Below are 67,921 nucleotides of genomic sequence, written 5' to 3' on the forward strand. Positions count from 1 at the left end.
TGCAGTGTTTGCTGTCTCCAGTGGGACTCAGCCATGCTTTCGGGGGCATTTGTAGTCTCATTTAACCCATCTTGTCCCCAAGAATGCAATGGAGGTGCAGCCAGTGGAGACTGTGTTTCACAGCTGCTTGCCCCGTTATGGGAACATCTCTGGTGCCCTTCTGACCATAGGCTCATCATCGAGGTCTGAGACATCCCAGGGAAACTACGTGCCTTGACAAGAACAGAAAATGCAGCTGTAGTGCCATTAGCAATAGGGCTGCTGCCATCTGTTGGTTGAAATCTCATGGGGAGCTGGAAGAATCCTTGAATGGATGATGCCATGTAAGGTGTAGATCTACTGAGAAAGGATAGTTTGTTTTTAATGCCAAGTGTGATGTGATCATGTTTTAGAAAACAGAAGGGGGAAGGAAATTATTTGTCTGCGTTATTATATTACATACTTGCTGCTCTGTATATCAGTTTAAGTCCTTTGCTGAAGTACTGGCCAAAGTTTTAACTTTTCAGGCTGTGGGTCTACAGATATTTCTCTTTGCAGCAGTGCCACCTTCAGCAGTTTGTGCTGCTAGTTGCTCATGGCCATGCCACAGCTGTACCTTTATTAACTAATGTTTCTGGGACAACACCATAGACCGAACAAGCAAACTGATATTGGAGTAGGAATAACCTCTCCACTCTTTTTTTTTCAAGTTTATTTGAAAGTTTCTGCCTAAGGTTCCAGGACACATCTGTATATCCTCCCACAAACACAGCACAGCTGAGGGAGGAGGGCACCCATAGGAGCTGCTGAAAGCTGCCCTGCTGCTGTGAGAAATGTCTGCCTGTGTCATCAGGGCTTTTGGTGGAAGAGAAATCTGTAGCCACTATCCAAATTTGTACAAGCTTGGGACCCACCTATAAAATGGCTGTTCCACAGGTCTCTCCTATGGCTGTAACTATCCAGATTCCTGTCCCTCTTCCTCCCAAGCCCATAGCTGCTCAGGGTTCATGTTCACTGCCCAAAGCTCTGCCCTACTCTCTGTTTGAGAGTCACAGCTACAAGCTGTTAAAATTAAATCCTATAGACTGAACAGCCCTGAGAGATGATAAATGTTCATCCTTCAGCTTTCTTCACAGGTCTGTTGTTAAACAAATCTACATGTACCAAATGTTCCCAGAGTGAAAGGTTTCCACAGTAAGTAAAATTGAACCTGCAGCCTCCTATGTCCCAAATGATCTGTGTATGAGGTGTTAACACCCACACTAAATATCCCCAGCTGTACAACAATACCTTGTTGTGTCCACAGGGCTCACCTTCCTTCTCTTCTCCATGCTCTGCCAGGCTCCAGTTTTGGAGAGCAGCTATATGCAACCTGCCCAGTAGCTCACCCCCAACAAAAATTCTGAACAAGGTTCAGAAATAGCTACTGAGCATATTGAAAAGGCATGATACATACTTTTGGATGTTTCTGGGCCCTTTCATTGGAAATGTGCTTGGGCAGAAGCACCAAAATTTCTAATAAAAATCATCTCTCCTATAGGGTTGTTAAAGTTTGGGTTTGACCTAGAGATTTGGGGAGGTTGGCAGTTTCCAGATTTCTTTCGATGTATGTTGAATGGAAAGTGAGGTCTCCAAACCCCTCCTTCTTCCTCATATGTGATCTGACAGTTGTTGCTCCTCACACTACTCCAGTCACGCTGCAGCCAAAGGTCAAGTTTGTTCTGCAGCACGACCTTGCTGGTGGGTTATTGCACTATTTTGAAATTTTAGGAAGTTAATTTCAATTTTTGTGTGATCTTTGCAGAACTGGTTGAAACCAGATGGAGAAGAGCCAATATCCTCCAGTAATTTAGAACCCCACGTGAACTCTTGTTCAAATTGTAGGAAATACTGAAGAAAGACTCACACACTGGAAGCCTGCCTGTGGCTTTCAGCAGAGATTTAAAGGAGAATTAGCTGGCTAGGTTAAACATCACCTTGCTCATTCTTGTAAATCACAGCTTTTAATACTTAATTCTTATTTTGGTTTTTGGGTTTTTTTTGCAAGAATTATGGGCTGAGGATGTGTTCTTGTAATAAGCCAAATAGATGAGTACCTACAAGGCTTATCTCAAAATTGTTGATGCCTATAGGCTAGAGACATGTACACAATGGTTATGATGACAGTGATAAAGAAAAGAGAAGATACTGGACCCTGATCATCCTTGACTGAGCCACTGCTCAGTTTCTGGCTCATTCCTTCATTCAGTTTTGCATGTGGTCCAGCTAGCTCTTTCCAGGAAGAAGCCCAGGTAGGGCTCTGAGGGGGGCTCACTACCCATTATGTGAGGAAGCACTTTTATCTATCTTAAACCAATCTGCTACTAGTTTCGTCATGTTCCTCCTACTTCTAATATGTGGGATATGGTGAATGACCATTCTGCATTCACCTCATTCGCTGCCTTCATGGTTTCACAAATGTCCATCATAACCCCCCAGCCTCCTCCTCTCCAAAGCCTTTTTAGCCTCTCCTTACAAGTTATTTCATTGCCTTGATCATTTTAGTTGTGCTTCGTTGCCCTTTCTCTAACTCCATCACATCCTGGAGGGAACATGGCTTAGCATCAGGGGAATGTTTTCCGTGTAGGTTATGCAGTGCGATTCCCTAACTTTGGACACAGTAGCCCTGTGCAAAGCGTGCTCCAGCCTCTCAGTCCACATCAGAGAAGAGCTTGGCTGTTCTCACCACACTGCCTTGACTACATCTTACTGCAGAGGTCTCCATGGGCCAGCATGGACCCTAGACAGAAATTTTCTAATTATGTGAAAATTTATGATAAACATAGTTGAGTATGTTTATGTTCTATGTACAGAGTGAAGTGATGCACGAAGGCACCTAATGACAGAGAATAGCTTGGCTTTCTTACGACACCACTGCCCTTCTAAGAGGACGGATGAGTGCAGGGCAGGGGCTGTGGTGTCTGGGTGCTCTTTGAGGGAGCTGCCCAGGAGGCTTTGCTCAGGACTGTGCAGCAGCGGAGCAGCCGTACTGCGGCTGCAGGGCTGTGGGGATGGCTGCCCAGTTCGTGAGGCAGAGGACAAGTTCAGCTGCTAAAGGTAGAGGTTCTCCGGGGCATTTCACATGGCAAAAGCAAAAACAAACCCCAGCATGCCAATGAAATGAAAAAAACCCCAAACCTTCCTAGGTCTAGGAGAGCACTTTTGGTGGTTACCAAAGACTTTTCTGGTAAGTAGCATGACTAATGTCTTTCCTGAAACTGCTGCCCCCCTTCCAGCAGCTGCCCACCTACCGCCACCACTTGACAGCCGTGCCGTGGCTGTGGGGGAGCAGCTGCTCCCTGCCACCCCTCGGCAAAAGCCAGGGGCAAGTGAACCTCCTGCCAACCAGCAAAACCAAGAATTTTGAAGAGTCCTTGGGACTCAGCTCAGACCAACCCCTACACAGGGTATGAGCAAAACACGTGCAGGAAGCGCCTGGCCTGGACCTCCACAAATGTGCCCATGCGAGTCCATGACAAAGAGGTCTCCTGAGGTCTGGAGATAAAGCACAGAGTGTGGCTGGGGCACTGGGAAGGGGGAGGCGCGTGGCCGAGCCATCTCTGCAGCCCCTCCTCTTTGGGTGGAATCCCAGCAGAATTGTGTCCTGTGGGTTTGTAGAAGTAGTATTTCTATGGCCCCTCATGCAAGGCTTGGACCTGATGGGGAAAAGAAAAATGTAGTTATGAGGAAATAGCAATGAGTTCTTACAGACTGTTTTTGTTTGACTCAACCCATTAGAGTTTGGGTTTTATAACTGTGTGATGCAAAGTTTGTCTGTCCTTAGAATAAACATAAAAAAAGTAATGTTTATCTACTAGCTTTACCATTGGTATTTGCTGGTGTTGTACCAAACATTTTCAGGTGGACAAAAAGTGATTAGTGTCACTAAGAAATACCTCTTGCACATAATCTGTCACCTTTGCCCAGGGTCAGAGCTGAGGCATGAGATGATGGACCCAAAGCCAGCATCTTTACTTGCTCTTGTGTCCCAACACAACCATGAAATCGAGTTGATTGACACAAAAGTGAGCCCAGATTTCAGTAACGAGGTCAGGTGGACTCAGGTCCATGTCAGCTATAGCCAGTCTTTGTCGTGGGATTCAGTAATGGTTGTACGTCTTCTCTGCCCCACTTGCTGCAGCTCCATGGGCTTTAGCTCACAACAGCACCCAGCCAGCATAAAATGGAAAGGGAACCAAGGGCAGAGGAAAACACAGGCTTTTGGGTCTTCTGGGTCTTCTGAGTTCCATTTCTGTTTATGTGAGAGTCAGTCTGCTCCTGGACAGCTTTTGCCTTCAGTCCTCTCTACCCAGGGCACTGCCCAAGGAGATGCTAATTCCTGTGGGCTGCAAACTGCATTCCCTAAATTTGAAGAGAGATTTCATCTAAGTCAAGAGAAGAGAGAAGACAGGGAGAGTGGACAAAGCCTCACAAGGGACTGACAGTGAGGGAAATTAAACCGGGGCCAGATACGGCTGCGGTAGCAATGAGGGGCAGCAGAGCCCCACTGACATGATGCACAGCATGTGCCACACCAGGCAGCAGTAACGGGGCCGGGGAGAGAACAGCCCTAGTAGCCTCCCATGTCCTCCCTCCCATAAATCTGCCTCCAGCCGACAAAAGGCAATGTGCTCATCTATTCCCAGTGCCAAGGGTGCCTGTCCTTTTATAAATCTAACCTGATATCTATTTTCTTGTCCTTGACTTTAAGTAATTGTGCAACTTTTGGGCACACAAAGCATGAAATGGGAGCAGTGTAGATTTCCGAGAAGCAAATATATTGCTAATGCTGCTCTTTCTGGTTTTATCCCTCACTTTCTTAGATGCTTAATACATACCTGCTAACATCAGGTCCCGTGAGAGCTCAGCACTGCAATAGTTCTCTCTGTCTTCTTAATCTTCCCCTTCCTGGAAGGACCTTCTGAAGGTATTTCTAGACATTAACCAACAGTTCCTCTGCAGGGTTTGGGTTTGTTGTTGGGAGTCACTGCTCTTCCTTCAGACTGCTCCTTCAGTGGGACAGCGTGGTATGCTATCACTCTGCCATATCTCAGCATTCACTCAGGGCAATCAGGTGCAATTTAGGATGGCTCCATCCTAAAACACGATGGGTTTCTGCTTTGTGCTGACCTGCTTCTCTCAGTTTGTGCATGTGTGAATCATCTTCAGTATACCCCTATGGAGAGTGATATACACTTATGCACATAGAATAGATGTATTTCTGATGAAAGACAGCCTGATAATTACAGAAATAAAAGAGTACAGATAATGGAAATAAAATCAATGTACCCAGGCAGGAAATAAGCGAGTCACCGATATGAAATGCACATTATACTACTGACAGGTGTTTTAATACAGCTTGTGAATAAGGGATTTATTTACAAGGAAAAAGCTAAGACAAAACCTCAGAGTCTAATTATTTATACAGCTATGCAATTATTAGTTATAAATCTCTAAAATGGCTGAGAAAGTATTTGGGGAAGTGCCAAGCCTGGCTCTGTGTGAAATGCTATTGCTAGGAACTGTGTTATTCCTACCGATATATTATGGCCAAAGACACCAGAGAATATCCATTTTCTGGGAGCTCTGCCTTTTTGCAGCAAGAAATGTGCTTTCAGTGACGGCTTTAATATCATGTTACAGGCTCTGGCCGCACAGGGGAGTAAGAATGGAGGTAGTTGGGCCTTTTTGGATTAAATGTCTATTATATAGTTTCCAGGGACAACAGGGGACTGGGTTTAATGACCCACATGGTCCCTTCATATTCTGCACTCATATCCTCTGCTATTCAAATGGTTCCTCGGGGATCTGCCTGATCAAATATGAACTGCACTAAATCCTGCAACCTGTTGGAAAAGCATCGGCCTGAGTGATATAACATGTGCTGAGGCAGAAAAGGAGCGTGTGAGTTAGCCTGTCTCAACTTAGCCTATCCGGACCCAAGGCTACAGTGTTTGAGACGCAGGATGGTGACAGGTCCACAGCTCTGTTTCCTTCCCAGCCACTGTGCAGAGGGGTCCTTTGCTAGAAGCTGGCACTGGCTCTGTTTCAGTGTCCTCTGCACCTTCCATCCAAGGCACACCTAATCCTAGAAGGCTCCTGTACCCAAAATCTCAATGTCACTAGACATGTGCCAATGGTAAAGTAATAAACTCCATAATGTAATCAGTAGGGTCTTCTGGCATAACAAACAGGATATCAGTGCAAGAAATTTGGATATATGCCATAATTTTAGTTTTAACCACATGAATGGTGAACATAAAGAATGAGTTATGTACCCTTGTGTGGTTTCCACAGGGCTATACCACAATTGTACAGACCACACCCCAAAATTGGTAGGAGTATCTTAAGTATACCTCTCACAGATTTCTATTGTGGTTTATAATAACGTCCAAGAAACTGGACCAGTAGTGAACTTTAGATGCCTTGTTAGTGTAAAACATATTACAGTAGTCAAGCATAGGAAAAAGCTAATTAGCATCTGTTATCTGCATTAGAAAACCCCAGACAGCAACAGTAAAGGACACTGCCATGCTGGGAATGAAACTTTTATGAAACTTTGTCCAATTGACACTTGCCAAGGCCCATCGCAAACTGGTATGACCTAGGTTTCAGAAGCTGTCCACATATAGATGCTTCCTGGGATGCATAGCCTTCCTAGGCTTGCTACACCTCCACTATAAAACGAAGAGCTGCAACACAGGCTGTGCTGAAGAAACGGTTGCTGCATCACCCTCTGTGTTTTCTCAGCCCAGAAGGGAGGAAGGGAAGCATTAATGATCTCGCCAAATGTTTCCCTGAGCCATACTTTCACAGCTGCTGGCACTGTACTTGTGCTGGCTCTTCTGGAGGCATGCGTCTGATCTAGGTCTGCCCTGAGCCTGCATTTGGTGGCATTTTTGCTGAAGGAGGCTGAGCACGGGATGCAGTGGGTGCAATGGTGCAGGCTTCAGGTGCTTTGGGTGGCAGTGCAGGGTGCGTGCACCCTGCCTTTCATGCCTTCTGCATGGCTCCCTCCAGGGCTGCTCCTACCATACTTGTATGAAAAAAACCTGGGTGAAGGTAGCACATCAGTCCCAGGATGCCAATTCTTCCATAAGCTCCATCCTGCTGCCCCCACCACCCACTCAGTGTCTTGTTCAAGCGACAGAGAGTCCAGCAGTGTGGGTTGGCATGTGCCACCAGTCCTGCAAGTGGCAGTTCAGACACAGCTTGGCTTCCTACTCCCTCCAGCCCCCATGTAACACAGTCAGCTCAGAGCAGAGCTGCTGCCACTGGCTGCGTTGCTAAATTTCTCATTGATACAAAGATTAGGAGGGGCAGCACCATGTCCCATGGGTTCTAGGTCCAGGCAAAGGGTGCTGAGCACCAGCAATGACATGAAACAACAGTGGAAGGACCTGAGGATGGGAGCGGTGGTGTTTGCCTGTGTGCGATCACCTTTCCATGGCATGGAGGATGGAGTGATGGGAGGATAGTCACTGGGAGATGGCAACCTCTGCCCACAGCCAGCAGGGTGACTCAGGACATGGAAAGCCACATCCTGGAGGTTTTGCCCTCTGCTACTTTGGAGTGATAGCAAGACAGGGGGATCAGAGCAGATTTTGCTTGTATGAGCTTCCCCAGGTGGGTAGGGGTGCTCACTCGGTGGTGTGCTGCTCGGCGTCACCATGGGCCCTGGGACCTGTGTCCTCACCCAAGTCACAAGGAGACTGTTCACACCCACCTAGATGCTGTTACTGCCTTTGGGGCTGCGGCTGTCCTGCAAAAGGACCATGCTGTGCCCTGGGCCAGCAGAGAGGTCCCCTCCCATGCAAAATGTTAGGAGGAGGCTACTTCTCCACTGCAAGCCCTGGAGCAAGTTGGTGCCATCTAGGCCTGAGGTTTGTGCGTGACTAGCGGTCATTGGCTGGTGGAGGGAAAGAACAAGCCCTGCCCAGCTACAGTCTTGAGGGCCTGTGGACTAATCTTTCTTTCATTTACAGTGCTGAATTTTTCATGCTATACTAATAAAACCCGCTTGTACCATCCCATAGTCATTTGCTGAATCATTTGACAATGGAACAGATTTGGCAGGGTGTCTCTTAATTGATTTGCAGCATGTATCACCGCTCTGTTCCCCTTGCCTTGGTGGAGAGCCATGGTACGCTTTGCAAAATTAGCTGGGAGCAGAAATTCATCAAAACATAAGATCAGCTGTACTGAGTCAAACCTGAAATCCTTGTCGACATGAGCAGATACCTGCAAATGGTTGTAAGCACAGGGCAAACACAGTGATAGTCCCCAAGCCTCCTAAGATTTCTGGCTGCATTTAAAAGCAGCATTTGAACCCGCACAGGATGACACCACTGATCTCAAGTCCTACACCATAACTACCCAGGCATCATCCCAGTGCAACCTTAGCTACACCGAGCCAAACACAGCTCACAGCCACAGACAGGCTGCACCCTTTGCTTCCCGCTCTGCAATTAATCTTGCAGCAGCTCTGGCCACTCTGATTCTTTCTGCAGACCTCTGTAACTGACAGAAATGGGTGGTCTTGTGCCATTTGAGGGGATGGAGAGGCTCAGGGAAAGATCTGCTGGGTGCAGTAGCTGAAACAAAGGTGGGATGAGCCACCAGGACCAGGACTGGGAAAGCAAGGGTTGAATCATCTCCTTCCAGTGCCTGCAAGCTGTCAAGTGTGTTCAGTGGTGTGTGACGCTGCAGCCTTGCTATGTGATGTGCAACCTCACGTCTCAACCTTCACTCGCCACTCATTATTTGCATGGTGGCACCACGTGGGAGGGAAGACCCGACCAGATCCCCTCACGCTCGCTCAGCAGTGCAAAAGGTTAACGCGGGGCAGACCTGTCTGTCACGCAGCTGTCAGCAGGTCCGGACTGCCCACGGCCACGTGGATGAACATCTCTGCATCCCACAGTGAGCAAAACACCCGTCACGTTGCACCCCACGCCTGATGAGTGCCGGGAACACGGCCCTGGTGGGGTCCTGCTGTTTCAAATTAGGATGTTGAACATGCTGCTGGCTGGCAGCTCCTCAGACTACACAGCATGAGGGGAAACCAGAACATGTCACAGGGGATCTGGGAGTGCAGAGGGAAGGGAGGCGAGGGGTGATCCAGCCTGCCGAGCAGCGAGAGGCGGTGCAGGACGGTCAGCACCTTGGAGGCTGGGGCAGCCTCTTAGCAAACATGGTTTATAGCGAAATGCTGGAGCTTGGTACCATTGAGGTGCCATGTGGTAAGCCTTGAGCTCCGGCCTGCAGCGCCTGAGAAAGGCTGGGCTCAGGTGTGCGCGGCCCCACAGGGAAGTGGTGGCTCCGACGGGATGGGGACCTTGCTGGCACCTCTGGGGAGCACACAGCCACTAGCCCAGGGTGTCCTGCCAGAGAGGCCGGGCCGGGCCAGGGTAGGGGTGTATCACTGTTTATCTACCTTCCTGGTTTTTTTCTCTTTTCATAAAAAACTGTTTCCAAGGCAGTGTGGCTTGTGTGTGAACAGGAAAACTTCAGCTGAGTTTTGCCAGGGAGCCGGAGCTGATGTTTTTAGTAGCAACGTCTTTAAATTTGAGCCAAGACTTTCCTGCCACTGATGAAACCCTGTCAGAAGGGTTACATCTTGCTACTTCAGTCAAAAGAAAAAAAAAATTTACAAACTTAAGCCTCTGTTTGGGAAATGAAAGTACTTTTCTGAAATATGGCAGCCCAGGAGCCATTAAACCAGCAGTGGGTGGGACGAGCAATGACTGGCAGGGTTTTTGGTCCCCATAACATGCCTGGGCAGAGTTTCCTCCTGCTGTTTTCCATTTATTAGCTGTATCATTAGTATGTCATGGGTAGGGCCTGTGCTGTCAGAGATCTGCAGCAGTGGTTGCAAGCTTAGCAGAATCCAGGTGTGGTCATATTTTCTGTGATGCGCAGGATGTTATGTGAATCCCACGGACGGTATGAGGTGAGAGAAGGGGGGTTGGGCCTCTGGGTGACTCTATGATAACTCGGTGTGAATTAGGGGAAGGAAACCTTACCCACAAAGCAGTGCCTCAAGACTAAAACATCAGCACGGCATTTACACGGGGTGGAGGGGAAACCCCGTGAGCTCCACAAGTATTTCTGTTGGGGTCCCCACCTGCGCAATGGGGATCAGGGAGCTGAGCTGGGTTAAAAAGCAGGTGATAAAGGGGAAAAAAGAAAGATTGTTTTCAAACAGATCAGCTTCCTGCGCTGGCTCACCAGGCAGCTCTGCCAACAGGCGTATTGACTGGACAGAGGGATGTGGAGGGGACAACAAACATGGAGAGGGATGGACGAGTGAGGCTGGCACTGAAGGGGATGTTTGGGAAGCTGATGGGACCAGGGAGAGGGGGCACATGGGATTTGGAGAATGAGGTCAGAGCTAGGCTGAGCAGTGGCGTTACGCCATGAAAACTATTATTTTCTGCTCTTCAGCACTGCCTCTGCAAAAGGCACGTGGAGTGAGACGCTCCAAGAAACCACAGAATTGTTAAACATAGCTCAGGACTGAGCTGTAACTTGCACATTGATAAATGACAGTCTGCTTTGGTTTATAGCTAAAACTGTCTAGTCTGGGAGAAGGAAGTAAATATGTCCACCAGCATCTGTCCACCAGCAAGGGTAACGGTCCCCACAGAGGTGAGAGAGCACAGGGACACGGCAGCCAGCGGGACCGTGGCCCCATGGCTGCTGGTGGGGATGTGTCCTGTCCCCTCCTGTCTGCAGAGGGCAGTGGGCAGGCTGGTGGTGCCTCTTGAAAAGAAATTCCTTTGCTGCCGCACAAACGAGAAGCATGAAGGAGCTGGCCAGGAGACATCATGCTGCTCTGGTAAATCCCAGAGCACGGAGCAGGCTCTTGCTGGGTCAGACTGTTCCCCTCCGAAGCGCTGTGCCAAAAGCACAGAAAACATTGTTTGGGGATGAGGCAGTGGTGGCACTCTCTTGGGAAAACACAGAAACAATAAATCAGCTGTGTGCTTGTACAAGTGGTGGCAAATAGCAGCGCAGCAGGCAGCAGCCCCACTCCTGAACCTCCTGAAGCATCCCCTGGCCTTGCGAGAGGTCATGGCATGCAAGCAGTCCCCACCAGTTCCCACGTGGCAGAAAAGGCACTGCCGTAACCATGAGTTTAACTCCACTGCAGCGCCATCACGTCTTTACTTTTTTAGGTGAAAACCATACCATATTTGTTCTCTGCGCCCCACATCACAGTTGGCCCTCTGGTGTCTTGTCCCCTTCCCTTGGGGACGAGTGGGAAGCGCCCAGCAGACGGCATCTGAGCAGCTCAGTAAGCAGCCAGCATGAAGCCTCAGGAGCTCGTCTGTCTAATGAAATCATCTCGCAGTGTGAAGATCCTCGCAGCCGAAATGGAAAAGTTATTTATTTCTCCTCTAAAGGGGAAAAACAGCTCTCTGTGGAGGCTATTTGTCCTTTGGGGCAGGAATCTCACTTTTGCCGGCTTTCGCATCTCTGCGTGCTGGCTGGGAGCAGTGAGATGCTCTGGCAGTCAGGATGGATGGAGCAGTGGTGATGCCTTCCCACCCACAGCCTCCCTCTGCCGGGGCAGGTACACCGAGGGGCAGAGGTTGGGCTCGAGCTGTTCCTCTCCACAGGACGTGTCTTCCTGGCGTTCACGGCAGTGCTGCTAAAAGCAGCTCTTTCTCTGCTGCAGCCCACTAGTGGCGCAGAGGATGCTTCTCCATCCTCACCCCTTGAGGCACCAAACCGCCTTGAGAGGAGCCACAGCTGAGGTGTCCTGCACCCCCTCCCACCCCCCGACAGCCCTAGGGACAGCAGTCTTCATTACCCAAAGGGACGGTGAAGCTCGTTCGTGTCCCCCGGGTGCCTCAAAGGGATGTCATGGCCTCCGAGATCCTTCCCCCTCTCCGGTGTCAGCATGTCCTCTGCAAGGATGCTGGGCAGGCGCTGCTGGGCTCTGCAGGTCACCGAGGGGATTTTCTATGGGAATGCTCATTCTGCTCACTCTGGCTGGGACATGAGACCAATTTAAAATCACCCAGGGAATGGTTTTACCACTATTCTCATTCTGTACTGCCCTTTCACTTATAAAGGATGGACTATTTCCAAGCATTCCCCACATGGTCTAATCCTGCTCCCACTGCAGTCTGCAAAAGACACAGCACTGACTTGGGCCAGTGCTCAATGTTTTGCAGCATCCCACCCCGACAGGGCATTTGAAAGGTTTCTGTGAATGTTAAACCAACTGCTCTGCTAGAAGACAGTAACCTCAGAGCAGGTGAGAGCTGAAGAAGCTGCCCAGGGCCAGTCTTTGCTCCATGCCAGCAGAATTGCCCCCTGATCCTCAGAAACCCATTTGGAAACTTGACTTGGCGTAGACGTGACTCAGACCGAGCTGATACTGCACAGGCTGATTTTGCAAGTTCTGGGAAAGTGGGAATCTGGGAAATACTGCAGGAAACCCTTGTGGGTTGTGCGCACAGATTTCCACTTGGATTTTACCTGCTTGCTCGGACCCCATGCTAAGCAGGACTGCTCGCTTTGTGATGGGTAGGATGGGGGTCCCGCTTCAGAACAGGGGCTTCTACATGCCAGAAGAATTAAAAATTAGCATTCCATAGCAACAATGCATCTGTTCAGAAATGTGGATGTTGTTGCATCACTGTCAGGCTTCAAACCTCAAAGGAACAGCTCATCCGGTGGCCAGAAGCACTGGCATGCCAATAGGGCCGAGTTTCCACTAGAGGGTTGTAGTGCTGTACGGAAGCAGACGTGGTTCCTGTGGCAGGAATATTGTGTGTACTCTGGGCCTTTGTCAGCAGATCAAAAGCATTCTGCGATAGCCCCGCTTCCAGCAGGCTCTGCAGTCTCTGATGTACACAGCCTGCAAGCTGCGAGAGGGCTGGTGCCGAAGCAGCCGCCTTCCCTGCCTTCCCTGAAAAGCCTCTAGCATTTACATGACTCAGCACCTACTCTCTCTCTCTCTCTCTCCACATATATACACATACGCACAGATAGAGTAAGTAAACACACTGTGTCTATGAGTATACGTGCACACACAGATAATGTGTTCATTTGTGTACTTGGGATTTCGATGCACGAACAGCCACATGGCATGATAGTGGCACGCCATGGCGAGGATCCAGGGCACCGCTGGTGGACCAGAGCCCACAGCCTGGCAGCACGGCGAACAGGATGATCAGCAGCATCACTGCGAGCAGCAGCATGGGAAAGCGACAGCGGTTTGCATGCTGTCCCGGCTCCAGGCCAGGAGCTGCTGTGCCAGGCACTGCACCAAACATGGGTGCTAGCCCCAGGAGCTTGCTAGCCAGCCTTGAACGGGAGCTGTCAGAGGGGACTGCCGCTTCTGCCACCAGTTACATCCTCACACCCAGTGCAGCTCAGTTCATCCTAGTGAGCTCGTGTGTATGTGGCCCCAGTATGTGCTCGTACATCTTTTACAGTAGTATGGTTTTCTGCATGTGGATCTATAGAATGATAGAAGAGTTTGGATTGGAAGGGACCTTTAAAGGTCATCTAGTCCAGCCCCCCTGGAATGAGTCTGTGTTTGTGGCTTTCTGAGTAGCTGGTGTGCAAAGTACCGCCCAGATCAGGGTGGTTTTACCGCCAAAAACAAAAACTGGAATTGTCTAACATAGTGGGGAAAGCCCAAATAGCACTGATGTTGCCTTCCTCTTGTAGAAAGAATGGGAAGGCAAATGCAACCACAAGGCTTGCCTGTAACATGGCAAACACAGCATGACGTTCACAGAGAATTTACATAGCAATCCATTCATGTACCACCTGTTTGTCTGATACTATCACCATTTCCATTTATAAATAGATGGAAAATAGATTTTGCCTACATTTTCATCTCATTTATTATCAGAAAGGCTTTGAGTAAGTAAGTAGGAGATATTCTTGCAAAATAAATGATTACAGCAAAAGATGGCCCTTAGTTCCCTCGGAAGATGATCTGATCTTACCTAAATACAGCTGTGTAGAAACTAACCATTGAGTCAACAGAGACACCTAAGACTGCTGGGATAGATTATCTGACCCAAAATAGACATTTGAATCCTCTGCCCTTTATAGCTGGCTGGTGGATCACCTCTTCTCGTGCTAGCAGGAGACATCAGCAGGAGCTCAAGTGAGCTGCTTCCTGCTGTAGAGGACAAAAAGGCACCAGGGAAGACATCCAGCTGGGGAGACCTGCAAGACGGACACATGGGGTTGGGAGAGCCACCTCCCACAAGCGATGGTCTCCATAAACAAGTCTCAGAACTCAGGGAGACCAGACTGGCTGGAGAGCAGGGACTGTGGTGCTGGTGAAGCATCTCCTCCTCTGAACTGAGTAACGGTGGTGGCAGCGTGAGCCTTTGCTGATACCAGCAATGCAGAAGAGCTCTGTAACTCCAGGCCACAGAGATTACCCCTCTCCTCCTGAGGTGCTGCTGTCCCTTGGTGGTCTGACCCCACAGGGTGGAGAGGTGGTGCGTCACCACCAAGGACACATGGCTGCCGATGAGCTATGGAGAGAGAGAGTGTCAGAGAAGCATGGTGTGAAGCAGTGTTACGGTCACTTGAGAAGGAGAAGGGGGAAGGAACATAGATGCTGTGCCCAGGAATAAGGTGTCTCAGCAGCTATAGATAAGGAGGTTAGATTATATTTTTTTAATTATGTATTCTAACCAGTGAGAACATTTATTAGCTAATCATCATGCAATAAATATGTTTCTTACTAATCTTTCACATCTAAAATTCCCGTAGAAGACAAGAAAAAAGAGGGTGTGTAATTTTGGCAGTGCAAATGGTGAGGTGCAGAGGAGAGCTGCTGCGTGCAAATGCGTCTGCCCCGTTGGGCAGCAACAAAACCCCCCAGCCTTGGTGTGGTACAAAGGCAGGCAGCTTTCTACACCTCCCCTTGAGAGCAGCTCTGCAAACGCTCTTCTCACGTAGCAAGGAGTCTCTGTCCCTCCCAAAGGAGTCATAAAATACAGCTTTATCCATCCTGCATGCGGTAATCAGACAGGCTTAAGAGCTTAAGCACTCATAGGGTAGCAGTGTTTAAAAAGATTTCGCTGTCCTGTTTGCCTACCTTGGTCCGCTTCTCTAATCAAACCACTCCTCGGTATAGACTTGTAGGGGCACATTGTTAGTGACGGAGGCAGAAAATTGAATTTGCTAATAGAGGGGGAGTTGTTAAACGCACATCCTTGTGAGGCCGTGCCCAGGGCGATTAGCAGCTTGCACAAAGAGCCCGGCGTGGCTCTCCTTGCTCCACTCACCAGCCGGCTGACGAGCCATGGAGCATTGGGATCACGCACCAGGCGAAGGAGATGGGAGCAAACAGATTTCATCCTTTTAGACTGCTTTATTAAACAAAGCCAAGCAAAACAAAACCAACCCCACCGTCAATACACCAGCTCCTCATTTACACAAGACCCCTTTCCACAGTTCTGGGAGAACAAAAAGGCTGAAGTGTAAATGAGATCAGTGTCGGGAGCCTTATGCACATGAATATTTATCAAGGAAGACCAGACAGGGGCCAATTTGCCACCCCCCTGCAGCAGCGGGAGCTTCGTCGTCAACAAGTGGGAGGGAGAGGGTAGGTGAAGGGGCTGGCCCGTGCCTTTGCATGGGCAGGGGTGTGCAGGATGCTGGCCAAAGGCTGGATAACTGCGGGACCCATCGGTCAGGAAGGATGCTGAGAGGCTCCTGGGTTTGGGGACAAAAGCTAAGTACAATGCAGTTACGAAGCAAGCATACGATGTCCCTTCCAGTCATGCAATCAGCTTGCAAGCTGCAGTTTATGGAAAAAAACTCTAAAGAATTAACTGGAAGTTGTTATCATTCCTTGGGCGTGCCGAGTGATCACGATAAATCTTTTTTCTGAAGGAAGAAGCAAGGTTAAATCAAACTACAAAGCCCATCGAGCATGAGATTTACAGCAATCTAAAAGGGTTATGGGTTCATTTCTTAAACAGTTGAATTATAGCCGCTTCTGGGTATCGATATATTAAGCTTACTGACCCCCTCAGTGCTGGGGGGAGCTAGGGGATGAGCAGCAACGGAGAGATTGCGCTGGTTATCGTTTTTATGTGCATTTCAAAGTCACTTCCAAAAAAGAAGATGAGATAGTAGTTGAGTATTCCAGCCACGGACATGAGGAACAGGAACAAAATGATGCGCTTTCCAAACAAGTAACCGGGAGTGCTGAGGAGACAGAAAGAGGGTAAAGCAATTCATTAACGTACGTCACCTCACGTGAGAAGTCCTCAGACTTCAAACTCTGCTGTTGAGACCAGCTGAAAGGCAGAGGGGTCTGAGACAGAGGGGGCAAATTTCTGCCTTGTCTTGCATTGCAAGGCAGCTGCGAGCTCCTAAATGCCATTTTCAGGATCCATTTCGATTTGGCCTCCTGTGCTCAACGTAGGCTGCTGCTTACAAAAGTGGCTGTTCAGAGGGACTTCTATGTCTTCTCAACCATAACAGGCTGTGGGACAACCTTGTTCCACATGTGTGTAATGAGCTTCATTAACATAAAGGGATGATCTTGTGCAAATAGTGGCACAAACATGCAAATGCGTGGGTTTGCAGAGGCTGTGAGCAGGAGCTGCTGAAGCAGCCACTCTGTTCCTGCAGCTCCCCTGACCCCAGTGCCGCTGCACCCCTCGTGTGTCCCACAGCTCCTACCGTGCACCCAGAAGAGGGGGGCTTTCCTGCACTACCCCGTGCAAGCAGCCATCGCAGGCAGCACCACGAGCTGCTGTGCCTGTGGAAGTGGCAGCATCCGGTTGCGCTGCCGCCGCATCCCAGAGTTTGTAAAGATGCTCTGCAAGTCCTTACCTCTGCGTCCTTTCCCCGAGGTAGCCCACAAAGTACTTCTGCCTCACAAACAAGTACATCAGGCCAGCAAAGGCGGCAGGAGCTGGGTAAAGAGTAAAACAAGGCGTTACAAACACCAGCCCAGGTCTCACTGTACATACTGTCCCCATCTGCTGCCTGGGCTGGACCAGGAAAGAGCAACCTGCAGCCTCGGGCTATGGGATGAGCACTGGAAGCAGGACAGAGACCTTTGCATGGGAAAAAGAGTGCTTGCCTTGCCCTCACACCAGCTTTTCTGAAGACTTTGTGGGTGAAATCCTGCCTGCAGTTGCAGAAACCCAATGTGGGTCATGCTGGGCTCAGGAAGGAGGGTGCCAGCTCAGGCATTGCTTTCACCAGAAATAAAAGGCAGCTGATAGATGCACTTCTTTAGGAGCAGGTGGAGGACTCTACTATGGTCTAAAACTCATTTCTGAGCACATAAAAAGGGACTTTTCCTCTTTTCTCCCTAACTCTTGCTTTCCCCAAACCTGAAGGCAAAAGCCCCTCTTATGGTCAAGAAACTCCTCTCTTGCAGAAGGAATTGCCATGGACTCCAGGAAAGTACTCATATTAATCTTAGGACAATTCAAATTGCATTGAAGGGGATCATATTTAGAGATGCAGGTAAATACTCCTGGGCTGCCTTCAGCACTGGGAAGGGCTGTCAGCTCTGGCAATTTAATCAGATGAGCCCATTTCCAGTCCCAGGGGTGAGTAACGTGGCATCCAGCATTCAATTACTAAACCCTCCACTCAAAACAGAGGTATCTCATCTGTAATGCCTATATGGGAAATGTTCCTGGCCCAGACTGTCCAGAGACACGACTGGGAATACATCTGTTGGCATAAACTGTGCCAGGGAGTGTGCTGCTAATTAAACAACATGGGTAGCTGCAGGACAGGTGGGTGAGACTGGTCCCCCCGCTGTAGGAGAATTTGGTCCTTGGAAGCATAACCTCTGAAACGCTCACCATCCCTTGTTGAAAGTGGTGCAAGGTTGAAGAGGGGAAAAAAACCTGTGTGTTACCTTGGCTGCAGAGAAGGCCAGCACACCAAAGCATGGCCAGAAACGTGGGGTATGCGTGTCCGCAGTTCTGGCTAGAAAGGAATTTGTTAGAGAGAAATCAGAACATGGGGAAAATACAAACAAAATGTACAAAACAACATGTTTCACCAGCAAAGGCTGGTGGGGTGTGAATTTGGGCTGTGTGAATGCTGCTGTGGGTGGGCTTCTACCCCCAAGCGGTGGGAGGCCCCCGACCTGCCTGCGGCTGCTGTGGGGCAGGCAGCTGCCAGGGGCTGGCTGGGTGTCCGTGCCCGAACACGGTGGCTGCCTCACCCGCAGGGCTGCTTCCCTGTTTCCTCACTCGGATAATGGATGCCTTTGTCCAGCCTGATGAGGAAAACAAACTGCCCCACGCACACGTCTGGCACCTGTGAAAGCCGCTTTCCTCCTCTAACCTGTTTGATCACGGCACATGTATAATAGATGCTGTGTGCTTTATTGGCTTGGAAAATCCTTGTAATTAAGTCATATTAATCAAGCTATTGGCATTGAAAGCTGCATGAAACCAACAAAAGGAGAATCGCACCGCAAATAGGAGTATCTCACAGAGTTAACTGGTCTTCGCAAGGGAACAGGAATGACTTCCAGATGCTTCCTTCAGCTGGGAATGCTTTCCGAGGGGGAAACGCTCTGCCCTTGGCAGAGGTTGCACACCTGGGAAGGGCAGCACTTGAACGTCCCATCCGGTTTCAAGCTCATCATCAGTACTTCATGGGTAATAAAAAATATTTTATGTTCTTCTGGGTTGGAATTAATTTTCCCCTCTGCTCTCTCTGAAGGTATGTCAAAGACAAGAGGTATGGATGTGGTGGAGAAGCTGAGAGCCACATGCTGAGGGAGCCGCCGGGGTTCGTACAAGCTCTGCCACCGACCTGCTCCTCAGCAAGTTGGCGTCTCTCTGCCGGCTCTTCCCTTCTGAGCTGCAGTGCCCTTGGGACACCGGCTGTGCCTGTATCACACTTCCAGCATTAGCTACTGCTGGGTGAAATGGTTCCCAAATGAAGGGACATAGGGGCTGCAAGTGCAATATAAATACAGCATATGGTGTCCAGATGGGAGCTGGGTTCACCAACAAACATACTGGAGAACCACGGGTCTGAACACTGCCGCAATGCCTGCAGCAAGGGATTGTGGACAAAGCCTTCATCTGAGGGTATTTGGAGCCCACCTCTGGACCCCTAAAGGGTTTGGATTAAACCTTAATGAAGAGAGAGAAAACCCCCGCTCTGCCCCCACCAGCTCCTCAGCGCTTGCCTACTCACTTGGCAGTGTAGACACGGTCAAAGGCGGAGGATCCCGGCCGCTGGAACCCCTTGCCGTTGCAGTGTTTGCTTTCATGCTCCACTTTGCTAGCAAAAAAAGCTGTTAAAAAAACACAAAGTATTTGATCTAAGATGTAATTTGGAGATATTGCAGAAGCTGGGCTTTGTGGGCTCAGGTCTGTTCTCATGAGCATCCAGGCTGGATGGCAGAAGAGGTGCAGGATGTGGCCAGCGTGCTCACTCTGTCACCAAGGTATAACCAAACCCACTGTGCAAGGGCGCAGTGCGATGTAACCTCAGATGTCCCCATGTGTTAGGATGTGACTGGCAGCAGGTTCTCACCTCTGAGCCCTGCTTCATCCCCGCACTGCACTTCTGGCAGCCCGCACCACTGTTTGCTTCACAAGTACAGCCCAAGCTTGGTCCTTTGTGCCCACAGTGGGGAAAAAAGCTTTCCAGTCAGAGCTGCCAAACCCAATTCTCACTGTCTAATAGAGCAGGGAGACAAAGGAGCCTCTTCTCTTGTAGTGATACCCATTTGCCAAACCAGGGACATCCTGCAGGGCTGGTTCATTTTCCAGAAAGCCCCATTGAAAACCTGGCCCTGATGGCTGATCTCTATGTGTCCATATTGTACGTATCCTCCTTTTAAGCAACAGTGTCGTGCCAGGTTGTTAGCTGCTGCAAAAATGCAGCACCTCAAGATGATGTATCATGCGCTTGACAAACATGTTTTATCTGATGACACTAAACCAGAGACCATCAATCATGTGTCTAAATACATCTGACAGAGCCCTGGACAGGCTACAAGCTGCAAGCTTTGTATTATTGTGCATCCCATCTCAGTGTACCCAAATCACTCTATAGTTTAGAATATTAGCCAAAGATATATATAAAAGATAAACCATCAGGAAATACATTATTATAACAATAGAAGTAAACTTGATAAGCTGCAGGATTTCATCACTGGTGTCTGAAGAGTTACCTCTTTTTTCCCCCTCACTGATGCTGTAAATAGGTCTTTTGTACTTCCATTGCCCTCACTAAAAGCTAATGAGTTTTTTGCCTTCCAATATCGAGTGATTCCCTGGGTACATACGGCCTTTCTCCAGAGAAACCCACAATGCTTTAAGCCGGCGTCCCCACTCTGAGCCAGGCTGCAGACCCTCCCACTGCCACCAGTGAGGTTCACTGGCCAGCTCCTGGAGGGAGCAGACAATGTCCAGTGGCACAGCCACCAAGACCTCTTAGCATCTCCATCCGCCCACCACCCCAGCCTTTGGCATGAGGTTATTAACCTGCCTACATGATCTAAGAGGACCTAGTTGAAGAGGACTAGGTTGAACAACTTTGTTTTGCCCAGTGCAAAGCTGCAGTGATGGGAAACCACTTCCTGCAGGTCTGGGACTGCATGGACTCACTGGGATATGTAGCATACCTTTTCCCTTCCTTTCAGCATCTATGTGAAATCACTAGAAGATGCCACAGCTTCAGAGAAAGCCAAGAGTAAGCTATATATATCTCCTTCTCTGCTGCTGCAGGTGCTGCCACTTCCTAAATGCCAGCACGCCACTGCAGAGAGGCTCTGCGTTGTTGAGAGCCATCAGGCTGAACATGGACGTGGTCAACAAGGACAAGAGCTTGGAAGTGCCGGTGGTGACACTTCTGGTGCACAGTCTCTGGGATCAGTGCTGGGCAGGCCTGGGGGTGCTGGGCCTCCTGGGAAGGATCTGGCTGTGGAGGTCCAGGCATCTGTCCTGGAAGCTCTTGCCATCTCTGACATGATGTATGGATCCTTGGTCAAAGGACTGGGCAGTAGGGCAAAGGACAGAGGTAGGGTTATCATGTACACCTGCACCATGGATGTTTTGGATGAGGCTTTGTCTCACCTCACTTCAGAGGCATTGAGGAGTGCTGGGGAGATGGATGTTTTCCTTCTGTAAAGAGTGGGTGACAGAGGGAAACAGAAGAAAGGCACCTCGAGAGGTCAATCCATCCCTCAGAGAGCTACCGGCATGAGAGAAACCACCCCACTGGAGTGCTGATCTTTCTCTGTTGACTCAAGAAAGAGCTTAAACAACCACCTCACATGAGGTGTTGTCATAGTTTAGCCCTAGCCGGCAGCTAGGCAGCCAGCAGCTAAGCACCATGCAGCCACTCGCTCACTCTCTCTTACCCTCCACCCCCAGCCCCAGTGAGATGGGGAGGAGAACTGGAAGAAAAAGGTAAAACTCACGGGTTGGAATAAGGACAGTTTAATAGGACAGCAAAGGGAGAGGGAAATAACAACAATACTAATAAAAGAATATACAAAGCAGGTGATACACAATGTAATTTGCTCACCACCCAGAACCCGATGCCCAGCCCATCCCTGAGCAGAGATCCCTTGTCCCCAGCCAGCTCTCCTCCTGACATGCTGGGCACGACATCATAGGGTACTGAATAGCCCTTTGGCTAGTTTGGGTCAGCTGTCCTGGCTGTGCCCCCTCCCAGCTTCTTGTGAAAATTAACTCTATCCCAGCCAAAAATCAGGACAAGTGTCTACCTCTTAGCTAGTGAAAATTCCTGGGTCAATTACCTCCAGCCCACCACAGCGGCTGTATTTCCTCAGGACCATGTGGACCCCCAAGGTGAGGGCAATGAATCGGAGGGAAATCCAGCATCTCACCGTCATATGGAGAAGTAAAGCCTCCTGCTTCAAGTGAGCTTTTTGCCCTGAAAGTGGCTCCCCAGATCTGTGGCTCCTTAGCCCTGTCAACCTCACACGCCCCGCAGGCTCCCAAAATTTTGCCAGAAGGCAGCCTGAGAGGTGGGTCCTGGCTGCCTGAGGCTCAGCCGGGCTGAAGCTCTACAGAGGACGAGAGCAGGGCTGACAGACCACATCCAGGGGTGGCCCTCGCTGCAGGTCTGCGCTCCTATCTCAGCAGCGTTGGGCTCCTGTTAACCTAGCACTGGGGAAATGGGAGACTACAGCATGAAGCAGCTTGCAACACCAGGGTTATATTTCCTGCTCTTTACTCTGAACCTCAAGGCAAGAGGGTGGTTTCACAAGCCAGCATGAGATCAGTGAGCAGAGCAGGGCTGGAGCTGAGGGGTTTAGTTCAGCCCAGCTGTACCAGGAGATGATGCCCTGAGCCTGAACCACTGCAGTCCCACTCTGGTCAAGTTAACGTTCAGTCCAAGCCTGGTTGTTTCACAAGTTCATGCCAACAGAAACCATGCGCTGAAGTTCCAACCTGACGAGTGCTGGCAAACCTGCAGGTTGCCCTTTCTTTCCATTGACTTTGCTTTGATTCCTCCATCCCATTCTGCTCAGTGATGACCACTGATTTTCCCTGAAATTTGCTGAATTGCAGCATCTCTCTGATGCAAGAACAAAACCTAGAGGTACATGTGTGACTCACCAGCATCCAGCCACACGAGTCACTCCGTAGGATACAGAGATTCCTGACACAAACAAGGTGACAGTAAATGGACATCAGACTGGGGCAGCACCACAGTCCACCTCCAACTTTGCGAATAACAGCATTCACCCCAACTGTTTTCTAATCCTGCACCAAACGCAGAAAAGCATATAAACCCAAATTTATGTGGTACCAACTTCACGTACTTAAAGACAGTCAAGCAGATACCCAAGTGCTTTGCTGAACCACAGCCACAGTAAGAGTTCAGTACAATTGATATCCCCTGATAAGCATTTCTACTGCCATAATTATCGCATTTGTTGCAGGACTGCATATCAGTACAGTCTTTCTAGACAGAAAGCTTGGGAGGAGGAAATCAGATGATGCAAGGTCTGAAGTCATGGTTTAGGGCTGTGTGCCACTTGTGCTTGGCACACTAAGTCCTCTGCCAAGCACTGCGCTGCCCATTTGCAGCAGTTGGGTCAATAATCTCACAGACAGATTTCCATGAGGTAAAAGTACGTGTCGGGCTGGAAGGCAAATGCCTGAGTTTCAGAGTGAGATGAAAAAACTCTATATAAAGTCTTCTGGTTAAATAGCAAGAAATGTGTATTTGACACAGTTTTTTAATTGCAATATGTGCTCTGATCTCAATGTACTATATTCTGGTGACATCACACATTGTGCATTTACCAGAAAACAGCTTTGCGTTAAACGATGTGGCATTCAGTGCCTATGTCAAAACCAAACCAGTCTGCATCTCTTTTTTAGCTCTCTGGCAGCCAGCCTTACGCTGAGGCTCCCACCACTTCCCCTCTCTGCAGCAGCCCAGAAATAGACCATTTCCTAGGACTAAGCATGGGGTTTCCGCTCAGTGGGAATCTCCCATTCGTACCAAGAAACCTTCACAGAAGATTTCTGGCATTTGCATCAGGCCCCCATGCCACTGCTGACTCTCCTTGAACCTGGGCGATCTCAGTGCAGCTGGGGTAAAACTCACTCCCTTCTCTGTATTCTGGGCACAATTTCCTGCTAAAATTATTAAGTATTTGTAAGAGACAATGATCAAGTTAAAACCAGATTTGCACAAGAGAGAAAGTTGCTGTTTTATTTTATGAAGAATAGCATGGACTATAGAGGTCTGAATAAGAGCTAAAAATAGGAAACTTCTCCATTGCAGCAAATGCGCAGTGTTCTTGGGACTGCAGTTAATTGAGATTAGTTGGACTATAGGATCTGGAGATGCAGGAAAGCAGGAGAGCTGCCTGCCCACAAACAACCCGTACAGGCTCCTCCGATGAGCCGGTGCAGTTTTGCTCCCGTGCCCAGGTCTGACCCATCACAGCCCCTCAGGGCCCTAGTCCCTTCCCAGCTGGAGAGCAGCCCTGGCTGCCCACATTAGGGACTTTAGCCAGGAAAGGAGGTCCCAGTCATCAGTTCTACACGCATATTGTCACACCGTACCCCAGCATATTAGTCCTTTCATTAGCTGACATATGTATAACAAACTTACTCTAGAATATTGCAGAGTAGGACCATGCGACTCCCAAGGTACTGCACAACAGCATGCAAAATTATATGCTTAGAATATTGTTTCTAAAGCCAAAGTCATACCTAAGCACACACACACTTACAGCCAGAGATCCAAAGATCAGATCAGCATATATCATACTGAATTTTTCTCAGGTCCCTTTTAGTCCTTCAATAAATGCTTATTTTTGCCTTACCATTCTGGACCACACTTATCAAGGTGACGATGGCGAGCAGGACAACGCTTCCCAGAGTTTCCTGGTCCATTTTGCGAATGGGCTGTTGGGGTGGATGGTGCAGCCTCGTCAGCAGCTCAGTCCTGCAAGCACAGAAGGAGGAAGTGAAGGTCTTTCTTATCTTGCATCATGAAACACTTCCTATGGCTTCACAGGAGAGTGGCAGCACCCTGCCTGTCAGAGCTACACAGCCGCAGGCTCACTTACTCACTCATCATACACAGATGAAGCTCAGAGAAACAAGAGATAATATGTCTGTGATCTAAGAGGATACATCATGTGGAAAGATATCTATTGCCCTTCCTGCACTGGAGTAAAATTACAACCCTGTTATCTAAAGTACGTCTGGGCATTTGGCTAGTTGTGTGGAACAGTGGAAAGGCTGGAAGACACCAGCCAGGCTGCAATCATGTCATTGCCTGCAAGTGCCTGATCACCCCACAAGTAGCTGGGAGGAGAAATAATGTTGGTGAGTCCCAGTAACACTGCTGCTCTCAGATGTGTGCCCTCTGTTAAAGCAGTTTCTTCACCCTAGGTTTCCCACAGCAGAGTTTCAGGCTCTAAGTCACATGCAATAACTCATCTGGGTGGTACAGCGGTTGTAACAGCTCGAGCTGGGTGCCTCCGCAGAAGGACCCCAAACAAAGAAACCCCTGGGCAATTATACTCTTACAATCTGAGTTCTCCTCCCCCCAGGCGACAGTTCAGGCCAATAGTACTATTAGGGTCTGGGGTCTTCCCATTCTTCACTGGGTCCTTTCCTGGTCTCTAGGTGGGCCACTTCTTCTCTCTTAAAGTTGTCACTTCTGCTGACGGTTGTAGCTTCCTTGTATTCCGGCTTAAACCTGCCCTGGCGCCTTCTTTTACTTATCTAGGCAAAAGTTCAATAAAAATTCAATATATCTAGGTGAAATCATGGCTTGTGGCCTAAGGTTTTGGCAAATTCAGCCACTTATGTTAAGCTAGTTATGCCAACAGTTAGTTGGCTAGTTATGCTAAGCTTGACAACTAATATTTCCCAAGACCTCCCTGGTGACAACTCCATCAGCCTCACCAGTGAGGAGACCCCGCATCTCCAGGTCACAAGGAAAAGCTCCTGATCCATCTGGCATATTTGAACAGGCAGTACACAAATGCCATGAGCATCGTGGGTAGACACAAAAATAAGTCTTTCATTACAAGGGATGGATCCTGCCTCCTTCCCCCCCACAAATAACTCCCTGGAAGACAACAGCAGCTGCCAGCATTCACAGGCTCAGACTTCACAGTTGTACCCCAATTTCTGTAGTCTGAGCCCAATACGGCTGAATATAATTGCTGCAGCGTGTTCACACCTCAGCTTTGACACCGTGGTGGAGATGGCAGGGAAGCACAGGCTGCGGCGTTGGATGGCTGCAGAAAGTCCCACAGCTTCTGCCAGATTGCTGGAAAGCATCCTCATCCAAAGTGCATGTCACCTGCTGACCCTAACTACTCTGCTCCCTTTTGCCCATATTCTGATGGGGAAAAGCCTTATGAAAAATGCTTACCTTTAGTAGGGATTTAACACTAATAAATGTAAAAAAAGGTAATATTTTCACTGGACTGAGCCCTGGACAACTTTTTCCCCATCTGTCTCTACTCCACCACGTGCTACCCAGAAGGTCTGAGTGCCACCTAGCATCCAAACCATGGCCAGATAACCGATTACCTGTCTCTGGATGGGACACAGCCTGGTAGAAGTTCCCAGCAGGAGCCAAGCTGCAAAATCCATCTTGTTCAATGGGGACATATTTACATACAATGGTGTTTTTATCCAGTCTGTCTAACATGCAAATTATTATTATCTGTACTATTAGATATGGAAAACTCTCTGGTACTTTGGGTACAAGCAAATATACAGAAACACGCTGGCTGAGAGGTAGGTGATTAACACTGTGAGCTGTTAATAGGAAAAGGCTGTCTTTCTGGGAGACCTTCCCTACAGTCCATGCAGACATGACTGTGTGAGAAGCAAGGCCATAAATAGTATCTAGGTTTAGATTTGGCTTGTGATATTTTCTCCAGATTTTTAACTCTTGGCAAATTTGCTTTAGAAAAAAAAACCAAAAAAACCCAACCAACAAACTCAAGAACAAAAAGAGCACTTTGAGGATGTTTTTATTTGGACTGAAGTTCTCTTTCTTGCCACAAAATGGTCTTTTCTTACTAGAGCATTAAAGTTTATGTTTTGTGGTCTGCTGAGCACAGGATTGTAGCTGGTATTTAAGGATGGTATTTAATGCTAAGCTTCTACTAATCTTCTGAGGAGGAAAACCCATCACCTAAAAGCGGTTGCAGAATTAAGTCAAAAGAGGAATATTGCCCAAGTGGAGACCAGTGCTGTGACGGTGAAGAAAAGACCTGTGCATGGACACGGGCAGGCAGGAGGGAGCTGCGGAATGGAGAAGGTGAAGGAGACAGCACAGCAGCAGGATGACTCCCAGTTGTCCTCCCACAGCAGGCACTGATCCTTCTCTTCCTTCTGCCTGTTTTACACTGCTGTAAGCCTACCAGGCAGCTCGCAGCTTGCTTTTGATTTACAAGGGGCAGTAAAAGCAGATGAACCTGCTCTGAGATCTGTTCCAACTTGCCACGAAAATGCACAAGCTTCCCTGCTTTCAAAGACTTCCCAAAAATGGCTTCAGTTTGGCAGGAGCCTCATGTTAAAGGGGGCAGGAATCAGGTTGCTAAGGTCTGAAGTTGCCATAATGAAAAAAAAAAAAAAAATCATAAAAACATACTAGGAGTTTATGCCAGCAGTTTCTGAGCTGGCTGACCCAAGCTCCCTGCCCCTGCCCTGTGTGCTGGCTGGATCACCTCTTTGCTTTCCTGCCGCTCACTGCCTCTCACCTCATCCTCATCCCCGCTTTGCTCTTCTGCTCTGCCCCTTCCAACTCCTGCCTGTCCCTGGAACTGCTTGGCACCGCAGGACCCGCTGGCAGCACCGGTACTTTGCCGGATACGCTCCAAAGTCATCCCTCATGTAAGTGTGTGGGGAAACAGAGCTTCACCCTCCTCCCTGCCAAAAAAAAAACCAAAACCCTCACATCAACTCCAGTGCTTGTTAAGCTGATTTCTGGATGTGTAGGGAGAAAAAAACCTTTGCAAGAGAGAATCTGTTTGGTATGGCTGCCTTAAAATAAGAATTGCAGTTTATGAGGTTTTTTTTTAAAGTGCAACATCACTCTGAGGGCTCTGCTTAAGGAAAAGCAGAGGAAATCAAAAGGGTATGAGACACACTGAAGAAAAAACCCCATCCCTTTACCAAGGCAGAGCAGCACTGTTGTAGATACGGTTGGACAGAGCAGAACCCCCTTGAGGAGGGAATATTATCTTTTCATACCCCTTGGTACTGAAATAGCTGCAGGATGGAAGGAGATTCTGGCAATTTTTTTGCAATCTAGGGAATGGCCCTTGGCAAGGGAGGTCTAAGGTGGAGCCAAAATGACTCTGGAAACAGCTTCTGCCATACCCACACATTAAACTGGTCCCTCTCCCTGAGGCCTAAACATCTGGGGGGCTCTTGTGGGATACACATCCCCTTCTGTGGGATACACACAGGATCACTGTCTGGGTCAGGCAAAGCTGGCACCGCCTGAAAACCCTCTCCATCTGGGAGAAAGGCCAGTGCAAATCACCTCCATCATGTCCCACTTGGCCATTTGAAATAGGGGATTTTCTCAAGAAGGCAAAAATAAAAAGGAGGGAGGGATGGACACCTGGAGGAACAGTGTCCGCATCCGCTGTAACCCCCAGTCTCCAGGCACAGGTAATTCTGTGCTTCAGCAGCTGCTGTCAGACTCCAGCCCTTCCTCCTGCTGCCTTGCTATTTGACATCCACATCTTCCTGTCTGAGGAAGATAACCTTGACACAGTCAGCCATGAAGCTCATGAAAATGTGCAAAGCCAGCGAGCTTTTCCAGTTGTGCTGCAAGGCTTCCTGCACATTAATCTCCTCCTCTGGAAATCTTGAACAGCCAGTCAAAATAATCTTTTCGTAGAATTGCTTTCATATTGAAGAGGAAAGGACTGTGAACACAGATCTATAAATATCTTTTGGGATGTTCATCTCTCCTCTCTTCTCATGCACTCTGCTCAGCGCTCAGCTGCAAGGACTCCAATGAAAGTGTGTCTCCTAATAAAATAAAAGCTGTTTCTGTGAAGTTCCTATATATAAATGTCAGGCGAGACGCAGCCGTCACACTTTATCATAAACACAATGGGACACAAGCCTCTTGGACTGGTTGGTTAATATTAACACTGTGGTTTGCAAACTGAAAGCACCACAGAACCACCAAACGTATAGTACATATACGTATGTGTGTGTGACTACCTGCTGTCGCATCAGTCTGCTTCAGCATCGCATCCTTTCCGAAGCCTGACAAAATCCCAAAGGAGAGCATGAACAGGGCTGGAAATGTGAAGTGCAACACGAAGAAAAGGGCAACGCTGCAGTTTTTTTAAATGCTGTCTTCATTTTGCAAGGCCAAGAGAATGACACCGTGGGAGCAGAGCGCTGCCTCAAAAACCCCTCCTTCTCCACATTTCCCAGACTTCGTCCTTTTCGTTACTGTCTCTCCATACTCCATTTGTACAAATTCAGCTCAAAACACAGCGCTCGAAGACAGAGCCCGTAGTCCTTCCAGGCCCCCCGGCGCAGCTTCCTTCTCACCCTCCGTGTCTCACCTACTGCTCTCCTGAGTTAAATTTGCCTTTTTGTACGGGCACTGCACCGCTGACATCCCTGCGGTTGCGCTTCACCCTCGCGCCCGTTTCTGCAGCGCCCCTGCCTCACTGGTGAGCCACACGCTACCGAGTTTGTGCACCAGGGCTTGCCTTCCCCAGAGCGGTTGTTTGGGCTTATCTTTACTAAATTTCAACGGGCTGAGCCTGGAGCGGTGCTGCAAGCAAGACCAGTATGAATCTGAGCCCCTCCACCAGGATGCTGGAAACCTGCCTCCGACCTAGGCACATGTGCAGAGTTGGTATTTTCTCTGCCATCGGGAGACCAGAGAATTGAGCGGGGCGAAGGACAGCCCCTTCTGAGGCCTTTTTGGCAAAGCCCCCTGATTTCCCAAGAAGCTATTTATTAGCAGAGCCACCTCATGGGGATTTCCTCTCTGTCATCATTCTCTCCCTTTCTCCCAAGCAGCAGCTTCTCAGCAGCCATTGTGATACCATGTGGTGTCACTGTGGTGGCCCTCAGACAGCCCCAGCAACCAGTCACCCTGTCACAAGGGAAATTCACAGAATCACAGAAGGGTTGAGGTTGGAAAGGACCTCTGGAGGTCATCTGGTCCAACCCCCTGCTCAGGCAGGGCCACCTAGAGCAAGTTGCCCAGGGCCATGTCCAGGTGGCTTTTGAATATCTCCAAGGAAGGAGACTCCACGACCTCTCTGGGAAATCTGTGCCAGGGCTTGGTCACCCTCACAGTGAAAGTGAGTTTCCTGATGTACAGAGGGAACTTCCTGTGTTTCAGACCATTGCCTCTGGTCCTGTCACTGGGCACCACTGAGAAGATCCTGGCTCCATGCTCTCTGCACCCTCCCTTCAGGTATTTATATACATTGATGAGATCCCCCTGAGCCTTCTCTTCTCCAGGCTGAACAGTCCCAGCTCCTTCAGTCTTTCCTCATAGGAGAGATGCTTCAGTCCCCTCATCATCTTCACGGTGCTTTGCTGGACTGTCTCCAGTATGTTCATATCTCTCTTGTATTGGGCAGCCCAGAACTGGACCCAGCACTCCAGGTGTGGCCTCACCAGTGCTGAGTAGAGGGGAAGGATCACGTCCCTCAACCTGCTGGCAATGCTTTGCCTAATGCAGCTCAGGATACCATTCGCCTTCTTTGCCACAAAGGCCCATTGCTGGCTACTGTTCAACTTGGCGTCCACCTGGACCCCCACATTCCTTTCTGCAAAGCTGCTTTCCAGCTGAGTGCCCCCAGCATGGAGTTGTTTCTCCCTAGCTGCAGGACTTTGCAATTCTCCTTGTTGAACTTCATGAGGTAACTGTTGGCCCATTTCTCCAGCCTATCAAGGTCCCTCTGGATAACAACATGACCCTTTGGTGTATCAGCCACTCCCCTGAGTTTGGTGTCATCTGCAAACTTGCTGAGGGTACACTCTGCCCCATCATCCAGATCATTAATGGAGATGTTGAGCAGTATTGATCCCTGGGGTACACCATGAGTTACTGGCCTCCAACTAGATCGTGCCACTGATCACCACTGTCTGGGCCCAACTGTTCAGTCAGTTTTCAATCCACCTCACCATATGCTTATCCAATCCATACATTAACAGCTGTGTTCTCTGTAAGAATCTTACAGGAGACAATGTCAAAGGCCTTACTGAAGTCCAGGTAGACAATAGCCACTGCCCTCCCTTCATCTACCAGGCCAATCACTTCATCATGGAAGTTTATCAAGTTAGTCAAGCATGACTTTCCCTTGGTGAAGCCATGCTGGCTACTCCTGATGATATCTTTGTCCTTGATGTGCCTGACAGTTTCCAGGATTAGATGATCCATTACCTTCCCGTCAGGGTCAACAGACTTATGCATATGCAGGTTGCTTAAGTACTCCCTGACCTGACCCTCATCCACCAAGGGTATGTCTTCCTCGCTCCAGCCTTTCTCCTCCATTTCTGGGATTCCTGAAGGCAAATTATGCTCCTTTGGCACGATTTGGTTTTCACAGCTCACGTTAGTTGTCATTGTCACCTTATTAACTTTTAGGTGGCTGCAAATCGGTTGTTTAATAATTCATTTTACAGACTTTTTAGAGCTGAAGTGAGGCTGCCTGGGCAGCAGATTCCCAGGTCTCCCCCTCCACTCTCCTTTGAGATGTTTCTTTTGCCCTGACTCATTTCTGTCAGTGTTTCCACTTTCCATTAGCTCTTGCAAATAATTATCAAAGGTCTTTGAATAATATGGGATTAATGTTGTCTTCTGTTCCTCGAGTTTCTGGTCACAACTAGTCCTTTTAGTATCAAAATGACTGGAAGACAAGATGTCAGATACTTTGGCCATGTATTAAGTAATAGGCCGATGCTCATTTTTGTCTTTCTCATCCTTGGCATATACTCACAGAGCTTTTGCTTGCCGGCTGGTCTGTCTCTGAGAGAAGCTTTCAGGCTCCCACCCGCAATTGTCCCACCAACTGATAGAACTTTGAACTCTGTTTTTTTCTGCTTGTCTACTGTTTCCCTCTCCCTTGCTCGTATGGGAAAGGCCACAGAAACAACAGGGGGAAAAAAAGGGAGGAGGGGAGGAATATTCTTCAGATTAAAGAGGCAAATAGAGACCGAAGCTGGTGATTAAAAACCCGACCCACCATCACCAACCCGAGGCGCTGTAGGAAAAGCGGCAAGAATACAAAGCGAAACTCTCCCGGGGACGCTCCCAACGGGGAGCCGTTTCGCACCGCGGGTGACAAAAGGACCCCCGGGAGTGCGTGGGCTCAGCCCCGCCGCTCGCCGCCGGGACGCGCAGCCGCGGCCTCCCTACCCAGCCCGCCCCCGGCCGCCGCGGGCATCAGGAGCGGCTCGGCGGGCCAGGCTTCCAGCGGGTCTCTGTGGCGCAATCGGTTAGCGCGTTCGGCTGTTAACCGAAAGGTTGGTGGTTCGAGCCCACCCAGGGACGAGGCGCTAACTTTTGAGGCGCCGGCGTCTTTTTCCTCCCTTGCGGGGCCGGTTTCGCGGCGGCTGGATCCGGCTTGCGTCGGCTTTATGCCGCTGAGACCCGCTTTCAACCCCGGTGCCTACCACTCCGTGTAGAGGACCTTCCGCCATGGCCACTGCTGCCGGCGGGCGTTCTATGCTGCTACGCGGAGCTATGTTCCCTGCGCCCGGTCAAGAGGGGTCGCAGAGAAAACGCTTCACACAGGGAGTTTCCGTAGTGTAGTGGTTATCACGTTCGCCTAACACGCGAAAGGTCCCCGGTTCGAAACCGGGCGGAAACACCAGGTTTTTTTCCCCCCTGTGTGGGTTTTTTTCTCTTCCCGTGTCACTGCAGACGTCGGTTTCCCCGTTTCCTCCTTTAAAACCCGCCTGCGCTCCTGAGGGGCGTGGGGGACATCCCCAACGGTGAGGCACACCCGCGTCCCCGCTCGGGAGTGGGAGAAGGCGACCTGCCTCCCAGGCATGGGATCTGCTCTCCAGCGAGGCCAGGAGTAGAAGTGGCAGGGCAGGGCTGGGCGTTTTCCGGGGAAGGTTTGGTTCATTCCCCTGCACAAGCTTCCCGTCAGCAAACAAACTTTCCCCTGGTCTACCTGAAAGGGTGACCTAAAGGAGGAGAAAGGAGTCTCAGCTGAAATGGACTGAACATCATCAAAAAACTTTGGAGAAAACCTTCAAAGATAGTAAGATTCCACCACCAAACAATAGCATTTTCACTGCTTCCCCCTGAACGGCCGTAGTTGTAGATGACGTTTGGTGAGTTAGCCCCAAAACCGCTAAAAGTTTTGGCTGGAGATGATGCCAGTTAATGATAACAATTGTGGTGCTGTGGCACAAACCATTTAAAAATCTCATCTTCCCATGGTGAAGCAAGGCTTGAACGCGGAGAGAAGAAAAAAGGGCAATGGATGCTCACTGAAATAGTTTAAAATGCTATCTCAGAAGAATTAAATGCACAACTTCTCTCTCACAGCTTTCCCCATTACTTAAATCTCTTGCTCTGCTGCACCAATAGAAGGAGCAAGCCAGTAAAAATACGGATACAGAAAAATAAAACAACCTACACAAAAGGCAGAGTTACAGTATAGGAGATCTGCAAAACACTGTTTAAAGGCTCAAATATGGATCTCATACATAAAAATTTTGGGCCACCCTCTCTCTAAGCCAAAGTTGAACATGCAGTCCACTAACAGAGGGATATAAAATAATTTGGGGCTCTCCTACTCTTCAGCTCTCCATCTCTGGCATTTCCATTGAAAGGTTCTGCAGCAGGACCAGTCACCAGGATCAAAGTTCATTTTTCTAAAGAGGAAAGGGGAGATGCTTCTTCACCAGGCACTTCTGTGGCAAATGTCCCAGCGTAGTGCCAACTCTTACAGCTCACAGGTTATTTCAACATGTTGCCTACTTGCCCTATTTGTAAATTGGACAGGATTACAGCTAGCCAAAACCCTGTCTTGGGCATTATGGAAGCCCCTTTATATAGTGATTTACATAAAAGAGTAATATAGACCCATGCCCAAGGAGAAACATCTCCTGAGGGGTTCTTCAGCCTCTCCAGAAAACATCAGCTGGAGGCACCCAGCCCCCAACGGGTTATTCTACCAGTCCCTACATTAAAAATGGCCAGGCCTACTTCCTTACACTCATTTCCCACTATTCACTCTCCTTAGTGAGCCCCATGGCTCTACCGCGTTCTCCTGCACTGTGCAGCTTCAGCATCTCCCTCGTAAACAACTACATTCTCTTCGTGCATAGCGGTGCAAAACTAAGCATGCTGCAAACTTCGTCAGCCTTATAATCCTGTTAACCTTATTCCCTCTCTTGCTCTGCCCGCACGCTGTCTTAGATCTATACTTAGACTGTAAGCTCTTCCACTCCGACACTGAATCCTGGTGGACTTTAAAGCACGGCACACACTTAGAGCTGCATAATCTGCTCAGAAGGTAACGTGCTTTGCTCTGAGCACGAAGGGGCTCACATGGAGAAGAACAGCAGCTGTTTAGCTTTGCAAAAGGAACACAGGCAAGACACAATTGTTCTCGTTGATACATTGTCAGGAAGGAATAATTACTTAAAGTAAAAAACAGTGCTGGAAGAATAAATGGCAATAGCCAGCCATGAAAAACATCAAGATCAAAAGCAGATTTGTAATCAGCACCATAGTCAGTTTCTAGAACAGTGCTCTAGCAGGTTTACAGCTAAATACCCATCCAGGCAGCTCTTTTGCAGGTGGGCTGGTTTACTGTAGGCAGGATGACAGAAAGCGGCCCTTTCTTTTTAATAAAAACTATTTGAATATATCATGAAGTAGTAAGCCCTGAATCAGAGTGCTACTTCCACCATTGAGCCGATTCTGCACTCAGAAAGCTGTAAATCTGAGAGTACTACAGTTGTGCCTTTCCCAAATCAGAAGACACTGACTGAGAAGATTATGTGATGCAAGATGTGAAGGAACATGTGAAATATAATCCCTTTGAAGTATACGAAACCATCAGACTTTGGGAAATTTACCCTATACCATTGATAAATTTCCAAAATACAGTGGACTAACATCTGCTCACTAATCGTATTTCCTATATGCCCACCTAGTGTGTTTCTAATTGACAGAAAGCTAATACTTTGTATTCTCTTTACGGCAAATAAAAAGCTGCATTTTAAAACTAGTCTCAAAACAAAAAGTCCAGTAATCACCGAATTCTAAAATGTTTATTTGGTCATGGGGTTTTCATTCAATCTGAGCTGAATTCTCACTTGCACAGGATCAGAGGCGGTAAAACATTTACAGAAACAGACAAATCTACAGCATCACCTTTAGCTAACTATTTCAGAAAAAAGGCAACAAAGAACTTGCAGCACTAACAGATTTAGTTTCATACTTACTTTAATCTCAAGCATTATTTATTTGCTCTTGGAGCTTCTACCCAGACTGTATCCCAGGCAGCTGCAGACCGAGGACTGACATCAGTTTGTGGAGGTGCTGCCAGTGGTGACCAGAGATGCTCACTTCTCTCTAAGCATATATGCACAGCAAATATGCCCCCACACCCTTCTCTGCTATAAACCTTACTGTACTCCTTACACCTGGACTTTCTCATCTTCTAGTGGGGTCTCTTCCTCACGTAGCCCTATGCATTCTGCATCACACCAACCGTAGGCTTGCTGCTTCACTCACCCCTGGGTCTATGCCCTGTCCTGAGCCTGTGGTGAAGGAGTTCCCACTTCACAGCTGCAGGCAGCTGCAAGCCAGTCGGCCACACACAGTATTTACGCTTGAAGGCAGCTCCCCACATTGGGGAAATCTCTGCAACAAGTAGTCAGGGGTAGCGAGACACACTGGTTTTCAGTGGTTTGCATATATAGAAACCACTGGTTGGAAAACTCCGCAGGAAAATCTTATCACCCCCCTCAAGTCTTGTAGAGGCATCTGTTTTATTCACTGATAAATCAAACTTTAATTTTGGTCAGCATTGTTTGTTTGGTTTTTTTAATAAGGGAAGTCACAAACGGACAAACATTTCACCAGCAGTACACCGGCACCGTACATTCAGAATTCATTGATTTGTTTTCTATTGTAACATTACCAATTACAACATTTAAAGCAGGAGCTCAAGTTCTTTACAAAGACTTATATTTCAAGAATGAAACCATTCATTGTCTGAAGTGCCAGTTTGATAAACATGTACGTAATTGCTATAGAAATAGCTTGGCAAGGTGAGTTCAGTGCTACTGACAGATTTTCAAACACTTTTTAAACCTGGTTCAAGCAATCCAAGACCATTTAAATCCATAGCCGTGCCTTGTCATAACAACTATGTTCAACTGCACCTATTGGAAGAGTAAGACTGAAGACTTAATGTTTTGAACTTGGGATCTAAAACAATTAAAAATGCAAAATATCTCTAAAAATGGCTGAAATAAAGACTTGCTGATAAAAATCCTTGTTATTTCCAAGTACAAGAAAAATGTACAGCTAATCTAATTCAGCATATAATACTCTCAGGTCTGTGTCTATGAATTTAAAAAAGAATCCCATTTAGCAAAACGAAAGCTATACAAATCCAGAAACACCAAGATGTGAATCCCGCTGCTTACTCACTGCTGCCTCGCCACCTTTTCCATCATTTTCTTCCTATTGACCTTGCCTCTCCTTGGCACTCTCACATACGGACAGGGGAGCACTGCTCTAGCCATGAAAACCTCCTAGCGACAACAGTAATGGGTGCTAACTTACAGTTAACTTTCATTCTTAGAAACCTTTCTTTTATGACTGAATTTGCAGCCACAAATAACTAAAAGTTACATCTGATATTCTTTCTTAGTGCTGCAAACTTTGATCCAAATCTTATTAATTTTACTTAAAAAATAACCTGGCTCAGAAGAATATTCTGCCAAATTATATTTTCAGTTACCCGGGATGAAAACTCAGGACATGCCATAACTTTAAATAGGAAATTTCTACCATTTATCTGTCCTTCCTTGGATCCAAGGGGTTTTTACATCAGGGTGAGCTTGTTGAACAGTAATTCTGAAAAGAGTAGAGTTCCTAACAGAATACCAGCCTTGAGTTTAGTGTTGCAAATGATCTTTGTATCAAAAGACGCAAACATCCCTGATTACAGAAGGTACTGGGTTTTTTTAATGTCACACAAAAAGACTTCAGGAGTTGGGTAATCCTGTAAAATAAATCACTACTACCTAACTAATATTTCTTACACCATTACATCATCAAGACTACTGAAGTTTATTATTTCTCAAACTCCGTAGAATATGGATAAGTTTTCCATATTAAAAGCAGCAAAAATTAAGACTCATAGGACCATTAAAAATCATCATCATACCTGACAGCTAAAATAACTGCTTCTCAGAAAAATAAAATGCATTAAAACCTTATTTGTCTGCTACAATAACATTTTAAGAACAGAAACACCTCAAATGTAAATTGTTCAAGTACAGCCAGTGTGCAATTAAACTAGTTAGAAAATATAATTTAATAGTGCTTTGTTTCAAAATATACATAATATTGAAAAATACTTAAATCCAAGAAACCGAGTATTCACCAAGTTTCAAACAGAGTTTCATCAAAATGAGGTAAATCTAGGTCACTTGCCATTGAGCTTGGTGCTGAAATGGAGAACAGGTCTTCAAGGATATCTTCCCTTGTAGGGCTTTCAAAAGCAAGTTTTTTCACACTAGGTTTGCTTATTGTATGAAGTTCCGAATTACTGTCCTTTACAGGACTGTAATAATTGTGGTCCTCACTTGTCAGTGCTGCGTTTGGCACACTGGTCTTCTCATCGGATGCTGTTGTTGCCACACTGCTATCCACCATCTCCATATACATACATTCATCTTCACTTTTTGAAGCCTCTAAGGAAGCAACAGTTGAAGTAGGGGACAACAATTCTGCCAGTATTTCATCACTGTTACTATGGCTAGTGCACCCTGATACAGAGTTCGCATTAAATTCAGATTCATTATCTGCAACATCAATCTGATACTGCAGTTCCTTTAAAAAGCTCTGCAATAATTCACTGTCGTTGTGAGATTCACTCTGTGATGGGGTGCTTACATCTCCACTCACAGGTTTTTCCTGTTTCATCTGTTCCACTGCTAGCCTATCCAGTGAAGCCAACTTCTTCTTCTTAGCATTAAGTTTTCTTAACAGTTTTAGGCGAAGTTTTTTTGTTTTGTCACTATCTGACTCTTCTGCCTTCCCAGAGTTACAGCTAGGTGAATGGAACTGAGTCACTTTACCTGAGGTACTGAAGACACTTGCTGACTTATTCCAAGTTGGACCTTCAATACTGGTTTGACTTGCTGTTGGAAGACGAGTGCTTTGAGAAAAGCCTTTGAAATTCGATAAAGGATGAGTATTGTTACTCTGAGGAACCACTGACTTTGGGGGCTCAGTTGTTTTTTTTGTACCTTTGCTCTGAAATCCACCAAAGTTACTTGCTCCCTTAACTGGCAACCGCACTTCACTTATTTTTTGCATTGAAGGAGTTTTGTAACTTCTCTCATTCTTGAGAGTTGAGGCACTTGAAGGCATGAAAGAAGAATTCTTGCTTAGTAATTTCTTTACCCAACTTCCTACAAATCCTCTTTTTTGGTCTTTGTGTGAAGGTTGAAAGGAATTATTGGCAGCAGCAGAATTGGCAACCTGAGAATTAACTACAATTTTGCTTGCATATTTCAAGTCAGGTGATTTTTGTGTGATATTCTCTACTGGTGACAACTTCTTGCTTAGCTGTAGTTCTGAATTTAATCCATGTTCTCTGTTAGGTAAATTAGTTCTGTCATCCATTCTTTGAGCAAGCGATGAGTCAGATGGGCCAGGGTCATGTTTTTTGGGCACGGGAGGAGTTATATTTTTTGGGTTCGATTCTTCTAGAGTTAAGCAAATGCTGGAATTTTCACTTAACTTGCATTTATTGTTCATAGCTAGACTAGTTCCAGCAAACTCTCCTGTATGTGGAGTGTTAGGTGAAAAAGCTAATTCCTGCTGTTGCAGTGCGTCCATTTCAACAATGTTATTTCCCACTATCTGTCCGTTCAGCAGTGATTTATCTTCTGAGTCAACTTGAATTTCTTCAAGCATCAGCGTTACAAGATCATCATGTGCCAGATTTTCTGAACCATGAAAAGCAGTACTTTCATCCTCAGCTACCCGCTGCTGTTTCTTCTCTGGAGTTCTTGCAGAATCCTCTTTGTGATGCTCTGAAGGTATTTTGTCTACAGTGTTAGCAAAACCACCATGCAATACTGTGGAATTTGACTGTACATTATTAAGAGGAAAATCTTCCGTATTTTTACTCGGGAATGGTGAGTTCAGTTCTTTTGGCACATGGGATGTTTTCTTTTCCCAGATAACAATATGAATCTCTGAAGGAGGAACTTCAAATCTTTTATGTCTCTTGCAGTATGGCCCCTTTAAATCATCACATTCAAGCCAAGTTCCTGAAAAATAAATAGCAACCAATGCAGAGACTCAGAGACTTTTAAAATTGAAGTCACTAAACTCAGACACTTGTCAGATATTTTTATTGACCCATTCCCCTGACAAGCAGAAAATAAACGGGTTTTCTCCATTCTTTATTACATCGGGGAAAACTGGGAGATTTCCACTGTAAAAAGATTACACACAAGCAGCATTTGCAGCAATATTATTACAGGTCAGAGTACGTCAACCAAAAAATGAACATAAGGGTTTTTTTGTCTGAGCTAATGATGCTGACATCTTGTCTGGAAATACCTGCACAGGTCTGAGGGAAGAACCACCTCTCAAATTAAGTTTCTCTGTAGACCTTTACATTGCCTGGGTAGGAGGCATGGGGGTTTAATAGAAACTGCTCATTTTAATAATCTGCCGCATCACCTGCAAATTGTTCATAGATCATGAGCAAATATTTTATAGCTTTAAGAATTTAAAGATAGGTATATATGATGTACAGGATGTTCCTAACTAGGCACTTCCCCGATGCTTCCTCTTCCTATTTCTTCTTAAACTATGGCAGTATGATTTAGACAATTTTCATGTTGTCTTGATAAGACTGCAGTCCGTTCTCTTTACAGAAGCATGAGAATTAAAACAATTAAAACTTTTCATCTTCTGTGATTATGGAGTTCCCATCAATGGTACAATCATCATACCATTAGAAATGTTTCTAACATGGATTTGTGCCTCAGGTGCAGTAAAGTTCAGAAATGAAAAGAAACTTCATTAATGCTGATAGTTCTATAGGTTTCCACGCTTCCAGCCACGAATGGATTAACTGGCTTCAAAATGACCAATACCATTTGTCCCACAGCCATGCTCAGACTGTATTTTTTAACTTTTACAAAGATATGAAAGGAAACAGCTCTACCCAAATAACGTTTGTCACCGAGTACTGTGTAGGACAGAACATCGCTGAACAAGTCAGTTAAACCAAACTGAAACCTTCGCCCTGAGTAACAAAGTTCCCACAATTATCCACAACATTTTAATATGAAGTTTAGAATACAGACAAAAGAAATCCTTGATATTACATATGGACTGTTGAGACTTGCAGTAACCCCTAAAACGGTATTTGATGTAGACTCATGAAGTATTATAATAGAATTTATGGTTCTTACCATCAGTATTCAAAGACCAGGTTATGAAGTGCTTCTTATCTGTCTGATACTGAACAATAGACGTTATTTGGTAGGTGTCGTCTTCAAACTGAAATGAATAGCTCTTCAGGTTGTTATGTGGCAAGCCTTCTACGAAATGTAACATTAATACTGAGGGTACTCTAATAAAGAAACAATAAAGAATCAGTTTATTACAACAAAATAGTGGCAAAAGTTCCTAATGAAAAAGTAAGGCATCTCAAAGAGTATGTACTCCTGCTCTTACTATTCTGCTTCCATACAGAACTCTTCAGATTGCACAGTAGTCAAGGGATAAGAATACCCTGACTAGATATTCCATTTTGTTATAGAGGAAAAAACCACCACCACATAAGGGATTTTGGGAGTGGGAAAAGGTGAAAAAAATGAGGAAACAACTGTGCCATAACCACAGTAGGAAAGGACACTGTTCCCAAGTCAAACTAGTAAACAGATGATGAGACAACAGTTTTATGCACCAATGGCAGGGGTTGTGGAGAGGCTGACACTGGATATCAGTTGACCTGGCTCAAACACATGTGCTGCTCAGCATGTTAAACATTGCTCTATGTTTCATGTTTATCAAACACTATTTGCCATTTCAGCATTTAAGAATGATCTAAGATCTTAAAAAGTGAATATTTATCAGAATGTTAAAATTAGAATCTCTGTAAACCCAAGATAATAGTTTGGTTTTGAAAGTGATACGTTCAATAAATGAAGTCTCAGAATTTTATGTACTGTATTTTGAAGATCACATATTCAAACTTACTTTTCCAAAGTCATCTGTCTTCTTTGAGATCTATCACTACAGTTATTACATGGTCCAATATGAACAGCATTAAGTGGATGCCAATCAGGGATTATATTGGTGAATGTTGTTAGTGTTTTCCTAAATCTGGACACACACGCACACAAAAAAAGAGTAAGTTGAGCTGCTGATCAGAAAACAATAAATGTACAGACTTTACTAGGAAAAAAGTTATTAAAATGTTAAGACAAAGCCAAATTCTATTCATATGCATGCCATTTGTATTAATTCCACTGTGACTGCATCACATCAAAGTCAGAGCTGAATTCAGTTCTGCCAAACAGTATCAGTCACCATTTGTTCTGGCAGCTCTGTGGCCTTCAATTTCACATTATTTGCTCTTTCTCCTTTAGCATGTTATCTCTGTTTCCTTTTCAGCATAAGACAGAGCTTGTACCAGGAACCATATAATTTACTAGCTAACACAGAATCTCAAGGAGAGAAGCAAGTGGTAACAAATTACCTCAGAATCTGTTATACAAGGTCTTGTTTTCAAAAAAACAAGTACATTCAGAGCAGAAATTACACTGAGGTTATATTGTATGAAAATACAATGTACGGGATATTAAAGTGAAATAACGTAGTTTATTCATTCATTAGCCACAGAAAGGACTTCCTTTATATTCAACCTAACCAAGATTTTTCAACTTTTTAAAAAACACACAGTATGCAACAAAGGCTCTTGAACACATCCTATTAACCAGGACTACACATGAGCTGGCAGTGTAACAGATAGCATTAATCTCATCTTACTTGGGGATCTAGAATTTTATTGTATAACCCTAAGATAGTGGAGAGAAACAGGTATTTCTCAAGTGATCTGTCTTCTGAAGGTGTCTCTCTTTTTCTGCTGACTCTAAAAGGAGCCTAAATGACTAGCTTGTACCTACAGCTACACAGAACTAAATCAATTCTCAAGAAATTACTTCCCTGTAATACTATTTCAAAATAGATAAATTATGTGAGAGAATCTCTGATTCTTTGTAATCCAAGTGAACATTACAGTTATTCTTCAATAGCAAAAGTGTACTAGGCATATATTCTTTAGAACCACAGCAATTTGTATACTCTCAGCAAAATATTAGAGTAAGCATGGCCAGGGAGTCAAGGAGTTACTTATTATTTCTTTCTTTCTTAAGTGATAACATGGTTTCCTGAGGAATGACATAGTAGTAAATTATTTGCAAATGCTAGCCTAAAAAAGTGTATCACGTAAAACTTCACCAACAAGCTTAAGCTGTACAAAACCTGGAGATCTGAAGCAAATCAACTATTATATGGAGATTTAAAAAGGTACGGTAGAATAGTCATATAGAAGCTACTTAAATAAAAATCTCACCGGTCCTGGTATTTGTAGCCACAACATACACATTCAAATTTCCATGAAAATGAATACAAGAATAGTTTCTCAGCTTGTTGATCCAGTTGTAAAAGTAGAGGGAATGCAAACACTGGACTGTCCTTCTTACCTTCAAAGATGGGGCAGAAAAAACAGTCACTGAATATTTGAAATCAGTTTTCAGTACTTCAAAAAGGAAGAAGATAAGCTCATTGCTATGATTTTAATTCCAGTTATCCCTTCAAGGCTGTATTTATAATCCTCACAGCAAGGGAACTGATGCATGTTATTAGGTTGTTATCAATGACAATTTCATGACCGCAGCATAGTTACAAAGACGAGAATACGCTCTCTAAAACGTCAAAAAACAGTCAAGGGACAAAACAGCTGATAACACTGTAAAATATGTGTATGTCACCAACAAAAAAAAAAAAAGTATTTGCAAGCTGTCTTGGATGCATACGTACATACATATTTTTATGTATTGACATACTACAACACTTTATGTGTAGAGTTTCCTGAAAGTAAGTACTGAGATGCTGCACTAATTACTCACCCAATTCACACTTAAGCTGAGGCTGAAGCTGTGTAAAAATTCTGTTTCTGATTTCATTGAGATGCGATTCTACTTTTGGAAGAACATCTGAAGAAAAAAAAATACATATGCTTTCATGTATTTTTGTGTAACACCTCCACCCTTTCACACACATATGTACCCCTACCATACACGCATTCTCTGCAAACTGACATCCTTCATATCGACATATTTGCCTGAAACTGTTGTTAAATAGCCAATGCTTGGCGTTGTTTTTAAAATTACAGAAGAATTTACACAAGTTATACACATTTTACTGCAGACTGCTAACCAGAAATTACTGGACCTGACTTAAATTATGTCTAATAGTCCATACTAATAGCTAGATAGTAATGACATTTAAGGATAATGTAATAAACATTACAACCCCCCCCCCCGAGATTAAGAGTAGATTTTAAAAACTAAATATTAATATCAAAAGTGTAAAAATTTGCTTACATGCTTTGCAATGATGTTATACAATTCGTAATAAAAATTTTTTATGTTTTGTTCCAGATTAAATAATAAATTCCTAAGTCAGCCTTCAAAATAGTAACAATCATTTTTTAAAATAGTGTACATTATATATCTTAATATGCATTTTAAATTTACAAGTTACATTGTTCATACACAAACACGTTCTTTAAGCACAAGCAAGAACATAACTTCTACACAATCATTATCATAACCTGCACAAATTAAAGCAAGATTATGGAATATAAAAATATAAAAGAATAGCTGTGGAAACTATTTCTTACTTATAAAACCTATGTATATAAAAAAGGTAAAATTAAGTTTCTTGCAGCTCTATTGCTTTTGATTGTTTTTAAAAACAACCATACATAAAAGATGCTGAAAAATTATACAGAAGGGCAGAATAAATACTACACCTATTCTCCACAACAATACTCTTCATCCAGTCCCTGCTCCACTGTTGCCCAAATAAACTAATTTGTTTTGCAGCAATTCCTGGAAATAAAAAGGTTGAAGTTATCTCAAACGACACTATCTTCCAACACCCCTCCGAAGGAAAGCAAGCTAACATCCCCATTTAAGGGCTCTTATGCCCAGAGCCCCTTTGTAAACACAGCAATAGCACACCAGAGGGGAAAGAAAAACACCTCAGGCAGGTTCTGTGATGGTAAGAGTACTTCCAGGTAATAGCTGAAAACCTAAAAATCAAGCAGCCTGACTTTCTGGCAAGCAGAGTATATCAACTACTTCAGAATTTCTTTGGATATTTTTTCTTTCCTCTGTAAAATAGCATGTTTTCCCTGCTACAAAATGGATTAAACCATTTTTTATACACCTATTATTTTTCCCAGTATGCTGTTCTGGGACTATATATATACAAACACACACTTTTCCTGGAATGTCTATTGAAAAAAAAAAAATTCATGAAAGGTACTGGCTAACCACAGATCTGTATTAATTTTCTAACAGATGATCTTTTAGAAGTTCAGACTTATGACAGCTATGAGTCAGTTCAAGAGGACTAAGAAAAACAGAACTTAAGAGTCTTAAACTGAATCCACAGAACCTAAAATGATCAAAGGCCATACTAGTAGATAACAGTGGCACATCCTCTGCTTCCAGCTGTGCTGCCTAGAAGGTTGCCCTCAGCTGCCCATCACTGCCCCTGTGCTTGGAGGTTGCTGTCCTCGAAGCTGCTAAGCTGCACATATGAGTACTCACTAACCCCTTCCAGACAACATGAACCAGGTTAATGTGTTTGGCTAATTTTGACTGAAACAGGTTAGGAAGCAACAGCATCCACAGCACAGCTTGCAGACCTCAGGGGAAGCATTCTTCCAATGAGTGCAGGGTGCAGCTGGAGCCAGAAGAGAACATATGTTCCCAGCTTTACTATTTTTGGTGTGACAAGGCAATTGCCCATTTACACAAGGATATACACCACAACAGCAATTATTTTTATGATTAAGATTAGAACAGCACCTAATATGTTAACCAACAGAGGGGAAGGAAACAAAGTAAGGCTCAATTACACAAACAAGTCACAAATTCTCTATGTGGGATATGACCAAAAAAATTCAAGAGATGCTTTGGTTTCGATGCTTTCAAAATGTGCACATTTGCCCCAAGAAATGCACATTTGCCCCAAGAAAAACAATTTCAGAGGTTACTGGGATTCTGTGAGGTAAAGCACACTACTCTGCAAATTCATGGGAATGAGTTGTAACTCATTCCTTTGTGATCTTGAAATAGGAGACACACATATTTAAGTGCACTGTACTAAATTCCACATATTTGTAGCAGTCTGAATATGAAGAAACAGCAGCTAAATTTACTCACCTTTTACTTTAGTCCTTTTACAGGTATTCAGAAGCATTGTTGCTTGATTATATTTTGTTAAGAGTTTCTGGAGTAAACATTTTCCATCATCACACTCTTCTGCCAGAGTAGATTTTAATGTTTCTAAGTGTACCAGTGCTGACAAAATACAATCTAACCAACAAAGATTATGCATGTTTCTCCACTGAAGACAAAAATCTGTGTTATTAGTGGAACCTTTATCATCTTTGAGCAAAATTTCAGATGTTGTCGAGCAAAGTTCAGAATTTGGCAAGAGTTGTGTTCTGGGACTAGAAGTCTTAAGAGGACTTTCTGGAGAGTTGTTGGTGTTGGCGGTTGTTTCAAACTCTACCTTCTGCATGCAGGACTCCACATTGTTACTAGGTTTTTGCTGGTCATTTTGTAACACATCACGTAGGCTTGACTTGGGAATACATAAGCTATTCTGATAGCATTTGACAACAGGGTCTGCATTAATAGTGTGCTCAACATTTACCACATTATTAGTTCTTGCGTTTTTTGGATGTGATTCAACAGGAGAAAAGTCACTGATATCACACAATTTCCTCTTCTTATGAGTAGATGGAACTTGATGATTTTCTGAATCAGCAGAAGTAATTATGCTGTTTAATGGTTTATAACCAAGTGGGTAGATACACTAAAGGAAAGAAAGTTACAGTGAAATCTACAAAGCAACTTCAGGTTAACAAGAGCTAAAAAAAGTACAAACCATACTCTTAAAATAGAATGTAGGACTTCTGTAAACTGATATTTTAATGAAATCAGTACATAAATTCAACATATGTATGACAGGAAGGGTATTTTATCCAACCACTGTCCTATAAGCAATTGTGAAGTAAATATATCAGTAGTGATAATCAACACTACTTTCCACTAAATACTTCCAACCCCTGAAAACAACCTGAATTTGCTGAGAAGAGTTCTCTTCACTTATTCTGCTAAATCCTCTCCTTTAAGGTACAGATTTGGTATTATCATCTTATATGCCTGAGAGACTACTTTTGCCAAAACTGGCAGGATATCTTTCAGGTTAGCCCAATGCATTAGACCAGGTGTTGGTAGGGTCTTACATGCATGGCTATTCTGCAACCAGAATATAGTCAAATCTGCTATTACCAATCTCCAGAATGATACTATGATTATTTAAAAGCAGGGAGGAATGGGAAAAGCAAGTCAGAGACACATACCTAGCCTAGTCTCTACTAATTTAAGGGCACCAGATCATACGGAATTGCTGTACCCTCCCCACAAACATGGAGAAGTGGAGAAGGGAGAAGCAGCAAAATTATGACTCAAATATTAAGCAGCACAGAAATCCGGCTAAGATTAAACTTAAAAGGGAGAAAAGAAAAACATTGTAATTGTGATTACAAACCTATTTGCATTAAAGAAGGGAAAATGGCAGATTCACATCTGCCAGAGTCATGTATTAGTTACATGGATCATTAAATTTTCACCTTGTATTCGGATTCATACAAAGATTTATTTAGTACCACTTGTGTTCCCTTGTTACATAAATGAAACCCTCCTTTACTCATTTTAATCTACTCTTTTTAATTATTTAGGGTAACTAGGTATGCCTAAATACTGCATGTACACAGGTTAGTTATGTTTTTGTCTATATACAGGCAAACATCATCCAGCATACGGACTCAAAGGGGTCCTATTTCAACAGTCTGGTTACCACCAACAAAATCTTGAACTTAAAGAGGTGTAACTGCTGAAGGTAAAGGCCTCTGCATAACCAAACAAAACTTTTAAATAGTGTAATACCTGAGGATTTTCACAAAGAAAAATGGACTCTTGAAAATTAATGCGGTAAGTCCGTAAAACTTGGATCTGGCCCTTCTCTTTGCAGACTGGACAGTACTCAGGTGCGGTTGTCTCCACAGGATTACAGTTCTTAAAAAAAAAAAAAAAAAAGAAAAAAGAGCAGCATAAACTTAGGTATTTCACATATTATCCCAAGGTGAGACACACATATGTCAAGATAGAAAACCAACATGCAACTTCTAAATATAATACCTAATACAATATAGAAAAGTAAACTAGATTTATTTTTTTAATATTTATGAGAGTAGAGTGTTCCAAATAAATTTATCTTTTGAATTAAATATTCAAATATTTAATAAGGTATCTTTAGCAAAACACAATTATGCAACATTTCATTCTACTTGAACTAAACCACCGGACGCTTATTGCCAGGGAACACAAGCTCAGATCTTTGAAAGAACAAATAAACTTTCATAGGAATGCAAACACCAGTAAAAGTAGTGCCAGTAAAAAAAAACCATAGGCACAGATTTACTTAGAATAATCTTTCGCCATTGTTATAGATTTCCGTGGAAAATAATTTTGAGAAATTTTTTTGTAAAATTAAGACCAATTAAAAATCTCTTAATGCAGAGAAAAATATGAACTTTGCACACATGTAAAACAAGTTTCAACTGACTTTTCCCAAATACCCCACCATGTGGAGTGTCGATTTCCCTATACCAGTCCCTTCTCCAATCACTTGCAAACCATTTGTAGTCTTCTGGGTATCCATCATTCTGAGCCACTGGCTAATTTATGTCACTTGTAACAATGTCATGACCACTAAGGATTTTTCAAAGACTCCTGAAAAATAAGAAGTGAATAAAACAATTAAAGAAAAATGAGATTAAATTTGGGGAAAAAAATATACCAACAATAATGCAGCCTGTATTTTCTGTGAGAATGAATTCAGGAAAGTATTTTCTTAACTGAAAATACTTATTTTCTAGTGCAGATTATGAACTCAAAACTTTAAATTAGTCACATAATAGATTTAACAGCTTTAGGCCCTGAATTTGCAAGCTTATCTATTCTTTGCACTCTACAAGGTTTCACATATTTTCCAAGGGCACTATGCAGAAATGTAGATGTCTTGCCTGGGCATCTCAGCTTACTGCACCTAACCCTCAGAAAGGACAAACTTCTTTAAAAATGGCTACAATAAGATTCCATACAGTATAGATGGCTGCAGAGGAACATTAAAAAAAGACAACCAACCAAAAAACCCCCACTGTTGCATCTTTCAAAAGTGACTTTAGTGCACAATAAACTATTAAAAGTTTATCCTGCTAGTGTAACAATTTTTAACTACCAAAGGGCACCCTGCTGTTACTGCCACTTTTTGGAAACTTCTCCTAATGTTATTTTAACAATGTTATAGACTTCCTAGCAAACTAAAGCTCTTCCACAGTATCAATGCTGTATAACTCTATTGCATATTTTAAAAGTGACATGGAATATTCTATTTCAAATGATTTCACAAATTCAGGGCAAATTTTGCCTTTCTCACATATCACACATACACACAGACACATTTGTGGAGGACAACTTCAGTATGAACCAAGTACACATCAGAAGACAGCTCCTTAAGTCCATTCCTTCACTGGCACTGAGGCTAACTACACCTGAATCAGCCAGAAAAACACAAGAGGTTTAGAAGTACAGGGACCCAATTCTGCTCCTGCTGACTTCAAACAGAACTAACTAGAATAAATACATATCTCTTTAAGATGCAGGAGGAAGTCAACGTAAGTTGAATTGCAAAGTCATCAATATACTAGCTTTCCTTCAGCCATGACTGTTCCCTTTGCATTACTTCCACTGAATAACATCCTCTCCCACAGTATGATGTCCTGTCAACCCTTTCTTACACTACATCACTAACTCATATTATAGTTCCTTTCAAAAAAAAAAAAAAAGAAATTTCCTGAAGCATTCTTGGAGACCTGTGTAAATACCAGTTCAACACAAAACCATTTATAATACTGGGCAAGGAGAGACCCTACAGAACTGGACAGAATGCTTAAAACCAACAGAGCATGAATAAAAAAAAGCACAGTAGGAAAATGTAACAACTCATTTCAAATCATTACCCAATGGTAACTTAAGAGAGGGTCAAAATGAGATGATGGTGTGTCCTAGTGACACTTTCATTGTATTCAGCAGCACTTTTCAGAATTACTGGGCTGCAGCATGTACAACAGTATATCCTAACTTATAAAACTAATGGTTGTAACGGAAGGTAAGAACAAAAATATTAACCCCTGTTCCTTAATGTGCGTGTTGTTTTCAAAGTAGAGTTGGAAGGTGTACAAGAAACAGCATGGTCCTGGGCTCACTCAAGGTAAAAACTAATGAATTAGCTCAAAGTATACAAGCTTTTTGGAATATAGGGGAAACACAAGCTCTCCACTTTTTCGCACAGTGGCAAAAGCACTATCTCACTCTGACTCAACTCTATTATCATATATTTAGTCTAGCCAGGAACATGATTTTTTTTTTATATACAATTACAAGTTGTGCAGATATCACCCACACTAAAACACATAACTTTACTCTCCATGCTACAGCTAGTAAGAAAATGTCTCTAATTTGTTCAAGGGACTTTTGGTCAATTCCTTGGCCTGAAACAGTCTCAGCTCTCCAGAGTAAATAAAATACATAGATCACATGACTGGATGCCTAGGCAATTTCTCACCACATAAATACAACACATGCCCAAAAAGGTTAGTAACACTAACAACCTGCAGGTTATTCCTTTTTAAGCATGCCTTGGTTTTATAAAACATATTTATTTCTTTGCAAGTCCCTGTTTTCCCTGTCACCCCTCTCAAAAGGAAAGCAAGTATTTTTTTTCAGTTGTTTTCTGTTACTTCTGCTCTTCTTTTTAAAGCTTAAATACTGTTCTGAGAGGTACAATACCTCGCCCAACTATAATCACCCAGCAATAGTACTATAATACTGGCATCCAAGGCTTTTATTGCACTTATGATTATACTAAACATTTTTTAAAAATATTATTAATTGTCCTTTTATTTCAAAGACATAAAGACAACAAGCAAATAAACCAGGTCTGCCAGTACTAGATACAGAGTGGTACCAAGTGGCCTGCCTGTACATTTCAGCATTTGTAACATTACAGCAAGTTATTGCTGATCTTTGCACAACCTACAAAAATCGGGCATCAGATCAACAGTTGCCAAGAAAAACAGCCAATTAAAAGACTGCTCTATTAAGTACTGAAACAACCCTTTGTAGCAATGTGTAATATCCATATTACAGATGGGAAACTACACAGGAATGTGCTTTCAAGCTTACTGGGTCATGTTTTAAACCATTTATGCTACTTTCCTTCTTTCATCCTGGATACTTGAAAAATGTAATGCAAAATATGCTATGGACCTGGTATAATTATTAAGGCTATGGTTATGGTTCCTTGAGCAGATGAGTTGATCTAGCAGCTCACTGCTGCAGAATAGGGAGGGCTCTCTTTTCTCTTTCCCCACCTTCCCTGATAGCTCACATCATCAGACTTTCCACATGCTAACTGAACTCACAAAACAGCAGAAAAGTCAGCAAAGCACAAGTATTTCTGCTATTCTAGTGAGTTAAATTGGCCTACGAAAAGGTCTGATGACCTACAGAGCTGACAGCAGAAGGCAGAAAACAAGGAAAAAGTAGAAGATTGGAGAGATATGGGTTTGACGGATGGACTGCTAGATGGCTAAGGAGTTGGCTGGATGGCCATATCCAAAGAGCTGCAGTCACCAATAATGAGTGGTGTCTCTCAGGGGTCTGTATTGGGAACAGTACTGTTTAATATCTTTATTAATGATATAGGCAGTAGGATTGAGTGCACCCCCAGCAAGTTTGCAGATAACATCAAGTTGAGTGGTGCAGATGATATGCTGGAGGGAAGGGATGCTATCCAGAAGGACCTTGAGAAGCTTGAGGAGTGGGCCTGTGTGAACCTCACGAGGTTCAACAAGGCCAAGTGCAAGGTCCTGTACATGGGTCGGGGCAATCCCCGGTATCAATGTAGGCTGGGGGATGAAGGGATTGAGAGCAGCCCTGAGAAGGACTTGGGAGTACTGGTGGATGAAAAACTGGACATGACCCGGCAATGTGCACTTGCAGGCCAGAAAGCCAACCATACCCTGGACTGCATCAAAAGAAGCACGACCAGCAGGTCCAGGGAGGTGATTCTGCCCCTCTACTCTGCTCTCGTGAGACCCCACCTGGAGTACTGCATCCAGCTCTGGGGTCCCCAGTACAAGAAAGACATCAAGCTGTTGGGGCAAGTCCAGAGGAGGCCACAAAGATGATGAGAGGGCTGGAGCACCTCTCCTATGAAGACAGGCTGAGAGAGTTGGGGTTGTTCAGCCTGGAGAAGAGAAGGCTCTAGGGAGACCTTATTGCAGCCTTCCAGTACCTGAAGGGGGCTTATAAGAAAGATGGGGATGGACCTTTTACCAGGGCCTGTAGTGACAGGACAAGGTGTAATGGTTTTTAAATTTAAAGAAGATGGATTCAGATTGGACATAAGGAAGAAATTTTTTATGATGAGTGTGGCAAGGCAGTGGAACAAATTGCCCAGAGAAGCTGTGGATGATCCATCCCTGGAAGTGTTCAAGGCCAGGTTGGATGGGGCTTTGGGCAACCTGGTCTAGTGGAGGGTGTTCCTGCCCATGGCAGGGGGTTGGAACTAGATGATCTTTAAAGGTCCCTTCCACCCAAACCATTGCATTATTCTATGGTAAAAAGGACCTGGACCTTTTGATAATAGTGAGCTGTACCTTGGGAAACTTTATAAATAAAATCAGTTACAAACTGCAGTAAGCAGGTAATTACTGATTACATTACAGTGAAGAGAACATCTCTTTGTTTAAAGGCTAAAGGGACACTTAAAAATTACTTTCTTGTAAATCACCTTACAAGTCTTTCCTTCATCAAGGGGATATTGATAAGATGAAAAGAAACAAACAAAAGTCTGAGGAAAAAAAGTGAGAAGAATTTCCATTGTGTTATTTGTTACCTATCCGTTCTTTATACAAGAAGAAATCAGATTTCTAAATTTTTTCTTTATCTGAGGTCATAATTATAAATATTCAAATCACAGACCAAAACAAACAAAACCCCCAATTTTGGCCATAAAATTTATTCCAATGTAGTGCAACAGTAACAAGACATCATTGCTGTCACAAAGTAACTCTCTCTACAGCACAGCCAGTAGGGGCTGGGCAGAGTTGCAAATCTCCCTTAAGTGGACCCAAATTTCTTTTCCTGCAAGAAGCCTCACACAGACTAAGGAAAATAAAGATAAAACAGATGAAGTTGCAAAAGAAACCAGCATGCAATGTTATTACTCCGCTGTTCTAAAAGTTTCTTCTATAGTCAGATTTCTCTCAAACCTCCTTATATCAAATGCTTTTATGGGTATACAACAAGGGACAGGGACTACATGTTTTGTTGACAAATCATTCAGTCCTTCTGAAAAAAAAATGAGTTAGTGTGGGAAAATACGGCCTAAACTAGTGCAGTTTATTATAGCTGCAGCTAAGAGATGTAAGATTTCAGGAGTGGACTTTGGGTAGGCAGAGCCTCAGTCTCTGACCCCAGGCAGTGGAAAGGAGAGGCCCAGGGGTGGGATGCCAGCTAACCAGCTGCCAGGGCTGTGCTGCTTGCTGGCCTTCCTTCAACACCAAGAGGCGCTGAACTGTTTCAGATAAACCTATGGTTAAACAGCCTCCTTGGTTTTTAATCCACGTCCAGAGTGATCCATATGCTATGGAAAGACTGTAGAAGAGAAAAAGTGTTTATAGAGTTAACTGTTAGAACACAAGAAAACTATGCAAGGGGAATATACGTATCTACACACACGCACCAGTACCTCACCAAGTGTGCCCTTTATGGAGCAGTGCTTTGAGCCAGCGTTACCCGAGCAGAGGGAACGCACACCTTAACCGTACAGCTACTGACATGAAATACTCAGTCGGCATTTAGAAACCCGTAAGGCACCCGCTCCATCACAGAAGAGGCACCCTGCAGCCTGCCAAAAGGGCTCGGCGTCGCCCGCAGAGCACCGCGCACCCCCCCCCCCCCCCCAGCGACAGCCAACCGGCCTGCCGGGCCCCGCGGCGGTAACACAGCGCGGCCCGAGCCCCGCTCTCACCTGCTGGCTGCCGCCGCGCCTCAGCTCCCCGCGCCGCCGTTCCCGGCCTCCGGCGTCGCGCTCCCCAGCGCCCTGCGAAGCACAGCCAGCCTAGACCCGGGCTCGCTCGCCCACCGGCCGCCTCCCCTCAGCGGCCTTCCCGCGCGGCCCGCCCCCGCCGCACGTGCGCTCGGCGAGCGCAGGCGCAGCCTCCCCCTCCCGCGCGGCCGTTGAGCGCCGACCGTTACGCGCCGACCGTTACTCACCGGCCGTTACTTGCCGGCCGTTACCTCGGGGCGGCCGGCGCCGTCAAGCGCGGCCGGCGCCCGCCCGCTTGCTGCTGCTGCGCAGTTTCCGGCGCGTCCCCGCGGCCATGCCAGCCCGCCCCTCCCCGCTCCCGGCAGGCAGCGGAGGCGGAGCCGCCAGCAGGCGGGAGCGGGGCTGCGCGGCGGCGGTGATGCGAACAGCGCCTGAGGTATTCTCCTCCCCCCTGCCCTTCCTCTTCGCTCTCTCATGCGTAGCGGTGGGAGGGGACGATCCGGGCCGCGGCCTGTCCGCCTCCGTGGGGGCCGGTCCTGCGAGAAGTGAGCGGCGCGGCGCGACGCTCCGCCACGTCCCCGGGCGCCTGAGCAATGAGGGGGCTCGCACCTGCTCCCCCCGCGCCCGCCGGAGGGGAGAAGCGCGGCAGCCGGGCCCGTTGCGGCTCACTGTCGGGAAACGGCAGCCCTGCGGCCTCCCGGTAACGGGAGGGACTGCGCTGCCGCCTCACAGCCGCGTCGTTCCTGGCAATGCCTCCGCGCGTTGCTTGGGGCAGGGAGTTGAGGATTAATCTGCAATTCATTGAACACATGCTTAAAATCACGCCCAGGGTGTGGTTTAACCTCGTCCGAGGTTCGGTACCTCGGGTCTTGTCTTTCTCTCCTAGCACCGAGACGCTGGTTCTGCCAGTTCTGCTTCTACCGAAGTGCTGCGGTGACGTGCAGGCTCCCTTTTAAAAATCTCTTCTCTTAAGCAGCCTAGAGTTTGCCTTGCAGTCGGTTTTGGTGGTTTCAGTCTCAAGAGGTTGAGGTGATGTGGGGCTCTTGGTCTCAACGAGCATTTCTGCACTAGCAGTCTCAGGCTGAAATATCTTGAGTATTCGGTGCTAGCTTTTGAATCCATATTGGCCCCTTTTCCTTGAGCGTGAGCTACAAGGAGCTCAACAGCAACGGCATTTAGGTCAGTGCTCTGCTTCAGTTACGTCAAGAAGGCTGTCAGCATGGACCGAGCCAGCGTGGTCCCTGGGGCTGGAGGATGGAATGAGTCAGGAAATTGTTCTAGTGATAGCGCAAAAAATGCCTTCTGTCTTATTGCCTGCCTCTGTGTTGCTGACGCCATACTCTTGCTTGCATTTATAAAAAGTGTTTAGCATTGTATGATTTCTGGTGTGAAATAATCTGTTAGTATGATGGTTCCATTGTAACATCCATAATCTAGCTTTTTGCTGTAGTTATTCCTTTAATTTGTACAGCAATGTTTTGAAGTTTGAATTAATGTTTGAGAGTATTTTGCTCTATTGTCAGAAGTTGTTTGCCTGACTGGAGAAAGATTGTAATGAAACTTGGTAATAATTTTGTGAAGAGTACTTTTTTAGATTGATCTTGGGTTTTGATTCATTAGTGCTTTCACTGTGGAGAATGTATTTTTGTGTGTAGTTTCATCAGGAGTGTAAAGCGCTTTTGGGTATGTTGAGTAGGAGAAGGAACTGACTGGCTTTACAGCCATTGAGACTGGTGTTTCTACATACACGTCAAATGCAGCATGTGTATTTAATCTTTTTTTTTTCCAGTTGCTCTATTTGACTGTTAAAACTGGCCAGATAATACAATCCATTGAATAATGTCGTTAAGTAGTTTCATTAGGTAGTTGTATGTATGCAATGATTTTCCTCGTGGCATTTTAGGACTGAGTGTTGTGGTTTTAGACCTATTAATACTTATTTATGGTTGAAATACAGTGTTTGGATATATGAAAATTAATTTATGCTCTGTTTATTAATTTCAATAATAAATTTTTAGCTGGTTTGCATTGTAGTTTAAGTTTTTACTTTTCCCAGGAGTCCATTCCACCAAGCATAAGCTTTTGTTTCAAGTGTATACTGCCTAACATGATGTGGTAAAAGCTGTTCGCTAGTGTGTATGTGTTTGTGCTCTAGAATGATTAAGTAGATGTTTTTCTTCCTTGTTAGCATGGACTGACTTAAAAAAAGCTCGAGTATAGATTCTAGGTCTCTGATCAGTTAGAATTCTTGACATGATGCTGTTAAGATTTTTAAAGCTACCTTAATGCCTCCATTTTCTGTTTTGTCTCATTCCTTCCCTCCTGCCCCCAGCTTTTTTGGTAAGTTCAATTCTATTTGGGGACAGACATTTTAATAGGGCCTGCAGCAATAGGAAAAGGGATAATGGTTTTATACTAAGAAAAGGGTAGATTCAGACTACATATAAGGAAGACACTTTTTACAGTGAGGGTAGTGAAACACTAGAACAGGTTGCCTAGGGAGGTGGTAGATGCCCCATCCCTGGAAACATTCAACGTCAGGTTGGACAGGGCTCTGAGCAACCTGATGTCCCTGCTCGCTGCAGGTGGGTTGGACTTTAAAGGTCCCTTCCAACCCAAACCATTCTATGATTTCAGGTATTTTCTAAATACTGTTAAGTACCACAGCATAATTTAATGGTATTCCTCATTTTTTCCTCCCTGACATTCAAGTTGAATAAAGGAAAGCTTGGGCCAAAGAACGAATCCAGACCTGAGTTTTTCCAGGTGTTTAAGGAAGAGAGTTGCATGTTGGCAGAGATAAGAAACTGAATTTTTTTCATCACACAATACAATAGAACTTCATTTGGCCTGAACAAAACACTTCTAAAGCAATAATTACTACATGATGCAAACTCCAGAGTCACCAGGAATTGGTTTGGATGTTCCAGATGTGAACTGGTAATGATTTTGGGATCTATGTTTGCTCAAACATTATTTTCTCTGGCATGTTTTGTCAGTTTGACTGGATTTGGTTTAGATTTAACTAACACCGTATGAGCACACGGCTTATTTCTGGCTTTAGTGACTTCTGTCTTTACCTTTTTAAACTGTTTTTTGTTAACATAGAAGAGTTTTCTGATGCAATTTTTGAAGCTGCTTTGGTTCAGGCAAGTGAACGTACATATCTGATTTAACTTTCTGAATCACGGTATCCTCTTGTTACCCTCTGTTTTCAAGTATAATTTGCCAACTTTATGATTACATTGGCAGTAAAGACTTTAAAACAGTACAAGTATTAATTAATTTTAAGTTATTATAATATTTCTAAAAAGCATATCTGGAATGGCCACTTTCCATGACTGAAGAATCTTGGCATGTACATCAAGCATGTGGTCTAACAGGAAAAAAACACTTTTTCTGTTAGCATGTTCAGATACGGAGGAGAAAAATTAATCATATAGAGGCTCCCTTCAGCCCCCAAGTTGAACGCTAAAATGAGTCTTGTTTAGGCTTGATATATATGTTGTTTTCACAGAGTAACATATCTGTACCAGGAATCACTATCTGGAAAATAATTATGAATGTTGGGGCAATAATATTCAAGGCATATATTTAGAAGATTGTACTCAGGCTGAGAACATATGCTATTCATGTGTGTCTTCTAAAAATATTTTCACATGCAAAGTACACACCCGTTGGCTGCTTACTTCTAACCAGATTGTTGCTGCATGATGGTCCCTGAGAAAATGAATATGGAGTGGGAGGTACCAGCTGAAAACTTTTGCTTTGAAGGCTTTGTTTCTCAGGTTTTATGTTTGCTTGGCTTTCCTTCTTCTTTTCCCAAAAACTGACAAAAGAACATTAAAATTTAAACTTGCAAAGTGCCATTTTGGAAATGTATGAAGAATATAGTAACTAATTAATTAAATATCTACATCTTTTTCTGTTTAATGCCTAAATACGTTATTAATGTTCTGTTGTTAAATGTAAACCACAGAAAGCTTACAGTCACGACAATCTCAATTTTGATAACTTTTGTGTATATAAAGTCAAGATTACTGTGATTGTAAACTTTATTGCATTTCATAACTAATTTTAACTCCACAAACTACTAACATTACTGATTTTAATGTGTACATGTAGTAACCTTTGGCTATGGCATCATAGTATTTTAACCAGAGAAAGGGAGATCTTTTTTGAGACAGAGGTTATAAAACCAGTAGCTAAAACATGAGGCCAGGTTCTTTTTTGTCAACTGCTACCTGTTTAAACCTCTTATAAGATATTTTTATGTCTTCCTCCCCCCACCTTTACTTTTGAAAATAAATGCTACATTTTTTCCCTACTACGGTGTCTGTAGCCTTGCCAAAGCAGGAGAAATCTATTCACTGCTCTGAGTTAAAGGTAGACTTGCTTTTCTCTTGGGTCTTAAGAGTGGCTCTTATTTTGTCATTCTTAACAGGAGTATCATCTTCGCTCTGTAGCGAAGAGAGAAACTGAACACTTTAGGCCTAATGCAGTATTCTCAGAAATCATTGCAAAGATTTCCATTTGGGAATTGCAGCTGGCCTTCAAAATACTTTTTCTTAATTTTCATTCTATTCTTTGAGTTATTTTACCTCCCTGTCCTACAGCCTGTAGGCTTCTGACTCCATCCCAGTAGGGAACAATAGCCAAAACTTAGTAGCTTTTGGGTTTTCAGAAATGAATTATTTTCAGGAATATTTCTAGTGGGAAAGTATCAGAGATGTAATGTAGCTTCAGAAACCCGTGTAAAGATGGGTGATGTTTGGTATGATCATGGTTGCTGCATTTGTGTACTTGTGTCCTTAGGATTCTTCTAATAGCTTAGGTTACACTCCTGTGGCATCCTGGTGTTGCATTGCTACTCTTAGCCAGCATAAATAGAAACTACATTTTAATGTTGATGGAAGAAATTGAATTGGACCCAGCATGAGATAACAAGTCAAACAAAATTTATGTCTCTGTAAGGGCAAAGATCTTGGCTAGCTTGATTATGATGGTAAGGACTTTAAAAACTGATGTGGAAGTTTGGAGATGTACTGGTTAAATGACATCAAAATAAAAAGGATTAGAGCAAGCAAAGTGTTTTTGAAATTAAGTGAACAAATCATGGATAATATTTGATGTCCAAATATGCTATGTTGGTTTCTGGTCTCATATTGTGTGGTTTGTTGTTTTGTTTTGGGTTTTTTGGTTCTTTTTTTTTTTTTTTTTCCAGTTGGTGTTGCTCTTTAAAGGCGGGTTATATTTGACTGTCCTTTTTCTTTGGCCTTTATACTGACTTTCTATTCTTCTGCATGAAAGTCTGAGATTTCTAAGGAGGTTTTTTTTTTTTTTCCTCTCCTTAGTTTTGATTATAGTTTAAGTGATTGACTTATGGCAGAATTCAAAGACGTTTTATCAGTAAGGTGTTTCATTAGGTTTTATTTTCAGCAATAGCACCTGAAGGCAGTGTTTTACAGGACTTAGGAAAAGAGGGATGATGTAAAATGAGCTGTTTCTCTTTTGTGTGTATTTATAAAAGGAAAATCAACTGTATCTATGCAAGTATACAGTATTTGATGTAACATATGACTCTTTAAAAAGGGATCTAACTGTTTCATTCTGTTTTCAAAGTAACATTGAAGGCTGGCTGTTTTGTTTTCTTGAAAATAAGGAGTAATCAAACATATTAATTAAAGTCAAACCCTTGTGACTCTTGGAAAAAGTTTCTAAATCTCTTGCCTGCAGAACTTGGTTCATATGTTAGCAGAACAAAGACAATTCAGTAACACACTTGCTGTCCAAGAAATTAACCAGTTCTTGTTACAAAATATCACATGCCTCAAGACTTTTTCATGTATTTCAGTTTCTGGTGCTTTCGAATGGAAGGAGGCTCTTCAAGTAAACTGATTCTGTGTTGTAAGATGGCAGTCCATGCTGAGAAAGAAGGAGGAGCAATGATATATTTCCTGAAAAGTTTAAAAGTGACAGATTATCCATTCTTACTTATCTAGTTAAACTTATACTGACATATTGTTACCTATTCATTAGCGACTTTTCCCTCCGGTACTTACAGACACTTGAGCTAAATTTTACCACCGTTATCTTGTGGTCCTTTTCTTATTTTATTTTGGATTTTTTTTGTACTCTTCAATCCCATCTAGAAAAACATCCTGTATAAGGATGCTAGTACTGTTATAGCCACTGACGCTATGCATAAGCAGAGGCTTCAGTTGCTGGCCTCTCTTTCTAGTAAGTGCTGTATAAATGCAAAGGAAGACTTATGGTTATTCTGAAGAGTTTAAAAATTTCTGTCCTTTCTCATCTTTCTTGAATTGCCAACATATTGCATGCTTTCCTGATTTTTGATAGAATTGCATGAGTCTAGGTAGTTTGTTAAACTTGGTGGGACTAATTCTGTGTGAACTTAAAGCCTTTGCAAAATCTTTCCTGTTTTTGAATTATCCTTTGCTATTTTTTTTAATATCTGAAAACATAGAATCAGGTTTGGTGTTACTGTGTATTTGTGAAACAGCTAGTAAAGCTGATGGTATGAATTCATGCCTTAGGTAAGGTTAATCAAAGTAAATATTTTGTCTTTATGAAGTGCAAGACATAGATATTTTTATATGTCAGTTTTTATTTTGTGGTGGTGCTGAAAGGCCACATCATGATTGAGTTTTGTTATGCTGGTTGCTGTAAGAATACATGTGGTTCTTCACCCTCAAAAAGCAAACATTTTGGGCCTGGAGACCATTATCCTCCTCTAAATAAATAAATAAATAAATATTTTTTAAAATCCCCAAGCTGTTTGTAGAGCATTTTTCTATAATTCTTAAGTCCTGTGTTGGCCGGGGATGTGGGAGTGGACAGGGGCAATGATGGTTATGACAAAAAAAACCTATTACTTTTTTTCCTCTGGAGCCTAAAATATCAATAGATCAACTTCTAGCTGAAACCAAATATTAGTACCTTCTTGTTTGCTGATGTAAATTTATCACCTCTCTCATTCTCATGTGTTACAACCTACTAGCCTGTTAAATGCTTCTAATTATATGTCCTCTTCCCTGTCAATCTCTCAACCTTTCTTTATACTTTAAAATTAAAGATAATATGTTCCAAAACTGTGATAATGTTCAGTAATTGTTCTGCACAAAGCATAGTTTCTACCTTTGCCTTTAGAACAGAAGGGAATCGCTGTAATTGTCCTTTTCAGTCTGATAGTGGTTTTTTCCTTATCAGAAATGTTATTAACTAGCCACGCTGGTAATTTTCATATAAGCTGTGGTGTGTTAATGCAGAGGTGTGATGATGTCATGTCATATGTATACTGATGTTACTTTCTGTATACAATATAGTATAATTGACACAACTTTTTTTTGTTTGGTTGGTTTTTTGTTGTGTTTTTTTGTTTTGTTTTGTAGTCAAAGTTGTCAGGAAAGTAGTTTCGCACCTTGGCCAAAACTCAAAACCAACCATCTGCTTTTTATATAGCAGCAGCACCTAGCAAGATTTGGGCATATCTGTCTTTGTAAAATATCATGAGAGCATGTCCTTGCAGTTTGTTCACTCCTCCCTCAGACAACACGACAGGACAGTGACTTGTTACTTGGTAGTCAGGTATTGAGCTTCCTGTCTCAACTAGAATGCCAAATACTATACAAGGTTCCATAAACATGGAAATGCAGTGTCTTGCTGCAAACAAGTATTCTTTAGTAAATTTTTTCTTTCTAAAACACAGAAGCAATATATTTTTGTATTAAAAGGGAACTTAGATATTTAGTAGTATCAATTGTTCAGCTTCATTAATCAGAAAAATACTAAAGTTTCTTGAAAAAACTATAAAAATGTAGATATCTAAGAGATTTTGCTGATGAAGATATTCTTCAGGTTTTGGATCCATCTGATCTCTCATTTTTGGCTTTAGAATTACTTGCTTGATTCCTGTCTCTTGCTGCTTCCTACCTGCATGTTTCAACCCTTTCATGGTCGTGTGGTTGATGCATGTGCACCACCATGTGACTGAACTTCTGCTACTTATACACTGGCAGGAAAGTTTGTTGAGCGGTCTAAATTTAACTCTTTCTGTGGATAATTAAAATTCATGGAGTACCCTGTAAGCTAGTATATCATGTCAAATAGGGACAGGCCCTCCAGGCAGCTAGCATAAGCCAGTGGCTATTAATGAATGCTTTGGGAAGGCATGTAAATAATGTCTTGAACTGTAGAATTTAAAAGGTTTTCAGTGCAGTTTTTAAAATATTACTGTTTAAAAATGCCTTTTAGATGGGCCTAAGAGCAAGGTTACAAAAGCTGCTAAAGTCAATTTCTTTCTTTCTATATATCCTCCTGTTTATTTCTTGTTCCTGTTCTTACCACTTAAAGAGCATTTTTACGGTTTATAGTAAAGTGTCCACAGTAAACAAAAATGGCCATAAAATCCTAATAAATGAACAAAGCAAATCAAAATATTATGTTCTCTTTCAGTTGTATTAAATAAACCTAATTTTAATTAAGTTGTATTAATATCTGCAGTTATTTACAATAGCAGGTAATAAATGATTAAATAAAATCATTATTTAGAAGATGTTAATTTCCCTGGTTTTATAGGTATCTCTCAGAGCAGGACCTCTATCCTGTGTTCATCAACTTGTGAAACACACCTGAAACCAGGACCCAAGTCTGTGCTTCCTGCCTCGCTTACTGGTTTATCACCCTCCACTCCATCCTATTCTCATAGACCAAAATCTACTCATATACAGCATGCTCACTTCCAAAACTGCTCTCAAAATAGTATCTGCTTAAAAGATGTTTAAAGTGAAATGAAAGTGTGATACTGGTTATAGAGGTAACTCAGAAGTACTATAATGTGCCATGCTTAGGAATCATGTATGGCAAGTGACTGGTCCCACAAACCCTTCTGCAGATAAGTAATCCTATCAAAGGCAGTTGAGTGCATTTGATTAAGAATTACATGCGATCAGTAGTCTGCAAGGTTAAGAGTGCGACCTGTATATTAATGAGTATTCACATATTAATGCTGCTTTGAGTAGGAGGTTGAACTAGATGACCTCTGAGGTCTGTTCCAACTAGAGCGATTTTATGGTTATCACATTTGTATTATGCAAATAGATATTTCATTTATAAAAAACATATTAATTGAATAAGTGAAGCCCTAGCAAATTGTTACAGTTATTTTACCTATTGGATCATGTTGTAGTAGGGAGTTGCAAATCTGACCCAAGTTTAAGATTTAAAACAGTAAGAGAAATACACCAGTACCTTTTTGTCTGTTGCATTGAATTCTTTGTATACAGTTTTATATCAGATTGAATTCCTTGTATAGGAATTCCTTCCTAGTATACAGGTGACTTGGTTCCAGTTTTGGAACTAGTTTGGAGTAGAATGCCTGAATGTTTGATGCTTTATGTGCAGTTGAGCTGTGTGAATGGAGTTAAGCTTACTCTGTCTATTATTGCTAGCACTGAGGCTATGATAACAAAGTCATCAGTGCATGTTAGCAGTCTAAGAATGGCTTGAGGCCCTAAAAACTTTCCAAAGCAAGGACTCAGAATATGACAGAACATTTTTGTATTAAAAAAACCAAACCTAACCAAACAAAAAACCCCACCCCCACAAAACCCAGTACCACCCCAAAAAAACCCAACAAACCTCCCACTGTTCGAATATACTATGTAGATTCTGAATATATGTAGATGTGGAGACACAACTGGTTGAGTTTAATAAATGATACACATTAAGTGAATATTAAGATGAACAGTCTTTACCATTATTTAATAAATTGTATTTTGATTAACAGGAGTATGATCCTTCTCATTAAGATGTATGGGGAATTGATATGGATTTCCTTCCTGTGTTTGGACAAAGTTTGTACCTATTGATACCTCTTTAACTGTTCTCATTTAGTATTGTTAATTACTTACTTTTAAGAAAGAAGTTGGTGATAAGGGAGGAAATCCCAAAATTTCTGGCTGTAAAAGGCCACTTTCACATGCATGTGACCAGAAATGTTTTTATGTAACATTTTCCATGAATTAACCACAGTAACAGAATATATAGTTGCTGTCATGTCTTACTGGTAGCAGCATATTTCAGGGAAATACTTGGTTATTTGTATGCTTTTATTTAAAAAGGAGAATGTTAACATAGTAAGTAATATGTTAAGGACTTGACAGGTCTCCTGGACTTTTAGGGAATATAGAAAGCAATTAAAAGGAATAACAGGCACTAGGAAGGAGCAGAGTGATTTCTTTATGCTACTCTTCACCACGAAGATGTTGTGGACATATTATTCTTTTCAAATAATGTTGATGAGACATTATCTGATGATCAGATTAGAGAATCAAAAGATTGAATATTAGAATGAAGTGGTAAAGACCCTTAAGTCATGAGGACTCCATGCGATTCATTCATTCAGCAGTTCTAAAGAATGAAGTGGCTGATATGCTAAGAACACATCTCGTTAGGTCAAGATGCTGTGCCAGAAGATTGGAAGCTATCAACTGTTGTACGTACTGAACACAAGGAGCAGATCTGGAAGTTGCAGACCAAAGACTACTATTTTAATGCCACATAAGTAGATTTGAATACTAAATGGACAGTCAAGTAGTTCTGTGAGCACAAGATCTAACAGCACCTAGTTTCCTATGTAGTTGTATCTTAGAGGTAATTAAAAGTACCAGCTGCAGCTCAGGTGTTTAGAAGGTGTGTGTCTTATGTATGTGTTCGTTTTCTAATAATACGGGCATACGTTGCACCCTCTCCTTCAGTTTGGGCAGTTTGTGAGTGGATGTTCTCTATCCACCTACCCAGTACTTGGAATTCTGAAATCTCTGATTTCTTAATAAACTGCAAATGACTTTTGCATCTTCCTCCTTGACAAATCTGTTTGAAATCAGGTAGTGGATACAAGAGTTAGAAAGGGTCAGCAGTAACCTAGGCAGACACATTAATCTCTTCTGTCTTTAGTTGTCTAAACAATGCTATAAGTTGGTCCTGTTGTTAGTGGAAAAGAGAGATGCACCCACATATATATTCGTACACTCATGTATGCCATATGTAGTTCGTCTCACCTTCTTAAATTTACAACATATGGCCTCTGGCAGGAAACTGTAACACAAGCAATTCTGTGGTGGCCCTACAAGCACTGATTTTTGGTGCAATTGTGGGGTTGGTGAAATGTGATGCAGAGATGGAAGCGAAAGGTAAAGCAGTCCAAGAATACCCTATACTGCTTTCAGTGGCAAAGCTGTGATCTACCTTGTAATTTACACTTAGGTGACAATGGTAGTTTCTGAAGTGCTGACATTTGTAGCTGCAATTAGCTACACGCTCTTGTTTCCTCATTTTCCCTCCTGTTGTATTAACACAGTCATTTGTGTCATTGTGCAATACCTTGCATCATAAAATTGATCCTGACATCAAGAGGAGTCTATGATAAGCAGCAATTTTTAGCCCAAGCAAGTTCCTCAATACGGTGCAGTGAGCGGCTCCACCAGCAGATACATCTGCACAAATGAGGTCATGGCACAAGGATGGGAATCAGCAGCAGGAAGGTCATCTCTGTTTGAATTGGCACTTTTAGCAAAATACAGGTTCATCAAATTATGCCTCTAGACTCTGTCTTAGAAGTGATTAATCTTGTCCTCAAATAAGCATCCAACTAAAATACTATATACGTTCTATAAAATCACAAAAAGTTGTGAGGAACTTAAGGGCAATCTTCTAAGGCTGCATATATTAGCATAACAACGGTAGATGCCATTCGGTATTTGCAGCTACAAAATAATTCACAGTGGAAGGAATAACTTGAACTACTTGAACGTAATTCTAAATTACAAGTAAATGTTCTGCAAAAATACAAGTAACATTATAGATGCCCTGGTGAAAAGTTCCTAAAATTTATTGAAATGGTGCTCCACAGTAATGTTAAATGCAAGTTCTTTACCTGGGCATTTCTTCTCAAATGAACTGTTCATCTGGTTTAATTAAGTCATTTATACTTTATTAATCAGTGCATATACGTATCCTCTGTCTGTTTTTAAATGCTATTGATAAATAACAAGTTCTTGAAAACTAAGTAAAGTCTTTTCAGTAAGTTTACACAAAGTAAAGCCTCTGTATTTCTTGCTTTCAGTTCAGTTTCTTCAGATTATCTGTAAATTTTCAATAATGGCAATACATTCATTCTGCCATTTGGAGGAGCCTGTGCCACAGAATAATGATCTGAAGAAAGCTCAGTTATTTGCAGGGAAGAGTCTTCATTTGGGAAATAGTACCGATGCAGCTAAGAGGTGCTTTGTCAAGTTCAGGTAAGTGCTTTTTCTTTGTTAATTTTTTAATTATACTTATTTGGGTTTTCGTAGGCTGGCATTTAGTTTAATTTACCATACACGCAGTGTCATGTCAGAGCCTGTCAGCCTTTGTGTTGGTCATTTGACGCGTAAAGTATCTTGAAATGAAAAGGCACGTGCAGTAGCACACATACTTATGAGATATATGGAGGGAAATTGTTGTCTGGAAAATTATTTTAGCATAATTTATTATCTGGAATAGCTGTTAGGGATAGAGATTATGATGATCATAATGACACAATTCCCTTTTGCTACAAGTTCTTTTTCAGAGTTTTGTTATGTGTTTGTTTATTTTCTGAATTCAATATTTTGCTATGACAGAGTTGTTGTTTTGGTTAAGTGTTAATAATTAAGTCTTAAATCATTCAGGAGAAATAAAAAGGAAGTCATGGTCAGGTTTTCACAACTTGGAATATCTTCACATTTTCTATTGAATAAAAGCAGCTTTTGAATTTTCTGCCAGTCAGGTTTTTTTTCTAGAATGGATCCTTAAGTCTTGGCATGGTAACACTGGATCAGGATTTAATTTTAGATGAATGGTTACTGTATGTTGTGTTTATTTTTTTTCTATACATCCAATTATTTTTATAACATAATAATGACTTCACAGCAGAAGTTGGTTGATAGTAATTTTCTGCATGGGAACTGTATGCAATGTACATTCAATAAGAAGTGTTAGCAGTAGAATAATAAAACAATTATGACTATTTAAACAGATATTTGAATTTATTTTCCTGTGTTCTCATTGCAAACTGAGGGTGTTCTCTCACTAGCTATGGATTTGGTGTTCCAACCAGCAGTCAAACAAGTGATAATTTGAAAAAAAATCCAACCAAATTGCTTCTTACCAGAAAGACAGGCTACAGTACAGTTTGTCAGCCTTTTCAGTGGTGCATGCAAATCTAGAACCTTTTTATGATACCTGTCTGCTTTGTTGCTAAATTACTGGATCACTTGTATATATAAAAATATATCTTTATGGATGCATATGTGATCTGAGAAGGCTTAACAATACCATTAGTCTTGCTAAAAATCCTACAGAATGAAAAGTACTAGATTTTTAATATTTAATAGTATTGTATCTTTTTGGGTCTAGAAACAGAGGCTCCTATTCTGCATGTTTTTGTGTACAAGCTTAACTTTATATCAATGTCATCCTGATACAGTACTGATACTCATGAATTTCAATGACATAGAAAGAACAGTAATTTTTTAGTGTAAGTCTTTTACTTTAGTCTCCTTATATTTAGAGAAAATGTGAAGGTACTGTTTTAAATAAATGCTTTATAAATTTAATGGGTAATTAAAAATTATAAATTAAAAACCTAGAAATTAGAAAAGCTTTTGAACCTTTAGTAGGGTGCTCCAAACAGGGACAACACCAGTGAAAATGAGCCTGTTGCTTCAAGGAAGTTCTAAAAGCTGAAATGCATTTAAATGAAATCATCACAAAAGAGAATTAATTCTGGAGATACTTCTTAATTCTTCTGGTTTTATTTTGCACTATGAATGCAATGTATAGTGTCCAACAGATACCAGTTTCAAAATTCTTTTTTATAAATGCTACAGAATTATAAAAACTGAGTGTTTGATGATTCTAACTTTATTGTTAATATATTTAAAGAACAATATTCTTAAGCTTAATAGGTTTTCCTGTTGGTGAGGATGGCTTCTGGCAGTACATAAAGTCAAACTGTTATTGAACACAGTTCCACAGAAGCCAAAGCGGGATAAGAGTAAAACATAAAGTAAGTTCAGTATAATAATGCTTATGATGTCTATAATATGGATATTGAGAGCAGCAAGTGTATTTTTCTTCTCAAACTTTCAGCAGAACTATTATTGTTCCTAGCACAACCTCCTGTACATGGACAAAATTGGGTTTTCCTGAAAGAATACACAGAGTCCTGTATCTGAAGAGTAAGAAGGTAAGGTATTTGAGATTATAGTATTTCAGCAAACAGTTAAAAGTCATTTCAGTGACTTGTAATGCACACAAATATATAAAAATACTTGATTTATCATGCATCAAGAAGTCTCAAATGGTTTATATCAGTTTCTATTTGTTGTTTTTCTTTTTCATGTCATGGGTGGAATTTCTGAAAGTATTCAGCTCTGCTTTCTAAATGTGTTTTTCCTGAAATCAATGAGCTGACCTGACCTGAGTGGGAATAAATGTTGGTTTATCTTTAGTGAGACAAAGTTAAGTCATCACTAAGTGATTTTGAAATCCCACCCTTGAAATGCGAGGTCTTTGACATTCAGTGGGATGAGAATCTTGGAACAGA

At 43.5% G+C, this 67,921-nt stretch overlaps 2 protein-coding genes and 2 non-coding genes across 7 annotated transcripts; 2 read left to right on the forward strand and 2 right to left on the reverse strand.

Annotated features, from left to right (window-relative positions):
* Positions 1-15,370: 15,370 nt before the first annotated feature.
* Positions 15,371-24,459, reverse strand: ALOX5AP (arachidonate 5-lipoxygenase activating protein). The gene is made up of 5 exons (XM_054839145.1): positions 24,338-24,459; positions 19,207-19,306; positions 17,906-17,976; positions 16,858-16,939; positions 15,371-16,224 (listed from the first exon to the last, which is right to left on the reverse strand). Exons 1-5 carry the CDS (start codon positions 24,405-24,407, stop codon positions 16,062-16,064), a joined length of 486 nt encoding a protein of 161 aa, XP_054695120.1. The 5' UTR covers positions 24,408-24,459; the 3' UTR covers positions 15,371-16,061.
* A 7,504-nt stretch (positions 24,460-31,963) lies between these two features.
* On the forward strand, positions 31,964-32,037 carry TRNAN-GUU (transfer RNA asparagine (anticodon GUU)). Its single transcript has one exon. It is a non-coding gene; the product is annotated as a tRNA-Asn (tRNA).
* A 246-nt stretch (positions 32,038-32,283) lies between these two features.
* Positions 32,284-32,356, forward strand: TRNAV-AAC (transfer RNA valine (anticodon AAC)). The gene has a single exon. It is a non-coding gene; the product is annotated as a tRNA-Val (tRNA).
* A 3,186-nt stretch (positions 32,357-35,542) lies between these two features.
* USPL1 (ubiquitin specific peptidase like 1) lies at positions 35,543-55,219 on the reverse strand. 4 transcript variants are annotated; one of them, XM_054837616.1, is made up of 10 exons: positions 53,499-53,634; positions 53,254-53,325; positions 47,790-47,885; positions 47,040-47,168; positions 45,246-45,903; positions 42,915-43,001; positions 42,359-42,488; positions 40,981-41,106; positions 40,191-40,351; positions 35,543-39,032 (listed from the first exon to the last, which is right to left on the reverse strand). In XM_054837616.1, exons 3-10 carry the CDS (start codon positions 47,790-47,792, stop codon positions 37,129-37,131), a joined length of 3,198 nt encoding a protein of 1,065 aa, XP_054693591.1. In that variant the 5' UTR covers positions 47,793-47,885; positions 53,254-53,325; positions 53,499-53,634; the 3' UTR covers positions 35,543-37,128. The 4 variants fall into 4 exon arrangements, with proteins under 4 accessions (XP_054693591.1, XP_054693589.1, XP_054693590.1 ...); XM_054837614.1 differs by having other exon boundaries at positions 47,719-47,885; XM_054837615.1 differs by lacking the exons at positions 53,254-53,325; positions 53,499-53,634 and adding an exon at positions 54,133-55,219 and having other exon boundaries at positions 47,719-47,885.
* Positions 55,220-67,921: the final 12,702 nt, after the last annotated feature.

The sequence above is a fragment of the Grus americana genome, chromosome 1, assembly GCF_028858705.1.
Source record: "Grus americana isolate bGruAme1 chromosome 1, bGruAme1.mat, whole genome shotgun sequence".
Classification (NCBI taxonomy): domain Eukaryota; kingdom Metazoa; phylum Chordata; class Aves; order Gruiformes; family Gruidae; genus Grus; species Grus americana.

Bases quoted from the DNA above. Each gene is read 5' to 3' on its own strand.
- ALOX5AP (XM_054839145.1), bottom strand. From the start codon at position 24,407: ATGGACCAGGAAACTCTGGGAAGCGTTGTCCTGCTCGCCATCGTCACC. The intron at 16,940-17,905 runs GTAACACACAGG...CTCTTTACCCAG, and splicing joins TGGCCTTCTCTGCAGCCAAG to CTCCTGCCGCCTTTGCTGGC. The intron at 16,225-16,857 runs GTAAGGACTTGC...CTGTCTCCTCAG, and splicing joins CTCGGGGAAAGGACGCAGAG to CACTCCCGGTTACTTGTTTG.
- USPL1 (XM_054837615.1), bottom strand. From the start codon at position 47,817: ATGATGGATACCCAGAAGACTACAAATGGTTTGCAAGTGATTGGAGAA. The intron at 43,002-45,245 runs GTGAGTAAATTT...TTTTTTCTTCAG, and splicing joins TAAAAGGACTAAAGTAAAAG to ATGTTCTTCCAAAAGTAGAA. The intron at 41,107-42,358 runs GTGAGATTTTTA...GTGTGTGTCCAG, and splicing joins GGCTACAAATACCAGGACCG to ATTTAGGAAAACACTAACAA.